This window comes from Tauraco erythrolophus, chromosome 4, assembly GCF_009769465.1.
Source record: "Tauraco erythrolophus isolate bTauEry1 chromosome 4, bTauEry1.pri, whole genome shotgun sequence".
In the NCBI taxonomy this organism is placed as follows: domain Eukaryota; kingdom Metazoa; phylum Chordata; class Aves; order Musophagiformes; family Musophagidae; genus Tauraco; species Tauraco erythrolophus.
The window spans coordinates 87,936,922-88,000,649 of NC_141468.1; the positions used below are offsets into that span (position 1 = coordinate 87,936,922).

At 46.7% G+C, this 63,728-nt stretch overlaps 4 protein-coding genes across 5 annotated transcripts; 2 read left to right on the forward strand and 2 right to left on the reverse strand.

Annotated features, from left to right (window-relative positions):
* Positions 1-2,220: 2,220 nt before the first annotated feature.
* TULP3 (TUB like protein 3) lies at positions 2,221-29,957 on the reverse strand. Its single transcript, XM_086609677.1, has 11 exons — positions 29,925-29,957; positions 19,615-19,666; positions 15,873-16,035; positions 13,396-13,572; positions 11,373-11,503; positions 9,420-9,605; positions 8,815-8,927; positions 8,306-8,420; positions 6,595-6,693; positions 4,505-4,676; positions 2,221-3,999 (listed from the first exon to the last, which is right to left on the reverse strand). Exons 2-11 carry the CDS (start codon positions 19,645-19,647, stop codon positions 3,866-3,868), a joined length of 1,323 nt encoding a protein of 440 aa, XP_086465803.1. The 5' UTR covers positions 19,648-19,666; positions 29,925-29,957; the 3' UTR covers positions 2,221-3,865.
* Positions 29,958-30,353: 396 nt separating this feature from the next.
* On the reverse strand, positions 30,354-33,496 carry RHNO1 (RAD9-HUS1-RAD1 interacting nuclear orphan 1). The gene is made up of 2 exons (XM_086609678.1): positions 33,304-33,496; positions 30,354-31,022 (listed from the first exon to the last, which is right to left on the reverse strand). The coding sequence occupies exons 1-2, from the start codon at positions 33,469-33,471 to the stop codon at positions 30,360-30,362; spliced, it is 831 nt and encodes a 276-aa protein (XP_086465804.1). The 5' UTR covers positions 33,472-33,496; the 3' UTR covers positions 30,354-30,359.
* A 3,539-nt stretch (positions 33,497-37,035) lies between these two features.
* On the forward strand, positions 37,036-44,053 carry FOXM1 (forkhead box M1). Of its 2 annotated transcripts, none has more exons than XM_086610689.1 (8): positions 37,036-37,585; positions 38,696-38,844; positions 39,060-39,278; positions 39,687-39,815; positions 40,380-40,424; positions 41,315-41,393; positions 41,838-42,019; positions 43,001-44,053. In XM_086610689.1, exons 1-8 carry the CDS (start codon positions 37,036-37,038, stop codon positions 44,051-44,053), a joined length of 2,406 nt encoding a protein of 801 aa, XP_086466815.1. The 2 variants fall into 2 exon arrangements, with proteins under 2 accessions (XP_086466815.1, XP_086466816.1); XM_086610690.1 differs by having other exon boundaries at positions 37,036-37,525.
* Positions 44,054-50,151: 6,098 nt separating this feature from the next.
* On the forward strand, positions 50,152-62,053 carry NRIP2 (nuclear receptor interacting protein 2). Its single transcript, XM_009979563.2, has 6 exons — positions 50,152-50,382; positions 53,110-53,286; positions 58,114-58,196; positions 58,639-58,766; positions 61,036-61,088; positions 61,961-62,053. Exons 1-6 carry the CDS (start codon positions 50,152-50,154, stop codon positions 62,051-62,053), a joined length of 765 nt encoding a protein of 254 aa, XP_009977865.2.
* The last annotated feature ends 1,675 nt before the right edge of the window (positions 62,054-63,728 follow it).

Below are 63,728 nucleotides of genomic sequence, written 5' to 3' on the forward strand. Positions count from 1 at the left end.
ATAGAGGTTTTTTGGTAGTGTGGTGGTGTTTTTTTTTTTCCTTTACTGGTGATAATGTGGAAGCAAACGAGCCTCCTTAGGAAAGCAGAAAGAGTTGGGCAAGCTGATCACACTTAACTCCCCAACCTTACCTGTACTCTGCATGAATGATTTTCATATGCAGCTTTTAAAATACAGACATTTTTTGCAGTAAACCAATATTACTTTCCCTGTAATAAAGGGCTCAATTCAATTAAGCATTAAAAAAAAAAAATCAATCCTTTGTTTTCTTCATAATTTTATGCTGTTTTGTTGCACGCAGCACAGTAGTTTGCCTTGTTTGGAAATGTTAATTTAATCAAAGTAAATAATCACACATTCCATCCTCTAGAATACACACACCTGTTTGTGGATTCTCTAAATTAAATGTTAAATTACCAGAACAGGTTACAGTTACAACAGCCTGTACCTTGATACCTTTTGGTAGTTAGCTTGCTTTCTCCTGTTTTGGGATCAAAGTGGCCTCCAGCTTCCAGCAGGGAAAGAATAATTCCATATGGAATACATAAAGGAACGGGATGAGAAGACAAAAACTCTATAGACTGCACAGTTCAAGAGATACAAACTCTTCAGCACCCAAGTGGGCACACAAAACAGTGGGTGCAGGGTTTCTGCCCCCTTCCATGGCAGGGCTTTCAGTTCTTACGGCTTCACAGTTGCAGCAGGCTGTTTTTTCCCCTGTTAATAGGGAAAGCCTTACACCAGTGTTGCTTTTCTACTTGTCTTCATAACTACATGGTGGGCCTAATCTCTTGGCCCTGGGATACCTCAAGCATCTGTCTTAGTTTTGGGTTTCAGCTGTAGTAGCTCCAAACTGCAGTCACGTACAACACTGGGGAGGAGAAGATGAGATTCCTATCAAAGAAGGAACCTCTCCATAGTTCAGACTTGGCACAAACTCTTAGCTCTTGACTCGTAAATCACAGGGAAAGCTTTTCCCATCTCCTGTACCAGGAACAGGAAACCTATTTCAGTGTCAGCTGAGAGATTTACAGAGCTGTCAATACCAGCAAATAGAGGGGCACACTGAGGTATAATACAGTTATGATGTCAACAGCAACGAACCCCGTCCTGCTGCTACCAGATTCAGCAGCAAAACATCAATGAGAGAGACTGACCCCCCAAAGAGCAAGAAATTTTACCTTTTACCTTTGTGAGCCAAGGATCTTATAGCAGCCTACAAGGAGCTTATAGCAGTCTAGGAGCTGTTTTGGTCTACCTGGAGTAGTGGGGGGGGGGGGGAAGAGGAGGTGCATGAAGAACAGGGCCTACACCTGGAGAGCTGTGCCAGTCTCTGATTTGCAGAACCACTGTATCCCCTCATACTGAATTTCATACATCTCCCAGAGGAAACAGGAAAAAAAAAAACCACCACTTCAACGTGATGTTTCTCCTAGCCTTGTACGATTCCAGTTCTTGAGCAAGAAATATATGGTGGTGTCCTTCAATAGTAGGATGGGTTCAGAGGGAGGGCAGGAAAATTCATAAAGAACCATCTCAAAAGCCCTGAGATGCTGGGAGAAACATGGAAAACACGGGGCAGAGAAGCACAATTGGCTTAAGGAGAAAATCCAATGGGAACCCAGAACTATACAGGAAGAGCTGCTGATGTGGGAAAAAGTATTAGAGACACTAACTTTACCTTTATTCCCAGACTCGTAAGTGTGAGAAAAAAACACCACAAAGGAAGAGGATTAGGAATTCCAAAGGAAAAGGGGGAGTAGGGAGAGAGATGAGATCCAAGAATACAGGAAGAAACTGAGGTATTATCTAGTACGGGAAGAACAACGAACAGCCACAAGTGACAGCAAAACCCTACCAAAAAAAAATTAGAAGTAAGGATTTTTTCAATATATAAATTAGTTTATTTTCATTTAGATATAAAAGTTATAAATACAGTTCATGTAAAAGGGTGTCTGGTAAAAGAGCACGGAATGGGTTCATCCATCTGCACAATGTGACTGAGACTCGAGGCCCTGACCCCGCTGGGATCGCTGAAGAGCCACTGCTGGCAAACCTGGCTGCAAGGGCGAGTAAAGGGATGCTGCTGCATCCTTCTGAGCATGGAGAAAAACATCTGGAACTGGAAATGAGCATCCTGCCTTCGGCTCACCCCAAACTAACATAAGGTAGATTCTTTCACACAGTCCTAGTTGGAAAAATAATCAGGCAAGTGACTTAGTTTTTTGGGATGAGTAGAAGGAAGGCAGAGCCAGCAGCCAAGAACTCAGAAAAGCACAACTGGAAACCATTGCCGGGTCTGGTCCTCAACCTGGGGAGCACACCAAGGCACAAAAGAGATCCATGATCCAAGTTCTCTTCAAGGACTGCTCTGCTGGTGAGATCATCTCAAGACGATGGCTCACCAGCAAACACAGAACAGGCACGTACCTGGGAGGTACCCGAGCTGGAGTTCTCGGCGTCAGTTCATAATTTACAGTTAAATATAGAGTTCACACATCATTACGGTCTGGTTTTTCCCCGGCAACATCAGAAAACGTCTTCACAAAGTTTCATTCTTTTGAAAGAGCAAGTGATATCCACCACTGCAAAGCCTCCAGGGGCCAAAAGCAATAAATGGGGCTTGAGAGGCTGGAAACAGCGTGAGTCTGCTGACAGTGATGATATCCAAAGCTGGAGAACACCTGGGTTTGTCTCAACGGAGGGACAGAGTTTTCCAGGACAGTCGTGAATATGAAACCATGAAACAGGCAAGACAGTAACTGTGTTCTGCTTAGTACCCAGCAGATTAAAAATGCAGCACTGGAAGGACACGTTGCAAAGCCCCACGACACGTTTATTAACTTTTTTAAAGTTGCTGATGCCTTTCAAAACACCTCTCATCTTCGTTTTAAGGTAACTGCATCTTACAGTCAGGTTAAAATTATTTATATAATACTATATTTTATATAGTATGTCGTGACTTGAGATAATCTCATGTTAAAAAAAAAGAAATCTAAAAATGTAGGAAGTTTTATGAGTAATGGACAAATTAGAAAATATTTCTATCACCTTACAGTCTCGATTCAGTCAATCAGAAGGCTGCTTTTCAGGAATACTGCTGTATATTGTTACAATACCACCTTCTGCCAAATTCAGCCAGATTCCATCATCTATCCAGTCCCATTTTTCACATGGTTAAGAATAATTGCAACAGCAATGGATATAGTATCACCAACTAAAAAGGGAGCATTTGAGATATGATTGTTCTTTATTTGGTAACAAGACTGTCAAGGGATAGGAAGCAATTAAAATAATTAAAGGGAACTGGACTATCAGCCTTAACAGAGAATCATCTCACGGAATAAGAGAAAAGGGAGTGTTTTATTAGAGCCAGTGTCTCATTCCACCTCTGTATTTGCTGAACATAACCTACGGTTCCACAGAGCCATAACCTGAATCCTTCTGTCTGTTGTGACAGACAGCAAAGGAGAACACATTCCAGTAACTGTCCTTTTTTCTGAATTCTTCTCCAATGGCACTGTGGAAGTTTTCTAATCCTAGCTGCAAAGGGCTAAATTCCTTAGCCCACCCTCACGCAGCATCTGTTAGAAGGATTCTGGAAGCAGAACCAACACTGGCGACAAAAACACCACCCATCTTGTCCTTCCACAGCGCCTACGGAGACTGTTCGTCTTGGGACAGTCTCTGCAGATGGTCTGCTGTGACCTACCATAGTGCTCTGATTCTAGTAAGGCTGCAGAAGCCTGTCCTCCAGTTCCCTTCCATCTCCACCAGTTCCCTTCCATCTTCATTACTCCACCTCGAACTCTTACAACAGGATGCGGGGATGGGAGTGAGTTCCACGTTTCAAGTCTGCTGTCTCTTATTCACAGGCCAATTTACTATCAAAGCTGGAGAGTCCAACAGCAAAGGCCTGAAGAGCACAGAGAGGATAATTATAGTCCAGAGTGAACACATCTTCTGCCACACGACCAAATTGCATCACGATGTAGTCAGCTGGGGAGACAAGATGAACAGTTTCACAGTGGAGAAAAGAAAAAAAAAAAACAACCCAAAACCTAACCACAAACCAAAAGCCACAGGTGTCTGGCAGTCCCAAATACACCTGGTTGGTGTATCCATCTTTTCTCACCTCAGTGGCCTGGAAATCTAGAGTGAGTGTGTTATTCTAGAGAGCATCTTTCTTCTCAGAACCAGAGCTCAAACCACTCTTTTGCTGGGCTGAAGATGCTCAGTTAATCCTTTTCTTTCCCTTCAGGAAAGTTGCATTTGCCCCTTCTTTTGCTGTAGCTATGGACAGCAGTGTCTGCACCCACCCCAGAAAAAGGAAGACCTTCTATGATTTTCTTGACAGCTGAGAAATCCCCAGTAATCCTGAACTGAATTTCTCCACCCAGTCTCCTTTCTCCAGGAAGAGTGTCTTATTCCTCCCAAACCTCATGAAATAAATTGGGTTCTCCCTGTTTGAATAAGCCCCACGCACTCTCCACCAGACTCTTACGGTCATTGTCGTGGACAATCTGGAAGTTCTTCACTGAGGCCTGAGTGACTCTCCCATGGAAGTTCAAAACATAGGACTGAGTGTCGTCGTTCCAAACTGGAGCCTTGTTGTGCAACTCGATGAGGTTCTCTAAGTTTTTGTTTTGCCATTTTGACAGCAGACTCTCATGTTCCTGTTCAGAAGAAAGAAATACATTTCTCAGATGTGGGATGGCTCTGCTTTTGAGTACTGCCTCTTTCATGTGCGTGCACTCTGCCACTTGAAGGTCATTCCCTGTTTAATGAAACACCATGACAGCACTTAAACTCAGCCCTACTGAAAATTACCTGCAAGTACCAGGAAGATACTTGCATGGATTCCCAGTCCAAGAATTCCTTTCCACTCAATAACCTACCACCGTACTTCCACCAGAACGAGAAAAGAGAGGGAGGAAGAAGGAAGTGTGTGTACAGGAAAGGGAGCAATTCACGGACCAGGGATGACTGCCACCCTGCTGGCAGGAATCCTTTCGGAGTCTCCTAAGCTTTCTCTGATCCTGTTGGATCCAATTTCCATTTCTAACATTCTAAACCTTGAAATAAAAGAAAATAATCTACAATTAACTGCATAGTGCCAGGCCCCGGGGTGCTTCTGTAGAAAGTCCAAAGGCTGCAGTGGGCTGTGAGTATGGCTTAAGTAGGGTAAATGTCATCCTATTGGCTCTAATAAGTGATGCACGATATGAAAAAGAGAGAAATAAATCCAAAAAGATACAAAAAGGAGGTAAACCAGCACATTAAATTTGACAAACAGAACGAATTACAAGGAACTGCAAATAGTAGTGAGTGAAACATGACATCACTTACTTTTAAAAGTTCTGCAACAAAAAATCCAAACAAATAATATATGCTAAAACTCCAAAGAAAAAGAATCCAAACTGAAGGTATTTAATGGGAAATAAAACATCAGAAAACAACCTGTTGTGGAGGTCTGACTGATACGGCTGGAGTAACTGGTTTAGTATTGAATACAGAGACCATAGTGGATTTGTCAGGATAACTTAAACAAAACTTACTGTTCAGTTTAAACCAGTTATTGTATATCTTCATTTTTAGCTTTATATAAAGATGCAAAAAAACCTGAGAACTGGCACCACCAAAGTGCATTTAGATGTTTTTTTTTTTTTAGATGCAATTTTTCTATCCATTTGTAAAATTAAACCTCTTTTCCACACTCTCATGACTCTGAATTTCCACTCTGGAAGATTTTTTTTCTCTGAACTCAGCAAATGTACTCTTGTGCTGCTCATATCTACTCACAACATGGCTGCAAATACCATTTTCTAGCTAAAACACTGACCATATCTTTCAGTTGGCACCTGTCCTTTCTGCCTTTTGGTCTTCTATCACACCAAACATAAAACACACATCGAGAGAAGGAAGCAATTTTCATCATACACCTTAATATATCTTCAGATACAGTTCTGTAAGCTTTTAGCTACAACGTCCCCCGCACATGTGAGAAATCTTCACTAAGTAGTCACCACAAAGCTCCATCCATGTCCTCATCCCACTTTCTCCTTGAAGAACCCTCCTTTTCTATGATTCCTACAAAGAGACTGACAATGTTCTGATCAAAAATCTATCTACTCTCTTGCTACTACCCCAGAACACCACCTTACCTAATTGTGATCCATTTGTTGTAACTAATATACGGGCTAAGAAGATAAGTTTCTCCTGGGAGAAGCTAGTTTCTTCTGTGCTCAGCCATCTCTCAGCATAACAGGGTCCCACCCACGAGCAGGGCTTGTAGGTGCAACAGCAACATCATACACTAGCCATTGCAATGGCTAAGTAAGTAATATTTAGGCTGACCAAAGGATGAGTAAGAATACAAACATCATGCAGAAGGCTACGAGTTATGTAAAAGGCAAGAACAAATTAATCAACACCTTTAGGCCGTATTGTACTGGCTCTCCACGAGACGTGCTAAAGCCCTGGGTATTAACGACCTTGCTCTAAAAACCATGATGGTCAGCAACACTCAGACCTCTACGAGAAAGTTTGAACTTCTTCCTCCAACCTGCAACACGACCCAACTCCATAACTCACATTTCGTGGACGGATCGGAATTCGCTTATGATTCATATTCATTCCTGGAATGATCACAGACATTTTTCTGGGACCCTTGAATCCTAACACGTTGGTTTCCTGAAAGACAAGGAAAGACATTATTTTCAGTAACTGAGATACTCCATCTCAAAGAAGGAGCGACAGCAAAACCCAACTCGAATCCACGTTTCTATCAGTTTTTAGATTTGCTGGCTACAACTGTGTTTAATCCCTGAGAGCAGCTTTTGCATTTTGAAAACTGCAATTAGAGACATTTAGACATTAGTTGCACCTAGTGTGGAGCACATCTGTTATCCTAACGAAACGTTTGTAACAGAATCAGACAATTGCCATTTCCAGGCATAAGTTTTTTTGCATCTGAGGCAAAAACGTGCTAAAATCTTGCTAGTGGACAAGCCTTAAGTATAATAAAAGGCTGAAATCTTCAGCCTGAGTCTGTGTTATCTATATATCACCATGTAGGCTAAAGGATGACATTCTTCTTTAGGTGCAGTTGTTTGTGTTGAAGAGCGTACCTACAGTTCTCTCCCACGTCATGCTCTTTTACAAATGGTTAAGAACCCACCCAGAAGCAAAGGATTCAGCATCTGTCCAAGTGTCAATCAGGCAGTTTTTTTCCAGAGCACTGCGTGAGACAGCTCCAAGTGGATTGAGTATAAAAAGCAAAGGAAAGAAGCCTTGGCATTCTCAAACTATCCATTTAATAACGTCAACTAAAATCCAAGGGTCCATTTAAAGTGTTCTGTAACTATGTCAGTAATAACCTTTAAAATTCCCCAAGACCAATTAAAAAGCCAGAATCTTTTAGAAGTACTGGACTGATGGATGGAAGGGATACAGCCTCTCCTAACGTGCTAGTGTCATTTTGCACACACAGAACAAAGGCCTTTGGAGTTGCAACCTCTATTGTTTCACTTCAGAAAATCTAGGGGCACATATAAGAACACGTAGGGAACTGAAGAATACTGTATACAAACAAAATACCCAGTGATACTGCTGTAAACAGGCTACTACTGGAATTACAATATTTTTTTTTTCCAAGTGGCATTAAGATCAACAGAAAAAAAAAAAAAACCAACATCACGATCCAGTAGGCTAACGTGCCTTGGAATTTCTGCTGCTGTACCTGTGCTAAAAGTGAAAATCCTTCCACCCAACTGGCCATCATTTTGTAAAGAACTTGAAGTTTTACTCAAACTTTAGGACTGGAACGTGAAACAATGTGATGAGAACCCTCACCTAACTCTGGAGTGTCCACAAGCACCTCCTCACTCTGACGCCCAGGCTGAAGTGATCCACAAGACCAGAAGATCTCTAGGATGTTTTCTGGAGCTAGTGAATCACAATTTCCCCTGGAATCATATCCTTACCCACAACAAGCTGTTACCCAAGTAACCAGCTCCTTCCTATCCGCCAAAATACCTTTGGTTCTGCAAAACAAAATAACTGTACTTCACAGGGTATTCCCAGTTTCTTCTTAGTGCCCACCAGATACCAGCTGGGCAAGAGGCAGTCCATGCTGGGGCTGGCTCCTTGTAAAGGATATGCTGACTGGTCACACGTTGGGATCTCTCTTCCTTCCCTAGCATGGATTTTTTTTTTCCATTAAAAACTTATCTTTGAGGCATGTGTTTCCTCAGCCACCAGGTGACAAAAAAGAAAGGAGCAAAAGGGGAGAAGCACTACTTACGTAACAAATAGCCGCCAGCTCCTGCCTGGTGTGAGCCTTTTCCACTAGACCCTGTGCCTTCACTGGGCTAACTCCATGGTCATAAACTGTAAATTTAGTTCCCATGAGGTTTGACCTAATAGTTTATGGAAAGACAGAGAAAGAGAGAGGCATCAGTGGAAAGTTTTGTCATCTTCTGAGGTCTTTGTACAGCACAGTGAAAACACATCTCCTGCCATCTGAATTTTTCTCCTGCCAGCTCAGTACGGAGCTTTTGCAAAGTTCCCATGGTGAACTGACCCTGTAATCTATCCTGGAAAAGCACCAAGCCAGAATTCCTTCTCTGAAATGCCACAGTGAATGGTAGCACCGAAGAAATGTTGCCAACCCAGGTGAATACAGATTACATTACGCAGGACGACGCGAGTTCATCCTCTCTGAATTGATACCAGGTGGTTATTCATAACCCCAACTCAACTAAAACAAAAATCCAGTCTTTCCTGTCTGCAGTTTTCATCTGTAGTTCTCACCTGAGTTTTCCAATGAAGCTTTCTCCTTCCCGGGATAAATCAGTTGGGTCAACTGATATGAGGTAATTGGATGTTTTGCTCTTTTTCCGTTTTCTCCCTGCGAGAAGGAATGTCTGGAAACACAAAACTTTGATCGAGACTGGAGCTTTGTAAGAATGCAGAGGCATTGCTAGGCATTGCGATTCCAACTGCTCTCTCTCCATGTCCTGCACTCATTCCCCTCCTTGTTCTGTGCTAGTGTTACTGTCTCCACAACGCTGATCTCCTTCACAAGCTCACACCCTGAAATCCTACTCCTCCAGCCAGCTCACTCAGCAGTCTCATTAAAAGCAACTGTCCTTTCTAGTCTTCTCTCCTTTTCTTCTGGAGCAGCTCAGTCTCCCTGCTCTTCTTTATCCTTCATGTTTTTACACTTTTTTTAGTTTCATCTTTCATTGTATTATGGCTTTTAAACTTGCCAATTCCCTCCTTAGTGCCTTGGCCAAAGATAAGCTGTCCTCACCTGCATGCTGGCTCTCCTTCAGCTATCAGAAGCTCTCCCTTATCCCAAAAATGTTCTGTAGTAGGAGTACAATAGCCAAGATAATGTGTGCCGTTCCCAATACCTTTCTGTTGTCATCCCTTTCCAGATGCATATAATAAGTAGGGAAGAGGCCCCGGTCCATCCCCTTCTTATCCCTAGTAATTCGACACTTGACTGTAACACCACGGGGTGCAGGACGGAACGCAAAATCCTCCAAGTTCTCCACTTCTCCCAGCTGTGCATCTGCCTGAGGGGATGCACCTGTTTCCTGCGGGAAGAACCATCACATTAGCAAATTAATATCAGCTCGGAGGCTCTGGTATTCCCCAAGAAAAAAAAAAGGTCTGTTGAAACAGAAGATCTCATGTCTCAAGAAAATGTTTGAAGAAAGGGAAGTTCAACGAGAGACCACCTGTGTTTCTCCGAAGAAAGAGGCTGAAGACTTTTCCTCCGAGGAAAGACTAGTTCTCCAAGGGGAGAGAAGGAAAAGTACCCGTTAACCAGAGATGAATGAATTGCTAGGAAGGGGAAAATGGGATAAGACACTATAAATATTCTAAGCAAAGAGCCTCTCTGCTTTTAGAGCTTCAAACACTCTGTGGGAAACACGGCAGCATGACAAGCTGGACTGAGTGATGCTGCAGTAAGACAGGCTAGGATTTTTGTGGCTGAAATCAACACTGAGAGTATGTGGGTTCAGAGCATGAGCAGAAACAGAGTAAACTGACAGTAGAACCATCTCAACTAAACGCTGGAAGAACTTTAGAACAATGTGTACAATGAGGATGCAAGTTATGGTCACCAAAGGAACTGGAATTCTAATGGTAGCCAGGTATAGGTCATTAACGTATTTTTTTTCAGGTAGCTGAATCCTGTGGGTTACAGAACCCAGAAGATTGCTCCCTTACCGGGCCTTGGGGATGAGGTTGCTGGTTCACTCTCATTCCCAGGTACAGCCAGTGGGAAGTTTGAGTGAATACACAGACACACACACAGACTTGAAATCCACTACGGGCTCTCAGCCCTCCCCAGCTCCCACCCTGGATCTCCAGCAGTTGGCACCCATAGCTGAGTCTCCCAAGTGGCCAACACCCAGACCTCCTGTACTACTCACCCACTAGTGCAGCACTACATACACACAGCCACTTCGCAAATAACTCACCCAGGTCTTCTGAATAGTAGCTCGGACTTTTAAGGCTGTCCAGCACCCATGCCCAAACCCTGTGCCCTTTATCTGGTTTCTAGCTCAGACGCTGGGTCTTTCTGATGCTGGTCTCATCCAACTCACTGGGTAGTCCAGCATAAACCTTGTCAGCATGTGTAGGTGTTGTGTACCTCTCTCACACACACACGAGCACATCCACACAGGAAATAGTTACAAACAGAGTTTCAGAAGACAGTGGGACACATGGCAGTGACGAGGCACAAGGTTTGCCCAGACAAGCGTACTGTCTTGCAGCTGTTTTACAAGCATCATGTGCCTTTTACTCCCTTTACTCCCTACTTTCCCAAGCTTATTACTTCCTGATCCACCTCGACCCCTTTCTCTTCCCTCTCGAGTCCCTTCCCCTAAACACCCCATAACAAGTTTTGTCCAATCCCAGAATTGTCTGTTCCACCCCAAAACTCTGTTCCTCCTTGCATCTCACCATGAATACTAAAAGCCTTCAGGCAGTGATGGCTCTTAAGTTTGCGTAGCATTTCAGAGTTTCTGAGTCACCCTGGTGGATTTTACACCAGAGACAACAGCCTAATCTGTCTCCTTTTGAGGGTCACAGGAGTAGCTGATTCATCGTGTTCCCAGCTTCACTGATTAGGCTCCCTGGGTCCCTCCGCCCACCATTGTTCCTTTGATCATTACTGGGTCTTTGTGTTTCACCCAACCTGAAACATCAGATAACCTGACAATCAGGACCTTCCTCTGCCTTGAGGCATTGATGTGCTCCCTGTTGTAGTTGCAACTACTACCAGAGGGCTAGTACTAAACACAAGCACGCGCCTAGCCCTTAGCAGAAATGGATTTTAAGAGACTTACTGCACAAGATTTCTCACTGGTTGCAGAACTAGGCCTCTCGGATTCAGGATATGGTGAATGAGATGCTGGTTTCTTACCAGCTTCTTCCTCTTCTGTGTCCTCCTCATCAAAATTCAAACTGCCCGAAATGCCTGTTGGAACAGAGGAGCAAGCAGGTAACCTCTGCAAGAAGGTGTCATGAGTTCATGGCATCACTAATTCATACATGACTCTTGCACAAATATTCTGCTCTGGCTTTTTTAATTAATTTCTCTTCTTTCAACTGCTGATTTTCTTCACATGCTATGTTGCTTCCTGAGCCTCGTAATTCAAACTCCGAGGGACGTTTTGCAGCTGTCACTGTGCAGATGATTGAGCAGCTGTCAGGCTTTGATTAATCCAAGTTTTACATTATATTAGACGATGGAACATAGTGCTTAGCATATGCTGTCACTGAATTCATTTTGCCTATTTTCACGCAAAAGAGCCTTCCATGTCTTAAGAACAAAAAAAGGAAACACAGATCAATGTGCTGACACCTATTCTGTCAGTCAGGCTCTGTGCAGTTTACATCCTTTACAATTTCCCTTTAGTCTTGTACACACTGGAGTATGATTTTTCATGAAGAGGCCCTCCTATTCTTACATCGGTAGCAGTAACTCAGGTCTCACAAATACTATTATTGATTTGATTTTTTCAAATGAAGCACAGACTGAGTCGTACCAGGACTTATTTATTTCATCTTTACCTAAGCACCGTTCTGTAGAGACGACTGTAGGTATCTAACTAAAATAACTCGGGATAAAGACATTTATAATTTATTTATTTATATTTATTTCCGTACATATCACTGTTTCCTTCCACTTGGAACTGCATCCCTTTGTTCTGTGATTCCATTCTTTTGTTTGGCTGTAGGACAGAAAAGCACACAAAGCACTCTTGCAAACGAACACGGTCAGCATGCTAAGCTGAAGTATTTTCCGAGGGCCAGCGTCGTAGCAGTGCTCCAACATGGCACTGCACGGAAGGGGCACTGCTGGAAGTTCTTTGTCTCAGATGACACAGAAAAACAGCGTCTTAACAACCTGTCAGTCAACTTCCCAAAGCGCATTTGGAAAGAGGAAAGGCGTTAGCCCCAGTACTCCACCCAATTTCAAAATTCAGTGTTTATATTCTACCTCCACTGATTTCCCCTGAAGTTTCTGGATATTCTCTCCTGCTTCCTTTCTTAACTCTTGGGTAACGTTGCTACCCACAGGTAAGCAGCTTTTGGATGTGTCAACTGAATGGAATTATTTCTACATCTGGCAGTACCTTAACACATAAAGTGTACTGGAAACATTCTGGGAAACAGGCTCTGCAAAACAAACCCACGTTGTGCCCCACATTAAACACTGGCCATTATTTTGCTGCAAAGTGCTTAGGCTGCATGCAACAAAAAGGGTTTCCTGTGGTACTGGCAGCAACATACGATACTTGGCAGACAGACGGACACTCCACGAGGAAACTACTCGATGGGATATAACTATCGAATCTAAAACTCAAACTGCTGATTGTGAGAGCCTCTGACTCAGGAAGAACACCTTTCCTGTTAAAAACAGTTAAATGATGGCATTTACTGGCTATAGAGGGTTCTGCTGTTGTGAAAGGATTTAAGTGTTATATCCAGATACTTTATATATATATATGTTATATCCATATATATATATAAAACATATCTGGAATAAAAATACCTCGAACTTTAACAAACTCTTAAGTATAGCATTTTGTTACCAACTTCCTTGGAAAGGCTAGAAATTACACGGCACATTGATAAACCTTTGAAACATAACTGGTATGTTCCAATTAATACCAAAATAAAGAACTGCAGTTCTGCATTTCTACCTGCTGTAGAATCTACTAGCTCTGCATTTAAAAGTAATATCCTACAGACACTTGTTTCATGATTCCTTGTATTTTTTAGGGTTTTTTTAATCCTACAAAAAAGAAAAAGGAAGAAGTAGAAGAGCCTCGAAAAAGACTTTTGCCCATTATCGACCCTTACCTCGTTTCTGTAAGATTTCTTGCAGATCTGGCTTGCCTGTTGCGTCTGTTAGAGCCTCTCCATCATTTTCCTGATCTGCATTGTCTTCTGGTTTAGAAGATCTAACAGAGAGAGTTTGGAGCCTGGTCCCCAAATCTTGCGCTTCTGATTTCAGGAAAGCAGCTGGTCCATCAATGCCTGCAGTCCAAAATGAAAACGAGTGCTACAGTCATAGAATCATAGAATCATAGAATGGTTAGGGCTGGAAGGGACCTTCAAAGGTCATCTAGTCCAACCCCCCTGCAAGGAACAGGGATATCTCCAACTAGATCAGGTTGCTCAGGGCCTTGTCCAACCTGGCCTTGAACGTCTCCAGGGATGGAGCATCCACTGGGCAACCTGTTCCAGTGTTCTACCACTCTCATAGTAAAAAATTTTTTCCTAATATCCAACCTGAACCTACCTCCCTCTATTTTAAAACCATTACCCCTTGTCCTATCATAACTGGCCCTCCTGAACAGCCTCTCCCCATCTTTCCTGTAGGCCCCCTTGAGGTACTGGAAGAGAGTCTGTTCTTTATGGCTAAAGATGCTGGTTCTTTTCACCTTCCCCTGTTTAAGCATCCCTTTAAAGTGCTGACACACACTTGTTCAGCTTTTGTCAGGAGACTGGGAGGAGTCAGGCCTGACTCTGGTACAGACCACCTATTACCTTAAATATATCAGGCATCAGCTTCTCCATTTATAAATAAAGTGATGGAACCTACTTTTTTACAAAGGCTTATGCAATTAAAATGAGATGTAATGGTCATGCACATTGATATCCTTCTGTTGATTTATGGGCAACTACACCGTTTTCCTTTCCTTCAGGTTCCTCGTTTGCTCTTGTGCCATTGAGTGAGTGCTCTACGGTGAGCATCACAAATCAGTTTGATAAAAACACCTACAGCCACAGGTAAAAACACCCCAACTGTATACAGATGCCCTCTATCTTTTTGGTAGAGATGAAATTTCCACATTTAAACATGCACACAGCTGTGCTCTGTACTTCATAATTGCTAGAGACAGAATCACAGAATGGTTTGGGTTGGAAGGGACCTCAAAGATCATCCAGTTCCAGGGTCCAGCATAACACTCAAAGCACGTTTCTGTAGCACACAATATGTAAGTGTAGTTCCAGCTCTGGATTTCTGGCTTTCCCACTGTCTTCCTTCTTAAAACTTCCCCACTTTATCTAGTCATCAGATTTCTGACACTTTTATTGCTGTTGTCACTTCTTAACAGGATTTGTTTGTACTGAGGAAGCTTCACAACTATGGAAGCTAGTGAAGGAGCAGTTAGTTTTCATTTTTCTTTCTTGTAGTTTCAGTCTGCTGAAGTTTTCTAACTTAGAAGTTATATCAATCCTTTCTCTCACTCTTTTTTTGGCTTAAAAACATCTTTTAATGGAAACTTTCCTCCAGCTGATTTTAAACACGTAAATGCTACCATCCACATCACCTCTCTCCTCCCCATCCTATGATCCTCAAAGATATCTGGAGAACAAGAAAAACCTTCGGAAGACAAGGGATAGCATAGTTCCAAATGTGACCTTCAAACCAAGTAACACTGGTTTGTTGTTTTGTTTGTTTGTTTTTTTAATTCCACTCTACATACTAATTGCCTACGAATAAACTGGTGGAATTCTAACACCCTGCAATGGTAGGCATCCCATGCCTGAGGATGGGCTGATGGGATCCTGGCTTTCATAAACGACTTCCTGACACTTCCACTCGGATGTAGGGGTTGCACTGCTGCTCTTTTTTCCTCTCTGCGACAGGGAAGTCTTAAGGCTCTCACTGCTCTGTTTCTTTTCACTCCTGACAGAACAGTCACTATTTTACTGTAATGCTTTGAGACCACCAAGTTATTGCCTTTGGCTCCGATATCACTTTGTGCTCGTGACCTTCTGGACCACTCTAACTTGTTTGTCATGTTTCAGTTGTCTCCCTGAAACCCACAGAAAACAATGCATGAGGCAAAGACCAGCAAGAACCTCATTCAGTATTCGTAAGACTTCTTATCATTCAGTCATACACAAGCTTGAGATGGAGTATACCATGATAGAAAAGTACAGGCAGTGACTACTGGATTATTTCCTCTTCTTTCCCTACAGCTTCAGAAGACCATCTTACTTTGGATTTGTATCTCCCTACACTTACAGAAGTTCCTAAGCCATTTCTACAGTTCTTCTCAGTATTACACAAGGGGGAGAGTACTCCAAGGCACATGGAGATTCTCAGCTGTCACCAAATTCAAGGTGAGGTTTTGGTTTGGTTTTGCAGTTCAGTATTGCTCAACCATTCTGCCCTACAATTCTGCTTTTCTACACAGAAAGCTGTGCCACCAACCTTGGTTATCACTCGACCACTATCACAGCAATGTGGGTGCCTGTCTGTGACATAAAACACACGCACTGGCAGTGTAGGGAATACTGGTGCAATCAGGTTGATCACTTACCGTGTAACATAACATCACTGTGGACAAGGGGAGGAGTTTCTACTAAAGGAGTCTGCTCCTCACACCCTTTGGGCTTAGACCTTCGCAGCTTTGCCTCAGGATTTGGCTGTACCATCAAGGGATCAAGTCGTTTCTTCCTCTGCTTCTTCTCTAGAAGAGCTCTCTGTGAATTAAAGAAACAGCATGAAATAAGGATGAGTGACCACATCCAGAGAGGCAGAAACCATGCCCCAGCCATCAGCAACGACACAGCACTGATCAGGATCTCCAATAAACCTGAAACGCTGTTGTCATCTCTTGCAAAAACCCTGGACAGACATACCACTGTGTCCTTCTTTGACTCTCCATCAGCAGTTGATGTGGACACCTGCTTATTTTCTGATCTATCCTGAGACCATCAGCAGGTCATTTTAGCTCCTTTCATCCGTTTGTTCAATTTTTATTAGTCCATACATCCTCCTTAAGCTGACAGAGCAGGCAAAAGAGTTCACAAGGACTTTCCACTGCAGTTACCATCACACTGAACATTCCACCGTTTAGGTCAACGACTTCCTAATTGGGAATGTATCCTTTTTCCTCCCTGTTTTGCACAATCAAGCTAACTTTGTGTTAAGAGACCTGTCTCGAAGACTCTCTGAAAATACAAGAGTAGAGATTGAAGCCCTTGCCCTATGCATTATATTGTGATTAAGGAAAATGGTTTTTGTCTCAAAAGCTAGGAGAACTCAAAACCAAGCAGTTCCCAGTAACCAATGTTGAGAGATCAGGAGAGGAAAAGTGAAAAAAATTACAGTCATTAAAGTAGAACTGACACGGTAAAATCGATTCACTTTGCAAAGTTTTCCCATGTAATTCAGGATTGAAAGGAAAGAACGATCAATCCAAACGTTAAAAAATTACTTTTCAAAGAAACATATACATCTGATATTTACAATTTCCTACGAAGTAAGAACAGAAACAACTTCTAGACTTAAACCAAGGCGAATGGGGACATTGCACCATTTTCAGGACAGCCACGCTTAACCCTTAAAAGTTAAAGGGATGCATGAAGAAGGAGGAAAAATCCAATTCTAATGTCCTGTGATGCACCACCACACAAATGCAGGTGCAGTTCATCCACATCTGCCTCTGAGGTACCTGAACATCCCCGGAAAGTTGTCCTTGATTCTAGAAACCCTTTCTCCATCAAATTGGCTTCAGTCTCCAAGGATCCATCAGATAAACAGTACCAACAACTCAATGCAGTGACACACATGTCCTTGGAACTCGTTCGCTTTCTCTTGTTGGTTCCTTCCTCTCCTATTAGGCTTTTTAGCTCAAGTGAGGTTAGTCTCTTGAGGAATTCCAACACAACTCAACCCTTGGCCCTTTATTCTTGCTGTTTTTTAAAGCAGAAGCTAAAGAAGAATTCAAAACCCAACAAAAACCAAAAAGAACTCAGCTAAAATGAAAGAATTCAGCTAAAAAAAAAACAACAAAAAAAACAACAAAAACAACACAGAAAAAAAAAAAAACAACAAACCAAAAAACCTTTTTTTATTTAAACTTATAATTACATTTTGAAGACTAGACTGCAATACAGGTAGAGTTTGACACTGCAGGATTATTTGCAAGGACTGTCCTGCAGGGCAAAAATTACACAAGAATTCCAAGGAGATGATTATTGCTTTGGTCTAGAAGAAGAAAAGAAAAATAAGCAGCCGAAGTCAAATTCTTAGAAAATGCTAATTACAAATAAAATTTGTTCTCTAGAAAGGCACTCACACCCTCCAGAAGAATTTACTTTAGTTTGTGTTGTTTGTTCATTTTTAAAATCAATGCTGAGTCAAAGTAAAAAAAAATCATGACAGTTTATAAAACTCTGCTAGTTTCAATAAACAGAGAGAGGGAAAACAAAAACCAAAACATTATACTCAGAATAAGAAATTGAGAAAAATTTGTTGCCAAGGCTGCTCTACCTGACAAACAGACAAACAAGGAAAAAACAAAACAACAAAACTGACACATCCTAAAGGCAGTAGGAAAGTACACAACTGCTGCTAGAAGAAGAAATTGAATTTGAGATTATTATAGGATATAATAACTTCCAGAGATGAGCTTTTTAAACATTTCACTGCTCACCAGTCTAATTTTTTTTATTACAGTACATTCTGTTCCATCAAAGAGTTTCTAGGACTCGCCAATCCAAAGGGATCACGTTGGCTTGGACTGAAAACACACTTTACTGCTGGTAGATGCGACTGACCATCACCTTGCAAGAACTTCAGGATAATCAAAGAGACAAAACGTGATAGTAATTTAATTAGTTTTAAATAGGCTTCTTGCTACTGCTTTGCTGACTGAGATGGAGCAAATCTGCAAGCTGATGGACAGGACACACAGTAGTAGTTCTTGTTCCCTACAAGAGGTGGCAGTACTAGTATTATCTCAGACTTATTCCACGAAGATGAAGCAGAAAAAAAGGAAACTTTTATTTTGTCTGCTAACCAGCCTTTCCTCCAGCTCTGTGTTACAGTGAAAATTCATATAATACTGCAACAAAAATTTTAGATAGCTCATGAACAAGACAACAGAACACAAACCCCATTAAATAACCAACAGGTTATAAGGATTTGTTGAGGATTTTGTGAACTCCATGTATTAAACACTTTCAGAAACATTTTCTCTGCACTGCAGAAAAGTGTAACATCGGAATATAGGATGGTCAAAGATCACAATCCACCAACTCTGGTTCTAGGAAATAATGAACAAGTTCTGGTAAAGAGGGTTATTATCCACTACGAGAGTTCCCTGAAGACTGTTACATCTGGATTTAAACATCCCCAGCTGGGAGAGCACTTTTCTGAAAAAACATACTTTAATTTGAACGCAGATCAATTTATTTCGCAAGACTCTGATTTCTGGTCCACGTGAAATGGCCGGCTAGAGAACCGTAATAATCTCACATCTTCTAACCTATCTATAAGCATTTAAAATTTCACAGAGGAAAAATATTAATGATAGATTTATTTAGGATGGATATTTATATAATAATAATAATAGCATTATATAATTATTAACTACATAATTATCATGTATGTTTATATAAAATTATTATCTTTTGTTATAATTATTATATTAATGATATAATAATTATATAATTACATTCTATCATTAATAATTATATATTGTTATTTATGTAATATCCATATATATAACTTATTTATTAAGGATGGATATTTATTGCTTTGAAGAACATGGTGTTGTGAGCATCCAGCAAACAATGCTTTAAAAACCTGAGACCCACAACCTAATACCCGACAAATGCTTGGCTGTAAATTTCTTTTTTTTCCTACAAAGTAAACAAAGTCAAAAGATGCTGGAAATCTTTCTCAACAACGACGTTAAGGAGATCTTTCTATCGCTCAGGGAGACGTTTTGTTTTCCTTTGATGCCCAAAATGGATAATTCCCTGCACTCTTCCTCTCTTTTGATTCATTCCTGCGTTGCGGTGACTCAAGATCAATGAAATGAGAGGATTTGTGAAAAATAAAAGTACCAAAGAAATCCAGCCTGCAGGCCACAGCAAGGTTGACTTAAACTAATAGAAACCCTTAAAATCTTTAAAGAAAACGTTAGCAACAAGTCCTTGTTTGCATTCTACAGACCAAACATTTTTAGCACTCCCATTTCTCCAGTCTCTGGGTGGCTAATGCTTGTTTTTTCTATACTTATTTTTACCAGCTGCAGCGCTATCATTTACCTGATTCTCCAGTTTCAGCTGTCGCAGTTTCATGCTTTCATCCTCAAAGATGCTGGGAAAGGGAAAGAAACCAATTAGTTATTGCTAGTAAATAGTTAGCATTCTAAGAGCACAGGATATTCACAGGCTGCAGCTTCACTGTCAAAACTTTAAAACCACTCTAAGACACAACTTCTATCCCATGAGAAGACTAAGTCACAAGGCATTAAAAATAAAACCAAACATACTTCATATTCTGTCATAAATAGGGCCAAACTGTAGTTTAATCACCTTAATAAACTGTTCTGAAAACACTGCGTAAGCAAAAAAGTTTCCATTACTGACGGATGGATTATGAGCCACTATCCAGGTGGGCTGTGAGACAATTTCTACCTGAACCCTTAACACACTTCAAACCAATTCAGTAAAGTCTCTGCTCCTTCACAAATTAAATTAATTCCAAATTAACCCAGAATTTTAGGTTTTGTCTTGGAATCAGACCTACAGCAGTTCCTCCTCCTGCCAGACTTCCCAGAATTACTGTTAATACCTGAGAGAATCTGTATTTGCCACACTTGGCATTCCTTCCTAGAGGTGAAAAAAGAATTACTTCACTATTAGTGAAGCAATAATACATTATTATGTAATAACACATATAATTTTAACATGTTAAAATTATAACACATTTTAGAAGTGTTTTATAGACAACTTTCATAGGGGCTCTAGTTTTTCATTCCAAGTTGTGTTCGATAGAGACAACAAGGAATTATTACACAAAGTGCAATTTAGAGCAGTTAACCCTACAAAAGGGAAGGGTTAATGGACTCGGGAACACACTTTCTGCCTGCCACAGTTGTGCACTTTGACAAAGACCTCTCTGGAAGTGAGAAAGCACCAAGAGGAAGATACTCAACACAAGAAATAGACAAACATTGCATATTTTAGGTCCAACGGTGTGAAGCCACAAGCTGGCAGACTGCTCAATGTAAGCCTGACAAGGAAGAGCAGAGAGATGGAATCACAGAATGGTTTGGGTTGGAAGGGACCTCCAAGATCATCCAGTTCCAACCCCCAAGGGACAGATGGAGAGGGACAGGGAGAGGCGGGTGATGTCTCTGCAAAACACCTGCCATGGAAATGGGACCACAGCACATGGACCTAACGAGAGGGGAAAGGGCTCAGAGTCCCCTTCGCCCCTAATAAATCCCCATTTGATTCTGCTTCCAGCCAAGCTGATGACGGATCAGAGGCCCTCCCAGTCCACCCCAGCAGGCCCTGTTCTGGAAGGCTGAAATGTGCAGAACAAAAATTTTATATAAGCGCTTCATCTGTAACAGTTTAAAGACTCCAAAATTGATGCTTACTGCTCAATTAATGGTATTTTTAAGCACGTGACCACTACCATTATTTTTTACTTTGCAGTTTTCCTTATTTCCGTAATTTTTTTCCAATGTATTTCAAGTACATAAGAATTTCAATCACATAACAGGTCTAGGATCTCCGAAACACCTTGCTTCTGAAAACTGACGTTACTCCTCACATGGACCAGTAGTAGGTAGCACCTTGGATTCCAAGGGAATGAAGAGCCTGGAAAAATTGAAGACTTTCTTGAGGAGGGATGGAGAGCTATTGCGTGTCCCCGCAGCAGCGGTTACAGTAGTACCCGTCTCCCCCTGAAAACATTCACAATTTCAGAAGGAAACACACAGAGGCATCTCTACTGAGTGCAGCCAGCCACACACAAGTCACCACAGGAAGCTCCAAAATCAAGTTAAAACATGACATGCTTTTCATCTAAAGCACAGATGGTGGAAAAGGCCAGTCTGAAAAATGCTTGAAAGCCCCAGTCAAAATCATAGAATCCCAGAATTACAGATGGTTTGGGCTGGAAGGGACCTCAAAGATCATCCAGTTCCAGCCCCCCTGCCATGGGCAGGGACACCCTCCACTACACCAGGTTGCCCAAAGCCTCATCCAACCTGGCCTTGAACACTTCCAGGGATGGGGCAGCCACAGCTTCTCTGGGCAACCTGTGCCAGTGCCTCACCACCCTCAGAGGGAAGAATTTCTTCCTTGGATCTCATCGAAATCTCCCCTCTTTCAATTTAAATCCATTGCCCTGTGTCCTATCACTACACACCCTTGTTCAAAGCCCCTCTCCAGCTTTCCTGTAGCCCCTTTAGGTACTTGAAGGTGCTGGAAGGTCTCCTCGGAGCCTTCTCTTCTCCAGGCTGAACAGCCCCAACTCTCTCAGCCTGTCTCCATAGCAGAGGTGGTCCAGCCCTTGGATCATCTTTGTGCCCTCCTCTATACACACACTTCAAACCTTTTCCATCCACCACAGGGTTTTGGTGTTACAGACCTCACAGGAAATGGCTGTGCCAGAGTCTCTCCCACACCTCACCACCAAGGAATGCAGGCAGAGTGCCAACGCGGCTGCAGGCTTCCAACAGGAATCCTCCTTGGATGGACCCACTACGCAGACCAGGACATCCAAGCACTCTTCAGACATGCCTACACTAGGCTCTTCACCATGCCTTTCTCTTGGAAGGGTTTATGCACAATAAGAGGAATTAAATACCCAGTAGGAACAGGAAAAACAAGCAGCAGTTCCATAGCTACAACAACGTAGTTCAAAACAGGAAAAAAACACCCAAACACCAAACCAGTGGCCCATTTAATGTGATAAATAAGAACAGAAAATAGTCAGGCAGCCTGTCATGATCCTCCTCTTCCCAAGTGCTGCAGAAGAGCAGAGCACAGGAGACCCTGCCCACCAACTCCTCCGTGACATTTAACAGAATCCATGAGCTCCCCTACTAAAGCTGCACGACGCATGACCGACACATCTCCCGGAGAAAGGGAATATGACCCAGAACATCACACAGAAGTGAAGACTAGTGATCATCCAGGATACAGAATAAAATTGAGAGTGGGAAAACAACAATTCAACAGAACCTCCCAATTGAGAAGATACGACAGCGTGTCTGAAGGTGGGAGGACAGCAAGACATGAAGGAGCTCACAGATCCACTCCTCCTCGCAGATCCATTTCTGGATTCACCACAGTCCAACATGAAGCAAAATGTTTTACTTTTAATGATACCACCTCAAATTCCTGCTGAAATCAGGATTAGCCTTGTTTTTATATCATAAGCAGAACTTGAAGTGTTGCAATAGGAACATGAATGACAAATTTATAGTAGATGTGTTTATTTGGTCTTTCCTAATAATTTTCAGCATATCAGACTAACCACAACAAACACTTAACTCACGATTATTTCACAGATGTTCATAAATGCAATTAAGACTTCATTTTTATGCAGTTTGTCTTCATTTCTGTAAAAAAAGGCACACAGTGTCTATTGACAGTTGTTTCAGAACGGACATACTATTTTCCAACAACATACTGCAATTTTGGAATTATGAACTGTCTTGTAAAGCATATATATGGATAGACAGAGTTAACACTGGTTTTCCAGAATGTATTATGTTTAATAAAAACCACAAAATAGTTCTCTTCTAAGCACTTGGCAATAATTACCATTGAATCAGCCAAATACAAACTCACAGTATAACGCAACTCCAAGAATAATGAAATACCCTGATGTTAAAGCAGGAGAACATAGGAAATAGGGCAAGAAAGCAATCCATCACTTGGAAAATGGTCTTCCCATTCTGTCCTAGGTCCACACAAGAGAAAGGATCCGAAGAGCTTACAGCAGAAAGTTGACTAAGTTGACTGAGGACTGGAAAAACGTACCTCTTAGCGAGATGTAAATACACCCTACAGTTTATTCAAGAGAAAATTAATCAACACACTCCACTGTATTCCGTGGATTTGAGGCCACAGATGTGAGAGCAGAAGACCACAAAATCCAGTCACACGTAACTGAAGCTGATTCAGACTGCAAGTAAAATTTTTTATCCGAATGAACCATTGGGAGAAGTCATGGAGCTGCGGATTTCCAACCGAAAACAACACAGGTTTTAATTGAGGTTGAATACTGTTACACTAAAAACTGCTGTCATGAAGTAAGGCTGTGGTCTTCCTCAGATTTCAGGCGTGGTTATCCCAGATGGGAGAGCTAAGCATTCTTCTTTCTAGTTATATCAAGGGACCAACGATATATTTATATCAGACCCTTTCCATACTGACTGTTGAAGCTCTAAAGAGGCAAACAAAAGGTTGACTTTATTACAGACTAGTTTTGCAAGGAATTTTCTGGCTGCAGTTGTGAGTGAGGCAACAAGCAGAGGAAGCTAGAAAAGCTACAGGAAGAGCAGCTTGTAGAGAGAAAATCTTCTACATGATCCCGAATTCACTGGAAAGACAGATTTGAAATACGCTAAACGAAGGAAAAAACTTCATGATCGTTTTTCCTATATTCAACAAAGCAGGCACATTCCTGATAACGTTCACTGAAGAATAAAGTTTTTCTGTATTTTAAAGAAATAAAGAAACTAAGTTTTTCCTCCTAAACAAGCAACGTAGCAAGGCCTTGCAGATTTAAAAGTCTCCCAGATGGCTAAAGCTGTTCTGCAGTTTTCAGTAGATGTACATGCAATTTTCTGTCTATGTGCTGAATCCTTGGTGAGAGAAAGCCAGGAAGCATCACTTGTTTGCGTGCAGCTCTAGGGAAGGCACTGAAAATTCAGATACTCCATAGTTTGGCAGAGAGATTCAGGGAAAGCATCCAGTGGAAACTCTCAGCTCGCTTTAAAGTGGACTAGATGGTGAGTTTACTGCACCTTGTTACAAACAAGCCCGGTATTTTATATCGGTCTGACACATAAATTCTTCTTTTAACAAAGACAATCTTTCAATATTGATGGCAACATCAACCACTAACAATCAAGAGCCTTAAATCCAACTGTTTCCATCGCTCTAGTTCCTTCCAAGGAACTCCAAGGCACAGTAAACCAGCACCATTTTCCTCCACAAACGTCCCAAACTTTCCATTATCTTCTGTTCCATTTCCCACCCTACAGAGAGCTACTCCAGGAGTCCAACAAAGCTCAAGGAACTCCTTTTCCCTTTGCAGGACAGTTTATCCATGTGGTAGAGGTGGTTCCGTCTCCGAGCAATGCTCCCAGAACTTCGGAATCAGGGAATGAGAAGAATGTGTCTTGTGGCACACAGCTTCGTCTGCTGTTTGCAGCTGTAGGAGCACGAGTAAAAGCAACTCCAGTAAGAAACACGGAGTCAGCTGGTATGAAAGGGTTTTCACTTTTTACTCTCCGGAGAACCTTCCTGGGAATTGTTCTCCGCATCTGAACCACAGCTACGAAGGAAAACAGAAGCTGTCGAAAAGAGATAATTTGAAGAAGGATTCTTATCTCTTAAAAGATATATTCGAAACAAAAATTGCCGTACTGTCTCTGGAAACTGGTTGAGGAACAGTTTATCTGGAATGCACCTTCCAGTCCCCAAAAGGGAGGAGTCCCATCTGTTTTCCTTGCAACTGACACAACTGTAATTGTTCTTTTCTGGGAAAACACGTAACATAGCATCCACAGAAGTGAGGATTACCAAATTTTTCTGCCTTCCCCAAGGCAGAAGAGTAGGATTTTTATTTTTTTTTTGGCAAACACAGGATAGTCCTTCCTTCCTAATTAAATAAACTACCACTAAGTCTTCCAAGGTAAACTGGATGTGTTGCGAATCAGCCATAAAACACCACGCTCACTTCTAAGCAACACGGCTCAGGCTGCAACAACATTTTGGTGACAAGCTATTTTCCAGCAGCTGATGTTTCAACAAGGGCCAGTTTCAGCCTCTGTCTGTTGGTTTTTTGGGTTTTTTTACGAAAAGAAACCCTTCTCCAGGGAGGTCAGTTCTACCTTTGATTCTCCACCCCCCAGAGAAACACGCAAGGATCTCTGATGCCCACAGCACACTGTTTTGAGAAAGGGTTCCCAAAATTTGTTCAGCAGGTTTTTCACCTACTGAACATATTATGGGAACAATGACATGGCAACAGCGAACGTTTACTTTCGGAGGCAATTCCAAACAAGTAAATGTATTATTGTGAATAAAGACATCTTGGATATGCTTTAATACACACATTATGTCCCATATGCTACATTCGAATAAGGTTTATCTCAGAAAATTTGAAAAGAAGTGGAAAACAAGCTAACAAAAACAATAAAAGCAGCTGCCAAACCAGGATGAGCTGGAGGAGCAGAAAGACAAGCATCTGGATCGGCACGTCCTGTTCTGCTCGAACCCTCTAGGCACTGTGCGACCCCGTCGACAACCTGCAGCAGCTATCGGAACGAGCCAAAACTTCCTAAAGAAGATCCTAAAGAAACACAAAGGCAAGCTAGTCCTTCACAACTTCTCCGAGTTTAAAAATGGCACTCCACTGTGGAATTATCAGGTGCTTTTCTTTAAAGTCACACGGACCAGAAACATGCCAAAAATACCTAAACCAAAACACTCCCTTCAAAAAAAACCAAAAAGGCTGATGCTCTGAAAATTCTTCATACATTTATATGGATATGTTTCGCCTTTATTGTGGCAAAACAGCTGACCCAACAACTCAGAGCAATAGGAATACCATGCTGAAGAAAGGAATTCAAGAAAAAATTTGACACACACATGTGCTACAGAAAAATCATTTGTTATAAAACATGAACAGACTTGTCGCTCACCAGCCCAGGCTGCAGCTCCAAGGATGCTGTTGCATCTTCCGCAGCCAGGAGGAAGGGGCCCACCGTTTGTAGGCAGGGTCTCAACCTTAGTTCATTAGTAATTATATTCCATTTATGCCAGCTGGGTAATAATAATAGGATGCCATACAGACTAGTAATTATTTTTTGTTGGTTAAAACCAAGAAAGTGGTGAATTTAATCCAAACCTATCCTTGCAACACCATGTTCTCTACTTGCATAATGACAGAATGGTTTGGGCTGGAAGGGACCTCAAAGATCATCCAGTTCCAACTCCCCTCCCATGGGCAGGGACACCCTCCACTACACCAGGTTGCCCAAAGCCTCATCCTACCTGGCCTTGAACACTTCCAGGGATGGGGCAGCCACAGCTTCTCTGGGCAACCTGTGCCAGTGCCTCACCACCCTCAGAGGGAAGAATTTCTTCCTTATCTCCAATCTAAATCTCCCCTCTTTGAGTTCAAAGCCATTGCCCCGTGTCCTGTCACTACACGCCCTTGTCCAAAGACCCTCTCCAGCTTTCCTGTAGCCCCTTTAGGTACTGGAAGGTCTCCCTGGAGCCTTCTCTTCTCCAGGCTGAACAGCCCCAACTCTCTCAGCCTGTCTCCATAGCAGAGGTGGTCCAGCCCTCAGATCATCTCTGTGGCCTCCTCTGGACCTGTTCCAGCAGCTCCATGTTCTTCTGATGGTGGGGACTCCAGAGCTGAACGCAGTGTTCCAGGGGGGCTCTCAGGAGAGCAGAGCAGAGGGGCAGAATCCCCTCCCTCGCCCTGCTGCCCACGCTGCTCTGGATGCAGCCCAGGACACGGTTGGCTTTCTGGGCTGCCAGCGCACGGTGCCGGCTCATGGTGAGCTTCTCCTCAACCAGCAATCCTGTGATCTTCTCTTGGTGAATTATTAAACCTTGCTCATCAGTGTTGACATCGTACCCGTTACAAAATGGAACCAGTGAAACCTAAACCAGCTGCTGTTCGCCCCCAGCAACAGCACACAGTATAACCCAGAGGAGACAACAAAGCTCAAAGCTCCCTGAAAATACGCGTAGCACACTTCGTGCCACGGATTGCACTTGGTTTACAGTCTTTCAACTAAAAATGGAGGAATGTTCACTTCATAAATTCAATTTTCTGAACTGACACTCTAGAACTGACTGTTGACTTCTAGTCCCAGTCTAGTTTTTTATTTTTTAAAGATTGAAAGGGGAAGCCATTAAAGAGATAGAAAGCTATTAAAGGGATAGCCATTAAAAAGACAGAAATAAATTTAAAGAGATTAAATTTAATTGCCATCCCAAACTAAGTGACTCAGCAAGATACTGCATACTGCTGCTGGATTTAGATTCTTGGGGTTTTTTTGCTTCAGATTTCACACTAGAATGCTAAATGGGAAAGCAGCACGGACCAGGCACTGGACCAGGTTGCCCAGAGAAGCTGTGGCTGCCCCATCCCTGGAAGTGTTCCAGGCCAGGTTGGATGGGGCTTTGGGCAACCTGGTGTAGCGGAGAGTGTCCCTGCCCACGGCAGGGGAGTTGGAACTGGATGATCTTTGAGGTCCCTTCCAACCCAAACCGTTCTGTAATTCTATGATTCTGTCAACCTTATCATTTTATAAAGAATTACAACAGTTGTGCCAAGTCTGCCTGACAGTAAACCAAACTTTGAAATGAACTTGAGTAGTTTCAGTCGCAGCCACCTCAGATGGAAGACAATGCTGGTGGACAAGTGATAGTTAACTAACCAGTTTCAAGGAACAGCCCATTTCAGACAGAGCCGAAAGCCAAGATCTCAGCTGCCATCCATCATCAGGAACCCCACAGCACGTTTACAAAACTAGACGCTTCTATTTTTGACTTGTTCCCTCCACCTCTGTCCACCAGAAATAAAATACTTTTTGTATCTTACTGTGTATTTTACATATTGCTCAATAGTAGAGGGACTCCACCTCGGGGTGGGGGGGACAAAAAAAAAAAAAAGCTGCCATTTGGTCCTCAGGCACAGCTTTTTTAAACTTTACAGAGCCTTTCTCCTGTGAGATAGTAGGTACCATCTTCATCTCTACAAACTGCTAGTTATTATGTACCATATTTACTTCTCCTACACAAACCACTGTTTGGACAACTGGTAGCTTACCAAACAAGAGTTCTAATTACTAAATTAAGGATTTATGGATAATTTTGCTATTGACTTCTCAGGAAAAGAAGACCCTTCTTAAGACTACAGTCTTTTGCCTTCCTGCAATTTATTGTAGTGCTGCTGAACATTCTATGTTTGGAGTCAGACCCCTAAAAACACTAAGGCTTAAGGATCTATTTAGAAACTACATACTTTTATTTAGGTTCACGTATTCCAGTTACCTTACTTTAACCATGGAGACTAAGAGAGTTAAGGAAATAGATTGTTTAATAAACTGGAAGTGAGAGGGAAGCAGCTACCACATGAACTGCCATTATTGTCAGGATACTTCTGTGAGGCACCCACAAAATTCTGCAAAACAAGCTTCTTCCCAAGAAGACATGACACTAGTACAACTGTTATCGGAAAAGCAGCAGCATTTCCTGTAGCTTCAGCTCTCTTAAACATCTAGTATCCATACAAGGAAACCTGCGTGCATGTGGTCTTCAGTTCTTTCAAAAATTGTTTCCACAATTGCTATACAAACCCGAGCCTTTAAAGTCTGCACAAAGGAGTCATCTTCGAAGGTTCCACAGCGTGTTTGGTGGACCCAGGCAATTCTGGGATCCCTTCTAGCTCTTCTTACTCCCAACTAAAATTATCACACGTATGCCACAAATAAATACTGTTTCTCTTCTACACCGAGTTCATGATAGTCAACTACTACAAGTTTAGGCTTCTCTCTTTACTTGCTTTTCCCTTCTCCATCCAAACATCACAGGCACAAGATACTTTTTACTATATTCTCATGATCACACTAACTCTCTCAAAACCCATTTTCCCTGCCTGCCTGTACCTTCACATTCAATTTCCACTAATTTTGGTTTTGAGCTACTCGAGTGGCACCGGAATAACCTCTTCCCAAAAACCCCTTTCCCAAGTCCACAGCTATTTTTTCTATGATGTCAGATAAGTGCCTTTCAGTTGCTCCTCTCTTTCCCTTGCGAGGGCACACGGCGTATGTCACGATATACCCCAAGAGCTTCGTTAGCGTTATTACATCACCCCAAGAGCTTCGTTAGTAACGAAAAGCAGCGTCCCGCTGCGAAAACGCTTCAGCAGCGCCTAGAAACGAGCGGAGCGGGCCGAGACGCCACCGAACCAGTTTAATCGACCAGTTTGTAGACGACGCGCGATATTTGACGGCGCAGAGCTGAGCACACCGAACGCAGCCGGCTGGACGCGGGCGTCACCGGGGCACACCGCCCAGCCAAGGCGGGCGCTCGCCCCACGGCGGCCCGTAGCCGCGGTCACGGCCCCGGCGGGCGCGGTTCTGCTCGCCCGGACCCCGCGGCGGCCGCCCAGCCCTGCACCGGGCTCTCCGCGGCTGCGGACACCGGGGCGGAGCGCCGCGCAGCCCCGGTTCGCTCCCGGAGACACCGCCGCCCCGAAACCGCGGCCGCCCTGCCGGGAGGTGGAACCGGGCCGCGAAACACCGCCCCGGGCCGGGCACTCGCGCGGCCCTTCCGCCCCGGAGCTCCCTCACCTGCCGTCGGCGGGACCCGCCCGGCCCCGAGCGCTCTCCATCCCCGGCCCCGCCGTTGCTATGGGGCGCCGCCCTCGCCTCTACTCTTAGCGACGGCACCCCGCACTGAGGCGCGGCGCTATTGGCCGGCGCCGCAGCACGCAGCGCTCGGATTGGCCGCGGGGAGGGGAGGGGGCGGGGCGAGCCCCGCGCATGCGCAGCGCAGGGCGCCGTTGGGGCGCCGGGCATGGCGGGGCGCCGTGCTCCGTACCCCCGGAGCCGGAGCCGCAAGCCGTCCTGCGGAGGCACCCCGTTCCCGCACCCCCCGCCCCAGGAACGCACCCGCGCGTCTCCGCAGCCTTTCCCGGGGGGGCCGGCCAGCTGCAGCACAGCTGGCTGCGCCTCGGAAGCAACATCTGGAGGCGCCTTGGCACATGAAATTAGGGCAGCACCGGGTCAGGCGTTGGGCTGTCTCCTCGGGAGCTCGGCGTTCGCCTTCACCAGCACGTCAGCAGCACTCAGCTCGCCCCTCTCCAGCAGGCGTTCCATCAGCGCGGGCCGCTGCCGCCATGTCACCTTCACCCCGTACTGGTGCTCAGGAGTGTCCGCGACCAGCACTGCTGCTGGCTCCTCTCCCGCACTGGGGTTGGCGTCCAACGCCAGCGGTTTTTCCGGATGCCGGGCACGGCTGCTTGCTTGTGGCAGGGCGCTGCTGCGTCCCCGGCTTCTTAGGGAGGGCACCTGCGGGGTCTCAGCGTCTGGTGGGCGAAAGGCTTCTGGCTCCACAGGTGGAGGAGCAGGTGGCGAAGGTGTTTCTGCACAGTACTCTGGGCTGTTCACCTGGGTGCCGCCTTCTGCTGCTGCCCCTTTCTTGGGCTGGCTGGGAGAGCGCGGCGTGTTCTTCCTTGAGCAGCGTGGGCGATCCGAGGGGCGGACTGCACGTCCTTCCGGATGCTCAAAAGTTAAAGGGGGAAACTTGCAGGCTGTAGCTCTTCGACAAGCTGCTCCCTGAAGCAAGCTGTGGCTGGCGTCCTGATTCTGGGGTTTGTGAGGACCATAGTGCTTCTTCTGGCGTGCTGTCAACACCACTGACTTCGTTGTTTCAAATTGTGGGCGTACCTGAAGGGAAAGACATCAGAATTAAAAAAAAATCAACAATTTTCCCAGACAAAAGAATGCCAGCCTGATTCTACTCCTGTATTCTATCTATACCTATCCTGTCTTTTTCCAGTGCATTCATTAAGTGGGTAATCTGGTCTGCAGCAACACAAGTCAGTCACTAACCACGCTGCTAAGCAGGAGATACTTCTGAACCTGGACATCATGTTCTGCCGCTCTTCTCTGAAAAGCGATTGGGGCAAGTGAGCTGTTCTCTGGCAACTCGAAAAGCACCCAAGATTTGAGTTTTAAGGAAAAGCCTGGCTGGTGTCTTCTCCTGTAACCTCTTACACCAGTTCGGAGCTGGATCCTCTTTCTTTCTGTGTCTTAGCGTAACTCCGAATAGATTCAATGAACTACATCCTCAGGCTCCCCGAATGAGTTGAACTGAGAGCAAACCAAAATGATTTAAAGGGTGTTAACTCAGCTCCGTCACCTTAGATTACGTTAATAAGGCCTTTGGAATATTCTCCCCCAAGATATTTACTTCAAAACAGAGTTAATCTCTGTATTCCGGAGTAACAGATCATCCAAAAGCCACTTCTAAAATTTGCTTTCTATAGAAGATGGTCAAAGGTCAACGATCTGTATTTCTTTGAAAGACTCTGGACTCGTACTCAAGACATTGAAATCCTTCTCTGACAGTATTCTTTATTCCTGGATATCAACAAAAAGAGTCAGGTTTCATTCCTTGCAATTCGCTTTTCCCTGGAGCGCGGCAAACTGGGTTCTAGCTACGAAAACTACAGGTCCCTTTCAGCATTCCTGAGTTACCACACAGTCTCTCAAACCACTAAGTGCAATTTAATTAAAGATTGTCTCCTGCGCAACGGAACTGTTTGAATGTAAAGCCTTTGTGCAGGAAAAGAGAAAAATGATTCCCTGATAATTGTATCCTGGTACATAAAAGAACGTAGGCGAACCACTGACTTTGAGGATATGAATTCCTGGCTTCAGAGAACACGTAGGGTAGGCTTTACCAGTGCAGGAGCTTAGCAGTCAAAAGAATATGAAAAAAAAAAACTTAGACAACATCAAGAAGAGAGGAGCGGAAAATCCGTTGCCACCAAAAAAGTTGACAGAAACTCTGCAGAGGATGCTTCAAAAAGTTACAACCCTACCAGGAGTTTCAAACGGAAAAATATCTAACAGTTTCAGTGCTGACGGTTTCAAACACATTTTGGAATTACTGTGTGTTTGAAATCAAAGAGCTAAGTACCAGCATAGGTGTTTCCACCTCTTCCAAACAAAAGGAATGCTTATTCCCAGCAGTTGTTTTACTTAGTGCTTCAGAAGCCACAGAGCTAACTGCCTTAATTGTATGAAAACGATTAAAAGAGGGAAAAACTGGACATGTTCCACTTCAGAGTAAAGGCATCACAAAAATAACTCCAGGCCACAAGAACAAAGGAATGAGTGCTTCCTGCAGCTTTGAACCACGCTTCCCAAGCTTTGTGGATAGCAGAGTTCAGCAGCAATGAGGCTCGAGCAGAGAACCCCGAGGTGAGGACTATTGTTCTGTAGGAACAGTCTGTCTTTGCAGCACCTGTCTGCTTAAAAAACATTCTTGACATGATATAAGGAGTATCTTAGGACACTGCAAACAGTCCCTGGAATATTTTTTCAGACCAGAAAAGGAGCTCATCAGAAGAATGATCCCGAGAGAAACTGTTCAAAATACGCAGACTGGAAAAGAGGGCAGGTTAAAACAAAAAGCCCCGCAGTGAAAGCCTGTGTTCTCTACATTTAGCAGTGTCAGATTTAAACAAAACACCTCGTGCTTTAACGTGGAACAGAGTGCAGCAATGATTTCCAGCAGCAAGCCAGTAAAAATATTCCACCTCGTGTAGTGGAGGGTGTCCCTGCCCAAGGCCGGGGGGTTGGAACTGGATGAGCTTTGAGGTCCCTTCCAACCCAAACCATTCTAGGATTCTGTGATTCTATGTTTATTACGTGCAGGGTTTTCAGCTGCGATAGAAAAGAGCCTTTTCCTGATGGGAATTACTTTTTCAGAAGACAAAGAATCAGTACACACTGCGCAGTTTTACGCCCTCAAATAGCCAAGACCTTCGTGGCTGGAGTTGGCAACTCAAGAGCACTTGATGCTTTAGCAGCTCCAGGGAATTCAGGTCTGCACTACCAATTTCGGGTGTCCAGGACAGACAGCTTTCTGTTGAGACACACGGGGAAAACCTGGAAAGCCTTGCTGTGGGAAGCAGGGAGGAGGAGAAGCCATACCAACCCAGGCAGCAGAGGTGTTCTGGTCCACAGGTTTTGCAGGAACACGCCTTGGATTCGCGGCCGAAGGCAGGGGAGCTTCGTAGCAATGGACGGGTCCCTCTCGTGGCCTCTCAAGGAACACCAGCTCTGCCTTCCTGGCCTGGTGGCTACATTTCTTCTTCGCAGGCATCAAAAGATACGGTAAAACGGCTTAGAAACCTCATGGTGCTTCCTGGAGCCAACTGGAGAAAGAAGCAAGCACCCCAGGGAGATGCTGAAGCGCTCTCAAACCTGTAGAAGGCAAACAGATGGGCTTGAAGACAAACTTGTTGAGAAACCTCGGGACTAGTTTTTAACAAAAGTAAAATGTTTATGCAACAGTACGGTGTACACATCTCTGTGCAGACTTGTTCCTACCAGTAGTTTTTGAACCTTCAGTTGAATTTCAGGTAGATTTAGAAATGCACAGCAGAAGAGGACAGGCTGAGAGGGTTGGGGCTGTTCAGCCTGGAGAAGAGAAGGCTCTGGGGAGATCTTCCAGCACCTTCCAGTACCTGAAGGGGCTACAAGAAAGCTGGAGAGGGACTTTGGACAAGGGTGTGTAGTGACAGGACATGGGGCAATGGCTTTAAACTGAAAGAGGGGAGATTTTGATGGGATATAAGGAAGAAATTCTTCCCTCTGAGGGTGGTGAGGCAGTGGCACAGGTTGCCCAGAGAAGCTGTGGCTGCCCCATCCCTGGAAGTGTGCAAGGCCAGGTTGGATGGGGCTTTGGGCAACCTGGTGTAGTGGAGGGTGTCCCTGCCCATGGCAGGGAGGTTGGGACTGGATGATCTTTGAGGTCCATCCCAACCCAAACTGTTCCGGGATTCTATGAATAGACAAATGTTCCAAAGCTTCACAAAAGCTGATGGCCAAACACATTGGAGGATACAGGGACACAAACAAAACAAGTGTCCCAGCTACAGAAGGAATTCTGACCTAGCCTTTTGGCAAGACTCAGCATTACTAGTAAAAGTAATTTCTTACAAAAACAGATTTTTAAATACACAAGACAAAGTCACATAAGCATTTTTCTCCATAAAAATATCCTAGAAGTAATTTGAAAGACATCCATCTACCACAAGGCCTGACCAAAATATTGAAATACAGAACCAACTATATTTAGAACAGGTCTGGCCACTGAAATTTTGAGGAAATTCAAACCACTGTGAGAGAGGGGAAAAAAAAAAAAACATGGAATGGGCGTAGTTGACCTATTGAACCAGCTCTGTCAGGTCAGCTATCGAAAAAATTTATAAAGAAATAATTTCTCCACATCAGCTCAGTATCTAGTCCGGTCACCAAGAATGGTTTAGGAATTTCAGGGCAGAAAATTAATGATTTTCTTTTCATTATTTTCTTTTCTAATCCATACAACTGGTTTGCAATGCCAAGGTATGTTCTAGGGCCGGGATAACCAGAAGTCTTCCCGCTTCCAGCTGGTAACTACTGGAACGTCAGGATTTCGAAGTTTTTAAATACAGGATGTACTTGACGTTTCCCTCCTACACATCCCGCATAACTTTTTTTCCACCTGGTGAACTGGAACGACACCGAGTTTCGTTTCCCGTTCGGAACGATTCCCGCGGACCAGACGCGTTAAAAGGGCGTTTTCCGCCGGTTCCCTGCACCGAGCGCGTGGGGCCGCAGCGGCCTGACCGCTTACCGAGGGCGCGGCGCGTCCTGCGGGCTCCCCGGCCCGTTACACCGCGCAACGCCGCGGCTCCTCGCAACGGATCGGCCGGGCCGCCACCGCGGCCGGTGCCCGGGCGCACGGCGGGGCTCCCGGGGCGGGGGCGGCTCTCCCGGGACAGGGCCCGCGCCTCACGGAGGGACCGGCACCGCGATCGGGATCGGGACCGCGATCGGGACCAGGACCGCGATGGCGACCGGGACCGGTCAATCCCGCCCCCCCCAGCCTACCGGCGCAGCCGTATCCGCCGCCGCCGCCGCCGATTGGCCCCGGCGGGCCCCGCCCCCTGCCACATGTCATTGGGCCCGGCGGGCACGTGATGCCAGCGAGTCGCCGGGCGCCAAATTCAAAACGGGAAACGATCGGCGCGGCGGGGCGGCGCCGGCGCCTCCTTCCGTACCCCGGGACGAGCCGGTGGTGAATCGCGACACGCGGCCTCACGGTGCCTCCCCCGCGGGGATCTGCGGCCCCCGCCAGAGCCGCTCTGAGCGGGAATCGTGTAGGCGCGGGGCGGGCTGGGGGGGTCCCGGCGGGGCGGGGCGGGCTGGGGGGGTCCCGGCGGGGCGGGGCGGGCTGGGGGGGTCCCGGCGGGGCGGGGCGGGCTGGGGGGGTCCCGGCGGGGCGGGGCGGGCTGGGGGGGTCCCGTCGGAGCGGGCGGACTCACCCTTGGGCGCGGCGGGGATGCGACTACGGCTGGAGCGGGCGAAGAAGGAGCCGGGAGCCCCCCAGCGCTCAGCCCCCGGGACCGAGGGGACGCACGGTGGCTCCCGGGCCTGCGCTGGCGGGACCGGCTCAGCGCCACCGTAGGAAGCGGCTCGCTCCCGCGGGGACCGTTGGGGCTGGCCGAGGGTCGTGCTTGCGCGGGGGTCTCTCCGGGAGCGGGGCGGGCGGCGAAGGGCCACGTGCGTGTCGGTGCCGCGGCCCGTGGGCGATGCCGAACGCTCCCGTCGGTGGCCCCGGGCAGCGCCCGGTCGCAGGGCAGGGCATCAGCTCGGGTTTTTACCTGCTGGGCTCTCCGGTTTGTCCCTCTGCAGCCGGTTCCTACCGAGAATGTTCGTGTTGGCCAGCTGGCCCCGCCAGACCTGCTCGCGGAAAAGGGCTCCTGTTGTGACTCGTTCCTGCTCTGCCCGCTGCCTCGGCTGATGAACAACAAGTACGTTTTGTTTAGTCTTGTTCTGGTGTAGCTGGCTGCAGGAGACAGCCTCCAACTGGTTCCTGAGTGGCGTGATTGTTTGTGAGCCGTGCCCTCAGAAGGGACACATTGCATCTCGCTCTGAACTTTATCTCCTCTGCGTTCTGCTTTACGGTCTAAATTGCCCGCTGTCCAAAAGTTTGGCGTTTAAATTCTATGCTGCCCGGTGAGAAACTTGTCTGATTCTTGGCCAATCTGCAGAAGGAATGCCTAAAGCGTTGGCTTCACATTTATTTTAAAGCACCCGAGTTCTGCCGCGTTGGTTGTGTGCCTTTGCGGCGTTCAGAACAATAGCCACTTCCCAGATTTTAAACCAGCTGTTAAATTCCCTTTTCTCTTGGGTGGTGTGATCTGCTGGTCACAGCAATGACACAGAAGAACCAGGACTGCTGTTTCTGTCTCCTAGCTTCTCTGCCCTCCAACTTGCTGATTGATGCTGGTCAAGTCACTTTGCAGCTAAGCCTTGCTCTCCTTCCCTGCAGAACGTACGTACGTATTCTCCTCGTTATTATGTACTCTGTGGTTTCCAGCCTGTGATGCAGATTATCTACTCTACAAATATCTCCTGTCCTGCTCATACCAGGTGTGGATAAAGGAGGTACAGTACTCTTTCCCAATAGCCTTGTCAAGCTTATTAAAAACTTTCATTTTTTGATTTTCTTTCCTGTTTCCAGCCTTGTAGCGATTGCTGTGCTCTGTGGGAGGCCCGTGGTGATTTGCTGCGCCTTTTCTAGCTGTTCCTGCCCTCTGCACTCTTATGTTTTCTCTTTTGCTTTGCAGGACTTGTTCCTGCCCCTTTCAATGGAGAGTGACTGCGTAGATCAACAATGAAGAGCAGCCCTCGCAGGCCCTTGATTCTCAAACGACGGAAGCCAACCGTCCCACGGAAGGATGCATCCAGCACTTCAGCAAGCGATGAGAACAGCAGTCAGGAAGAAAAGGTTCCTAAGCAGGAACACAGACAGGAGGACCAACGCAACAGCCAACTCGGAGACAAAACGGACAGTGGCCTGCAGAAATTCCCAGCAGGAATAAAGATCATTGACCATCCCACCATGCCCAACACACAAGTGGTTGCCATCCCTACAAACGCTGATATCCAGAGCATCATAGAGGCACTGACAGCGAAAGGAAAAGAATGTGGCAACAATGGGCCCAACAAGTTCATTCTCATTAGCAGTGGGGGCACGTCCCGCTCAGCGGGTCCAAAACCATCGCAGCATCTCCCATCGGAGAAGAAACCCAGTGCAGCCACCAAGGCTGCAGAAGGTCAAGAGAGAGACAAGGATGTTACACAGACATCTGGTCTTGCAGGAGGCACAATGCCCTGGCATCCAGGAGTTGGTTCTGTGGTTGGACAGGAACAGGAGAGCAAAGGTAGGTAATCTTTACCCTTTTTTTTTTTTTTTGTCCTGACTGGTAGACAGAGATGTGAAGTGGGCCGATGAGTGTAGTGCTTGGATCTCAGTATGCAGTAATGAAAACTGTTTTGTTAATTACAAAATATCTATGGATTTGATTCTAATAATCTGCATAGCTATGTGCATGCAGAGAAATCTGAAGGATGTTGGATGCGTTTTTGGTGGAAGAGATGGCATATAAAGGCGTATAGCAAAGCAAAATTTTAGTACCGGAGAAAAAAGAAGGGCTGGCTTGAGGAAATCGAGTCTAGAAGAGCAAATTAAGTTTCATTTAGCAAAAGGGTTATGGCTGAATTTGGGACAAAACATACGGGCCTAGAGCTTTGACAAAGAGATTATTCCCCTCCTTTAATAACCAAGTGGCAAGTCCATTTCCTTCTTGGCTGTCTCACAAAGTTGTTGGATAAATTTTAGAAGTGGGATGGGTTTTACTTGGAAACACTGCTGAGATCAGTTTTGTATTTGCAATTTAAAATAGCTGTGTAGCTTTTGGGCTGTAGTAAATCTTATCCCATGGTGTAGCACTGTCCGACAGGAACCCATAGGCAGCTGCAACAGCGTGTTGCTACAACCAACCTCACCAGAAATAAAAAACCTATGTTAGTTTGCATTGCTGCAGTTCAAAAACTTGGAGACTTCTGAGCTTCTGGCTCGGGCCTTGTGCTAGGTCTTCCAGTTGGAGTTTGTCATCACCTCCCTTGGCCTCTGCTTCCTCGATTCATCCTGTAGCTAAAAATAACCGAATTCTTGAAGTACTGGATCAACAGTGTCCCGTTTTATTTGAGAGCAATAGTCTGGTTTGAATGTTTGTTTCGAAGGCTGTAGCTTTTCTCAGAAATTTCTCCGAAATCTACCCTCAGAAAGGGCAGATTGACATAAAGTCAGGAATTCAAGGTGGAATTCCTTCCACAAGAAACGTTAGCATTGCAGCACTATCTCATCCCTATCTTGAGACAGGGGTGCCACTCTTAGAGGTGTGACTAGTGCCTTCCTCCTGGCACTTGAGATGAAGGGGGAAGAGGGTCACTGGTGAATAAGCAGAGCTGTGGGCTTGGTATCCCAACAGGCAGTGGCGAGGCACCGAGCTCTGTGTTGGACAATAGTCTCACCAACATCCAGTGGCTGGGGAAGATGAGATCGGACGGGCTGAGTCCCTGTTCTGTGAAGCAGGACACAGAGAAAGAGAACCAGATGCCTCTGCGGGAAAGAATCGAGGTAAGCAGGAGAAGACGACAGAGCACGTGCTAAACTTTCGACAAGGAGGTGATCCATGTAGATCAGAATGCTTGTAAGAATTAGGCATCACCATCTCTAAGTAACCCAAGTTTGGCCTTTACTGATTTGAATAGCAGAACCTGGAGGATCCAGGGATGTTCCATGGTTCTCCTTGGCAACTTTGTGGGACTCTGGTATCATTCCTTCTCTTTCAGACTGAAGAAGATGCTACTGCTGTTCCTACTGCCACCACTGCCTTGTCCTCCTCCTCGTGGCAGGATTCGGTATCAGAGCGACCTCCTTACTCCTACATGGCCATGATCCAGTTTGCCATTAACAGCACTGAGAAGAAGCGTATGACCCTGAAGGACATCTATACCTGGATTGAGGATCACTTCCCGTACTTTAAACACGTGGCTAAGCCGGGTTGGAAGGTAACAAGCAGGCCTTCAAGCTGCTGTGGGCCACAGGGTGAAGTTATGACAAGCCTTCTGGATGCAAATGAGAAGTTCCCCAGCCCACAAAGCAAGATGAAAATTAGTTTAAACACCCCACCCCAAATAACCTCTCATTCCAGATGTTCCCTGTTCCACTTCTTGCATCCCTTTTCTCATTCCATTTAGGGAAGATGATGGGATGCTTGATCAATGGAGTAATAATAGGGACCTCAAGAGTAAATAGAGTGAGAGACAGATGACAGGCATGGCTGTCCGTGAAGGTCCGTGTTGTCTACACTTCGGAGTGCAATCCTTCTGCTAGGGCAGTCATGGCTCGAATAGATCCTGCTGTGCTGATGACAAAACTTGTGCTTTTCAACCTCCCCCTCGCTCCTTTCTCCCTAGAACTCCATTCGGCACAACCTGTCCCTTCATGACATGTTTGTCCGTGAGACGTCAGCTAATGGCAAAGTCTCCTTCTGGACGATTCACCCTGATGCAAAGCGTTGCCTGACATTGGACCAGGTGTTCAAGGTGAGTGCCTCGTGCGAAGAAAGGGGACAGGCTATCCAGTTCCTGAATGCCACACTAGCCAGGTGCACCTTAGCTTCACAGAATTATTTTGTAGGAGCTGGTTTTGGCCACTTCTCTTGACAAACAGGCGAGCTCTGTGTTTGAAAGAAACAGGTGCTATGCCCGTGCGTGTGAACTGGAGCTTCTGTGGGATGTTTGATATATTTGGCACACGACCTGAAGAACAGTGAGCTTGTTCAACCTCTTTCCATGGGCTTGATTCAAATTACTAGCAAGAAGTTTTCCACTGAATCCAACCAGGAGTTCGTATGCTGTTTGATGAGACAGTCAGAGGATGCACTTTGCTCTATCCCAGCTAGGTATTTTAGGAAGTACCATTTTGTGGGAGAAACAGATTTTGAGTCTGTAATAGGTGTGTTTAGACTCTTCTGTTGTTTCTGCAGTGGGTGGGCAGATTGGCTCTTGTTTGCTCGGATTATACAAGGCTAAAACATCCCATTTGTTCCCGCTTTGGCTGATAACTTCACCTTATTTTTCTCCCTCTCAATGCCTCGCTGCTGCCAGCCGCTGGACTTGGGGTCACCAACGTCACCTGAGCACTTTGAATCAGTAAGACTTGCCCTCTGGGCTGGGGCTCGGGCTTCCATCCTCCTCTTGCCAGTCCCTGAGAGAAGGACAAGGGGCTCGGGGAGGGGGGGACTGGGTCGTACAGCTCCATGCTCACCCTGTTTGGGGAAAGGAGTGGAGCCAAAGGTTGATTGCCTTCAGCTCTCTCTACAGCTTTGAGCAACTGGAAGCCTACTGGTAAAGTAGGCTGCAGTGAGCACCAAGAGGCTTCAGAGAACAAGGGCAGACAGAGATTTCTGGTAAAATCCTCATCTCCGTGGCAGCAGTCCCAATCTGTTCTGGGACTCAGATCCAGAGAGAACAGGATCTCTCTGTGCTGTGCTGCTTTTTCATTTTGGAACCCAGCTGCCCTGTGGCTCTCAGAAGGACGAACCTGTGTGCTGTCTCTCTTGCATGCAGCAGTTTTAATGATGCCAGGTTTGCAAGCAGCCAGTCACAGCTGCAGCCCTGGCCTTCTTTTAACCTGCTCAGACTTCCGATTCCTCCGTTGCCTCTGCTGTTCCACTTGAACATCTCTCTGGTTTGTCTAGAGATCCAGTATACAGTAAAGCCATCCTGTTCACCTTTCCTCAGGCACTGAGGACACCAAAACCAGGTCACTTCTGCAGCCAGAGCAGCTCTGGCATGCCATTTCTGTTCCTACACAGCTTTTGGTTGGCAGCTGGCTTTGAAATGGCGTGGCTGCAAAACAGCAAGTGGCGCAGAGACCACGCCGGCGTGACTCCTGGGTGCTGACAGCTGCTCTCTGTGTTAGTGCAGCGCAGGCTTCGGGATGCACAGCTCTGAACGAGGCAGCGGGACAAAGATGGATTCTCCTCTTTAAATCTCTTTTTCTCCTTCTTCTCCTCTTCCTTATTTCACAATGACTGCAGCAGCAAAAGCGCCATCTTCCTGATCTCCAGAAGAACACGGGAAGCAACAGCAGCAGCAAAACCGAACCCCAGAATGCACGTGAGTGTCTGTGTTAGCTTAGCCCAAAGGGAATCAGTCCCATAAATCTAGGGCGCTCTCCTAGATTGCCTTAGGAATAAAAGTGGAAATTGTTATCCAGATTTGCCAGCTTTTAGGCTTCCCACTGTCAGGTTTGGAGCTGAAAGCAGTATTGCTGTGTTGGAGAGAGGATGTGATGTCGAGACAGAGGGTACTCCAAGGGAGTGAGAGCAGAGTTTCCCCCAGCTTGAGGGCTAGGATCTGTATGAAGGACTATTTTCTTGTTCATCAGGCCTTCTGGCTTGGGATTTGTATCCTCAAAATTAGCAGAGAAGGCAAGTGAGCCTGCCTCTGATGGGATGTTTACTTTGGGGTAGTTACAAGGACTCTCTGTTAGATGCCTGGGTTTCAAGAGGCCGTAGAGGAGGTGCAAGAGGCTAGCGAGTCCATTCTTTTCCCTTTCAGGCCGAAAGATGAAGCCTTTGCTTCCTCGCATCAGCTCCATCCTGGTTCCGATCCAGTTTCCTTTGAGTCAGCCTCTTGTCTTGCAGCCTTCCATGAAGGTTCCTCTATCCACGGCACAGGGAACATCCCTCACCAGCTCGGAGACGTTCCAGAGCAATAAGCGTGTGCGCATTGCTCCAAAGGTTGGTTGCTTGGTTTCTAAGGGCTTTTTTATTTGGTTCTTTTTTTGAGCAGGAGAGGGTTTGGGGGTTTTTGTTTGGTTTTCTTTTTTCTTTTCTATAGCTCTTGCCTTTTATGGACCCCGTTCTTCATATGGTTCCTTTGTGGGCCTTTAGTAGGTGCTCTGAAACTCTAGAGCTTGTACGAAGGAACTGGCCAGTTACAATCCTTGCTGTCTTTCTGTCTCTAGGGTGACTATTAGTCCACTTACTCTAAGAGTGTCACTATAATTCTCTAGAGGAGGGGGCTCTATGGGTTGGTCAAGACAATTTTCTCTGCTGCTTGGATGTGAATAATTAAGAATGGGAGAAATGGCTTTGGTCTGCTCCTAAAACATTCAGATTTTTGGTAGCTCTGAAGAGATGTAACATACAGAACTTCTTCTGAAAGACCGTTTATTTGCATAAAGTCTCTTCCCAGAGGTTCTCAGTACCTGCTGTTTGGTTATTCTGTGGAGTTCCCAGTTACTCTGAGCTCAAGCAAAACTGCTATTAAAAACATCTTTCTCTTGGAATCTCACTGACTGTTCTTGGATGCTTAGACATTGCAAAGCCTGAACTTCTTTCGTCCTGTCTAACCATAATCCTGTTTTCCTTCGCGCGCCTGCTGCTTTATGTTCTCTCCTGCTGTGATTTATCTTTCCCCTGTGCTCTTTTTCTTTTGATAACCTCAATTTTTTTCTTTTCTTTTCCCTTGGTTCCTGGGAAAGCTGTCCTCGTTCATTTTGTTATTTCACATGTAGATTGCGTAAGGAGGAATCAAAGGAGTTAGACTTTTCCAGATCACTATCTGTTGTTGTAGGTACTGCTTTCTGAAGGTCCTCCTCTTAACTGTTCTGCTGTCCTTCAGTGCCAGCCTTCCCTTTCTTCCTTCCACTATTGTTTAGTATTTGAGTGAGTTAGATCCTTGCTTACCGACGGCGTCTCTCTTGTCTGTCTTTGTAGATGTCACTTTGTACAGAAGAGTCCTCGTCTTTACCCACGGCTGCCGTCAAGGAGGAGAGTCAGGGTGAAGACAGTTTATTTTCCCCAGCCCATTCCCTAAAGGAGAGCAGCTCCCAGCCTGGCGAGGAATCGGCTTCTTTCCCTGAGAGCATCTGCATCAAGGAGGAAGGCGGCTCTCAGATGAATGACTGGCTGTCCCCGTTTGCCTGCACCCTAACAGTAAAGGAAGAGCCAGACTTGTTCCTCCCAGTCTCGTCCACAAAGGAGAAGCAACAATTCACCTCACTGAAGTCACCGTCTGAGGGTGCTTCCGACACCTTAGTTATAAGAAGGCGGGAAAGGAGGGAAATGGGCAGATCCAGAAGGAAACAACACCTAGTGCTGCCTTGCTCGGAAGAGCCTGTGCTGGTTTTGCCAGAGGGCAGTGGGTTCGACCCTTTCCGACCAGAGGCAGACCTGCCCTTGCTGCAGGAAAGCCAGCCTCTTGAGAACGTATCACAGCTCAGCTGCTCCCAGGGGGAAGAGGGGCCCTTCAAAACACCGGTCAAGGAGATATTCAGCAAATTGCCCGTTTCTTCCACTCCCAGCAAAGTCTCAGCAACTACCACCCCCCCATTAGGCGGCCTCGACCCCTGGAAGCCTGCGTCCTTACCCAAGGGAAGTCACGAGCTGGACTTCAGTCCGGTGAGAACCCTTCAGTTGCCGCTCACGCCCCTCCAGGACAACCAGGACTTGCTGGGTTTTAACAACACTCCCCTTAAAAATCCCCTCTTTGAGTCCCCCCGGGAGCTGCTCAACGCAGAATCCAGTGACCTGGTGCACGTGCCCCTCACCAGCTCTCCAGCTTTTACTCACGAGTCCACTAAGCAATCATCTGGGGAACTGCCAGCCTCGGGCTTCACCGAAAACCGATCGCTCATGGAGGGGCTCATCCTGGACACCATGAATGACAGTCTGAGCAAAATCCTCCTGGATATCAGCTTTCCTGGTCTTGAGGATGAAAACTTAGCAACGGACATTAGCTGGTCTCAGCTCATACCTGAACTGAAGTAAACTGGCCTGAGGGATGAGCTTGGCTTGCTCTTGTGTTACAGAAAGCACTCTACTCTTCTGAGAAATGTTCACGTAGTCTAAGACGACTGGCTGCTTTTGACTAATTCCCACACCCGTGGGAACAGGGGCACTACTGGCTCCTGCTAAGCTGGGAGACAAGGCCCACTGGCTGCCAGGAGCTCCCTTTATAAGCTGCAATAGACTATTTATGAGGAATGAGATAGAACCTCTCCAACCTTGTCCTAGAGATGAGAGCCCCTGGAGAGAGGTTGTCAAGAGAACATCTAGGTGGGCCCTGAATGGCATTTGCTACTCAAGGGATCGGAGGAAATGGATGCACTCCTCAGTTATGTACAATAGGAAAGAGCCTGGGAACCTCCTCTTGGCTCTCTCCTGACTTCCCTTTGCTTTGTTCTCCTGTTAATTAGTATCTTCTGTGTAGTTGTAATGGCTGTAAATACTGTACATTCTTGAAATTAGCCCTTAATTATAATAATAAATTTATTCTTGTAGAGTTATGGAAATATCTGGACTGGTAAAAGGTTTGACTTAGTGGTGTTCATATGTTTCACCTCTCCTGTCTTCTTCTACCCTAGATGAGAGCTCAAAACACGTTTTCTTCTTTGAGTTCAGAAACACATTAGTCTAGGCTGTTCTGAGGGCTGCTGGGGTAAAAATCTGACAAAATCACCTCTATGTAACACAAGTCAAACTGAAACAGGTTGTTATCTGGATTGCAGTGTAAAATCTTGGTTTGGCTCTGTCATGGTTTGGCCCCGCTGGCAGCTCAGCCACCACGAGGTTGCCCGCTCAGTGAGGGGCAGAGGAGAATAATGAAACAAAAAGGCCTGAGGGTTGAGATAAGAATGGGGAGGGATCACCCATCCACCCACCCTGGCCCTGGGCAAAACAGACTAGTTTGAGGGATCTTACTCACCAGCCCAGGCTGCAGCTCCAACAATGTGGTTGCATCTTCCACAGCCAGGAGGAAATGGCCTGCCTTTTGTAGGCAGGGTCTAAACCTTAATTAGGTGATTACCAATACAAGCCAGCTGGGTGATATAGCCTTAATTCCCCCTTTTTGTTTTACAGTTTTTTGGTTTTTAAGAAGGCTTTACAGTGAGCAGAGACCCAGTTCATTCATTCCAACTCCAGCTTGCTTCCCTTTTTTGGGGTAGTGGCTTTACCTTCTTTACCAAAGGACTTCTGGTTCTGGCTCCAGCTCTTTTGGCTCTGGGCTTGGGCTCTGGTGGCGGGGTCATGGTCTTCAGGGTCTCTCATGAGGGTATCACATCGGGATCACCAGATGTTGCTCACCAGCCTGGGCTGCAGCTCCAAGGATGCCATTGCATCTTCCACAGCCAGGAGGAAATGGCCCACCTTTTGTAGGCAGGGTCTCAACCTTAGTTCATTACATTCAGTTTCAATTCAAGCCAGCTGGGTAATAATAATTGGATGCCACATCCCCACCAGTTGCAGGGGAATCCCAGCTCCAGCACACCTCCTCCCATTCCATTTCGCTGTCCTGGGTGTCTGCATGGCCGTTTCTCTCGGCTCTCAGTTCCCTCGATGAACCTCAGCAGCCCTGGCAAGATGAACTCCTCCAGCAGGTGCCCTGGGAGCAGAGCAGGGTGCTTGGGAGCTCTCCAAGCCGTGCTGCTGCGGCCATCTCCAGTCGGGAGCAGTGGTCCAGCGTGTTCCCTGCCTCCCCTGACACTTATTATTTGAAGAATAGTTGTGTATTTTATTATCCAAATAGACAAACTGGAGGGAATTCAAAGCAGAGGAAGCTTTTTTTTTTTTCCCAAAGAATGTTTTTTTGGAGATGGAGGGGGAGAGAGAACCATGCGTAGTTTGCCTGAGTAAGGTCTGCCCTCTCATCCCTCCTCTGCACCACCCGTGCACCCACAGACTGTCAGAAAGTAAGAGGATGAGCAGAAAGTCATAGATTCATAGATTTCTAGGTTGGAAAAGACCTTAGAGATCATCGAGTCCAACCGTCCCTAATCCCCATTAAACCATATCCCTAAGTAGCTCATCCACCCTATTCTTAAACACATCCAGGGATGGGGACTCAGAGTCATCCCACAGCAGTCCTGTACTGGGCCACCACAAGGAATCTCCTGGCCTTGACGTAGTTGCTACACTGAGGGACACTTTTACACCCACTTGAAGCTTGCCCTACCAAACTGAGACAGTGCCTCGGAAACTGGTGGACTGTACAAACAACCTCTGGGCTACTGACATGATGTGGGGGCTAGTGTTGAGCTCTGCGACAGCCCAGTTTGACACAAAAGAAATGTAAAGCTTTTTAGCTAAAATCCACCCTTCCACCTGCACTGTGCTGGCTTTATGAGACAACAAAAGAGTAGTTTCCAAGGTGTTGAAAGAGGGAAAAATTAAAAGCTTAAGAGAATTCTCTGAGAACAAGTATTAGAAGTTGCAAAAGTAGCAGGAGAATATTTTAAAGAGGAATGATTAGGTTAGGCAGAGCTTCCCAGAAGTGAGATACAAGGAAAATCTGTGGTGAAAGAACCCTAGCTTGTGAATTTAAAGTCAAACCAGTGAAAGCCTTCAACAGAGCAGCTCCTCAAAGAGCTGGAATACTCCTTAATGCTCCTGGCAGAGGGAGGTAAAATCCTGACTTTGTCTCATGTTCTCACTTGGGAGTTACTTCCTTCAGCAACGGAGTCCGTTCTTCCCCTTCACTACTTCAGACACTGTTCATGAATCTCCTCCACAAAGGAATAGCTGGCTGGAATGTTGACCCTCTCCAGTTTCTTGGCTGGGCAAACTGGCTACTGGGAAATGCTGCTTTTCTGTGCCTTTCCTTGGAAATATGGGCACTAGTTCTGAGTTCTTCAGCATTTCTCACACAAGGAGGGACCAACAGCCATGAACACAGACCCAGTGCTGTGGCTTTGGGGTTAGAAGCTGGAATCTTTTGCCCCAGGGCTCTTACTGACCTGTAACTGCTTGAGCGAGAGGGCCACACTGCCAGCAGGAGCAGGGAGAAGGGCTTTCACCTTCTGTGGAGGTGGAGTGGTTCTTCCATTGTCTGAATACTGCTGCACATCCTGGAAGGACTTCTGTATGAAGGGTGAAGAATAGCGCAGCATAACAGGTTATAATTTTTGTATGTGACTGGATCAAAGAAGGAAAGTCATTTCTCTCTGTGTATGAGATTGTGTATGAATGCTTTTATCTAAATCAGTTTTATTTTTCTAGCACAGACTGTTGGTGAGTCATACACTATTTTCCAGGACCTACGAAAGATGACTGGGAAAAGCACAGCTACAGGGAATAAACTTAAATTTGCTGCACTGTGGTCTGACTCTCCATTAGAAAACCTTTAAGAGTGTCCATTCTGAAAAAAAAAACTTGAGAACGCACCTAACCTACTTAGTAAACGGGCTCTGTTTAAGAACAGGATGGAAAAAGTAATACCTGAACAGAAAAAAACAGTGACCTAGAACCCAGCATGCCTCTGACAGGAGGAGATAATATGACTCCAGCTTCATCAAAATGCTAGGGTTTGTTGTGCCAGATCTGGGAACTAACACGTCGCAGGATATGAAGAGTTAAGGGATGAAGGAGAGGAGAAAGCTTTAAATAAGAGTTGAAGAATTCTCCCCTTTGAGGCACCAGGAGATAAATATTTTGTGAGTTAGGGGCCAGGATTAAGCTGGTCATGTCCTAAAGCAGGATTACTCAAGCAATGGCTCCATCCCAGCTGCGAGGCAAACTGGTTTTGATGGGGCTCGGCCAAAAACAAATAATAAAGGATGGTACCTGGAACTGGGACTGAGAACTACGAGTGCTCTCTCCTCTTCATGCCCACACGCACATCCAACGCGGGAGACAATCTCAGCGGAAATTGCGTAACTCTGCCCATGGCTTTCAAGGCAGGGACCGTAGGGGATCTGGCCTCAAGATGTTCTGTCCCAGTTTATAGATTTAAGGTGTGCTCTGAGGCTTTAAGACAACGAGCAGTGCCATTGCTGCCAGCAGAGCTGCCTTGTCGAGGCGTGCTCACAGTCTGCAGGGGGGGAAGCGGGGCTCCGTGCGAGAGCAGAGGTGCACGGTTCAGTCTTGGTTTGTGGGGATGGTTCAAGGACTTGATAACAAGACTCAGAGGATGCTCAGTGAGGCCACAAGAGGTCAAAAGGGTGTGTAAATCAGGAATCACGACAACCTAGAGGCAAGAAAACAAGACGGTGGGAACACAGCTTCCCTGAAAATACCCGTTATTTAAACTCTCTTCTTAATTTGGCTTGCAGGAAGACGAGGGCGGTTGAAAACAGCTCTGTTGAGCACTTGATGGGACTCTGCCTGCACTATGATGTTGGAGTTTGGCCTTGTAGTGTGAAGCAGTCAGAATCTCTTTCTACTCTCGTTCCTGCCGAACGTGGTTCTGCAAGTCGGTGCCGTGGGAACCACGACACCTCGTGTAAAGCAGCCGGCATACTGGGAACCAAAGGGTTAACCTCTTCGAATTTTATAATGACTTTAAAAATGACCAGCCTCCCTTCTAACATTCGGAGACCAAAGATCCCAGGAGAAATGCTGACACTGTGATGAATAGCAGGGAGTAAAAGGTAAACAACACGGTTTGCTTTGCACCGAGGCCAATTTTTGGTCGTTTCTGCGACCACACCGAGGTCTCACGGTGGCTGACTGGACTCACTTTGTACATGGACCATTGGATTTACTTCCTAAAATCGCAAACTCCGTGTTATATTTTTGTGTACAATCTAGAACACAGGAATAATTGGTATCACGTTGGAATATTACATACTACTAAGCTGGAAAAAAAAGAAATGGAGCAGCAGAAAGCTCCCTCTGCTGCAACTTTCATAGCCTGTGGGTGCTATTCCTCCTGTGTTGTATGTGAAAGCTGTCTCACCCCCAGCTGACATTCATGGAAAGGTAATGCTGCCCTCAGCTTCACAGCTAAGTAAAACTCAGTTTCCTGTTCTGCACATGATGTCACAACTGGTGCTTACTGGGGCACTGCAGTCACCGGTGAAAAGGGATCAAAACAAAGCAGCTCCAGTTCCAGTCGAAACTTAACAGTTTCAAGCAGGGCTGTGTGGAGGCAGCAAGTTGAAAACATGAGCTCTGGCATGTCTGCTCTCCCCGCAGAGGTGGGATGTCTGCCCTGGTCCGGCCACCCCACGCTGCAGCAGCATCAGCGTGCCCTTGGCACAAACAGGGATTCCAGCCCACCGGTGCGGACAAGCCGGTGATTTTGGGCTTCCACGATTTTGGCTCTAGATGGAGAGGGGTGAAAACAAGGATAGAGCCAGGCCCAAGACACCTGCCCTGGCTGGCAGAAGAAACCATCCATGCCTTCGGCTCCACAGTCAGATCCTCCAGCGCCGTTCCGAACGCGTGCCGCTCTCTGCGGAAATGAGCCCGGGCATCCTGCCGGGAGCCGCGGGGCTCTCTCCCCGTTCACCGCGGCGCTGCAGCATCTCCCGGGCTGAACCACGGCATCGCCGGTATTTACCCATCCCCCGAGATGCATCAAGGCCCCCCTCACCCCCCCGGCTGCCGCCGGGAGATTTCCCGTCTGCTCGGCGTGGCGGGGGAAACGCAGTGCACGCGCGGCCACGGCCACGGCCACGGCCACGGACACAGACGTGCGCGTGCGCAGCCCGGGGGAGGTAAGTCCAGCCCCCAGCAGTGAGGCCATCCTTCTGCTGCTGGATTTTTCCAGCCGGAGCATCTTGCCGGCTCTAGCTGTAATTTATGGAAATTGGTTTCTGACGTGGGGCCTTTTCTGTTCCGGCAGGGACCCACCGGCTGGAGGAGGCAGAGCCGAGGTCAGGGCAGGAGAGGAGAGGGAGAGGTGGGGAGCTGGGGAAGTGGAGAGGGCAGAGGGAGAAAAAGGCACAGAGACGCTTCAGAGATGGGAGAGCTCTAACCCAGAGAGCAGGAAGAAAGGCAGAGAAAAGGGGAGAAAGAGAGGTGTGGGGAAGGGAAAGCGGAAAGGAGCTCGGAGACTGAGTCAGCCTCCGGAGGGCAAACACCAGGAGAGGTGCAAGGAACACCCTGGCATACCAAGAAGGACCTATTCTCTCTGAGTCTTCACCATGAGCACAAGGAAGAGCTGCCCGCTGCCACTGGGGCACGGAGACCAGGAGGAAAAGCAGAGTGGGAGTACCCCTGACCTGGAGCCACAGGAATGCGAGGTGGAGCTGAGGAACAAAGCTATTCTGCAACAGAAGAGGCGCCTGAAACAGGCCACCCAGTTTGTGCACAAGGACTCTGCTGACCTGCTGCCCCTGGATGGCTTGACAAGGCTTGGCACCTCCAAGGATCTGGTGAGTCCAGTGGGACCCCGTTTGGGAGGGGGTCCTCCTAATAGCCTTTATCCCAGTTGGGAACTGCTGCCAGGCTTTGTGTCATGGGTTCAGCACAGATGAAGCTTCCCATCATCATCATCATCATGTAGGAGCCGGTCAGGGTGAGGGGAAAATGCCCATTTTCTGCATCCATCTTCCCATACATCCCCATAGGGACCAAACTCCTCGTAGAGGCAGGCAGGCGTGGACTGGAAGGACTCTCTGGGACCCAACTTTCCACCCAGCCAGTACATAAATATGTTCATCTGACACGTATTCTGCCACCAAATTGATCTGGCTCCCTCCTGGAGCACAGGGCTGAAAACACAGCAGCAGCAGAAAGCGCTGGAGCGGTTGGTCTTGGAGAGAGTGCGAAACACCCCGGAGTCCTACAGCACTTCCACTGGGAGGAGAGTTCCCTTAGTTCCCCGAAACATGTCTCTCTTAGCAGCGCCAGAAGCTCCAGCTGCAGCAGCTCCACGTGTCCTAAAATTAGAGCAAGGCCTTGAGTCATTTAAAAAACTTGCCTGTTTTTTTTTTGTACAAAGTCAGGCTGTTACTTTTTGCCCCTCTTTTCTGTGGATTCTGGGTGCGCGTTCAGCTTCTGCGATGCATCCAGCGGCGTCTGGGATTCGGTGGGCCCGTTGTGCCTCCAACAATGAGCAATTCTACATTTCAGTGGAGATCTCACATTTTCAGCTTTAGAACAACTCTAAGGATGACACGGTTTTGTTTTGGTTTGGTGTTTTTTTTAAATGGCAAAAAAATCAAAGTAGCTGCATGAGCTAAAATATTCGGACAGTACCAAGAAGATCTGGCTTCTCCCCTCCCAAAAATCAAGATCCCCAGCTCATGCCACTTTACCAAGTGTAGCAAGGCATTGGGATTTCACACTGGAGAGCCTGAACATGATGAGTTGCACCAGGAACCTGCTCTGACCCTTCTAAGAGTCCGGAGAGGAATTCCCCTCCGGCTCTGGCCATGGCTCCCTTCAGGTCCTCCCCTCACCATCCTCTCCATCCCAGTATTTCTCACCAGCCCAAGAGAGACAGTGGTCTCCACTTCTCTGTCTCACTGGTGGGACAGAGGACAGGGAGGGCCCCAGGAGTCTACACAGTCCCAAAGCTCAGCTGCAGCAGCGCTTGGTCTATTCCCAGCCGGAGCGCCACGAAGGAAACGGGCATGGCAGCGGCGAAGGGCCTGCTCTTCCCGTGGGAAAGGCAGGAGGAAGGATGGGAACTCGGAGCCCTGCTGTGGGTTCCCTGCCCTTTTCCCAGGGCCCAGCCAGCAGCTGGCAGCCCAGCTGGCACGGCACTCGGAGCACTTGGGGAGCGAAGTGCAACGGCCGGTGGCGCCTGGGAAAAGCCGAGGAACGGGGAGATATTTTTACCTCGCTTCTTCAAATGCTGCGGGGTCCCTTCCCAGGGGAGATAGTTCTCCACAAACTTCTCTAGTGTGAGTCCTTCCCACAAGGATACAGTCCTTACCCATCAGACTACTCCAGTATGGGTTTTTGCTGGGGAGTCACGGCTGCGTAAGGCACAGACACCCGCTCCGGCGTGGGGTCTTCCACGGGCTGCGGACACATCTCTGGCGCAAGTTTCTTTGTCCCCTTCTTAAATACGTTATTCACAGAGCTACTGATTGGCTCAGCCTTGGCCAGAGGTGAGTTCCACCTGGCCAGAGGCAGGTCTGACTTGCAGCCAGGCAAGCTTCTTGCAGCATCTTACTGGGGCTATCCCTGTAGCCCCTCCCCAGCTACCAAAACCCCACCGCATAAACTCAACACAATTGATTCAGTAGCTGTGCAGGGACTGGAGATGCTGGATCAACATGAGGCAAAAACTAGAGCATCAAGCTGATAACAAAGGGAGCTTTCTCTCCCGAGCAACACTTTCCTCTGTGTGTATGCAGCGCTGGAACTAGAATTTTTTCACGGTTTTTCTTCCCTTTTGGTGCACCTTCCCTTCTTCTGCCCAGAAGAAAGGAGACAGGAATGAGATAAGAATACGAGACACCTGAGATATGGATGAGACACATGAGAGATGAATAAAGTTCCATTGATCTGGCTGATGGTGCTCCCCACTAGCTGTGAGCAACATAGGGCCTCCTAGATGCTCCCCGAAAGTGAAAACAGTATCACCTCTGGTGGAGGGGAGCAGAGACAGACACCAAAGAACACTAGAAGCTAGTTTTAGTTGCCTATACAGGGGAAGCTTCCCACTTCACTACCAATAATTGCTTGTACACCTAAAATTTCTGGAGTTCTGCCTTCTTACCCACATGTACCTCACACACATGCCGCGTCCCTTGTCCCCTCCCGCGTTAGGAGGTGCGAGCGTGCCCGGCTGGCTGGCAGCACACACCACTGGGTAGTGTATGGCAGTACCCGAACGGGTATGAGGCTGCCGAGTGCACGTTTAGCTGAAGGAACAGATACTGTGCTCTGCATCAGGCACGTTCTTCTCCCCCAACAATTGCATCCCAGAGACCTGCTTGTCACAGACATCCCAACACTTTAACGTCACCTTAGTGGCTGTAGAAAAAAATCTTGGGATTTAAAGAAAGCGTTTTGGGATAAGCCTGTCTTTCATCAGGGTGATGAGTTGGGTCAAGCATTTGCAATCCGCTTCCCAGGGCTAGCAAATGTCCTTGTCCTTAGCTCCATACTTAGCTGGGATTTCTCTTTCTTTGTGATGGAGACAGCAGCCACATAGTGTGGTCCAGCGGCGCCTCTTGGAAGGCAATCTGAACAAGCTGCGGGGCGAGACCAGGGTTCAGTCTGCATGGGTTCCATCTCCGCTGGCAAAAGACCAGGATGAAAAGATGGAAAAGGGAGAGGACAGGAGAAAAGAAACTTCACCCCTGCTAATACAGTGCCAGGTAAGGCAACAACACGCTGCTGCTGCTTTCACAGTGATGGCAAACGCTCAGTGAGTTCCAGCTGCCTCACTCCCAAGGGCCACGCTAAATTATTAAGGAGCAAAGCCAGAGGGAACACATTACCGCGTGGCCTCTCCCAGAGTTTGGATTCAGCTCTTCCAACCGATGGAGGAAAGCCTTTCTGCCACGTGCGTTCTAGTTGTCCATATTTGAGGCTAAATTACCTTAATCACTTCTCCTTCCCTCGGGGGCCAGCTTCCCCACGAGACAGGATGTATTTCACAACTGCGTAGGGAAGCAAGGAATGTCTCGTCGTCTAAGACGGGTACCCCTGGTTGATTTACACTTGCTGGATCCAGTCTGGTCTGATCCTCTCCGGTGTCAAAGGACCTCCTGAGAAAGTGGCTAACCTGAATTAGTGCTGTTGCATTTCTTGATGGAAGCAGTATTTTTAGCTCCCTCTTGTACCCTGCTGCGCAGCGGAACCGCTCCTCCCTGCTCGCTGTAGGTAAGGACGCGCACCCAAAAGCTGTGCTCCACGCAAGAGGGCTGCACGGTTAGAGTTGCTCAGTAATATGCAGATACAAGGCTCACCGAGATATAGAATCATAGAATCATAGAATCATAGAATGGTCAGGGCTGGAAGGGACCTTCAAAGGTCATCTAGTCCAACCCCCCTGCAAGGAACAGGGACATCTCCAACTAGATCAGGTTGCTCAGGGCCTCGTCCAACCTGGCCTTGAACGTCTCCAGGGATGGAGCATCCACTGCCTCTCTGGGCAACCTATTCCAGTGTTCTACAACTCCCATGGTAAAAAATTTTTTCCTAATATCCAATCTGAATCTACCTCCCTCTGTTTTAAAACCATTACCCCTGGTTTTATTACCCCTGTAATAGACCTGGTATAGAAATTCCATTTGAAAGCTGTATTTATTTCAGTGACCTGTCCTACAGAACAGCTCACATGTTAAAGTCAATACTTCCAGAAAAATACACATACCTTCGAAAGCTCGGTCGGCAAATTAATTATCATAGGAACAGAGCCTCATAGCAAGTTTCTGAAAAGTTCAGATCGAGTGTCTCAGCACCATGCAAAGCCACTGCCTGCTTTGCTTTCCAGCCTTTAATGGATGGAAAAGCCATTAGGTGTTGCTTACTCCGAGTTTTAGACTCTGATGTTAACGTAACCACACGGAGGAAGACGGGCTAGTAGGACGAGTGGCTCTCAGTGCGATTACTCCAAACAGCTGGATGTTTTTTTTTGAGCAAATGAAGGTGTTTCTTTTTCGTTATTCGCCACTTTTTATCGTTCTGTAAGAGGAAACTCAGCCATCAAGGGTGTTTTTTTGCCAGACATGCACCAAACAAGGACAGGCGTGCGTAGGTATGGTATCCCAGGGGTAGTAGCTAACTCAGCGTCAGAACCCATTACTCGTTCCACTTTTGTGTTTCTAATGGACTGTACCCCAGCTGTCACACACATGATATTTTCCTCCATGGAGGAAGGTTAATGAGCACCATGGTCAAGGAAATAGGTCTAATGCTGCACTTGACCCTCACTGAACCTTCTGCACAGGCATTTCTCTCTTTTTCTACCCTTCTTAAGAGCCACTCACTGTTTGCCACGCTTCATCTCCTTTCCTTGAAAGAAAAGAAGCTCTCCTCCCTTTCTTTTTAGTCTTGCTGCTTTCCACGTTCACGTTTGTGCACCTCAAAAAGCCTCACCTGTGAGCAGCAGATCTATAGAAGAAGGTAGCGCTCGGGCTGCCAGCACGTTTTAACTGGAGAGGTGAGCTGATGCCTTTTGGAGAACTGCTTGGCTATGGTGTAGTTTTATTGGAAATGGAACAGGACCCCAGCCAAGTGACAGCAGCCCCTGAAGAAAGATCACCTACCAGCATAAGGCTTCCGTTCACGCTCAGGCAGGTGTACCATTTCAAAGTGGTAACGGGTGCGTGACCTGACCAGTTACTGATCTTGACCAGGAAAAAAAGCTGAATGTATGTAGACTTGTGCAGTACAAAGAGATTCAGGCAATAAAGTGTTTTCACTCGAATTGCCCCTTTTTGTGGCAGTTTTTGCAAAGCTCTTTGGAAAGCTTGTCCTGACCGGCATCTGCATCTTAAAATCGAGGTGGTTATTTTGTGGTGGGGCTTGTCTCTCGCTGACTCGGAAATGGATGCTGGAAGATTCCACTGCTGTCCAAAGCTGCTTTTGCACTGTATCAAAGCAACCTGGGATTAATCAACCTTGGTTGGTTAAAGCAGCTTCCTGACTTTGGAACTGATATTATTGCAGAAAACAAGGCTTTTTATAAACGTGATCCTTACTGATTCTCCTTCCCTCTTGCTTTCCTTGGAAATCCCCATAATTGACTTCTAGATAAAGACTCATGGTGACCGACAGTAACAGACTGAAAGTTGTGGGTGATGTGATGAAAAGTTCTCTCAGTCCAAGAAGGCTTGCAGTGCTCATCAGCTGCCTGGGTTCTCCTTACCTGATCTGCACTGTGTTTGTGGTGTGCTGGACCGAGGGCTCTCCTGGGGAGTTCTCTGGGCAAACCGTTACTGGTGTAATTGGAACATGGATAGACCTTGTGAGGCTGCTGGAACTGATAACTGTGCAGGATTGTTTACCACTGAATGAGATGAAACGTTGTTTTTTACAGAAAAATCACCGTCCTGTTATATCCTAGCAAGTTTCTAACTGACATCTTTCCCAGCCTGCTTCGAAACGAAACTCAAGAATCTGCCTAGTGGTACAGTTCAGGTTCATTATCACAACAACACAAACAGCTCGTGCATCTCAGGTCTGCCTGCTCCCAAAGTGATTCCTGAGCAATTGCTATCCGTACTGCAGGACTTCGAGCTGATACAACGCCTCTTCTGTAGCTGGGCAGTGAACGGTTGGCTCCTGTGAGCCACAGGGATGGCTAACTCTTTCCCAGTAGAATCCACGTCGGTTAATGGGGGAGAGCTGATTCAGCTGGACACTGTTGGCAGGTTACAGCCTGGGCAGAGGTGGCACGTACCTGACCTGCCACTCATGGCTCATATACCTGCTTAGGTAGTGAGGAAGCACAAGGAAGCCTCTTCTATGAAGCATGGTATGAGGATGAGAAGGCAGATTAGATCTCCTGATCCTGAATATTTCAACTTGGCATGCCAGACAGACCGGAGCCACGGCAGTAATGTTTTTTTTTTCTTGAACAAGCAAAGGTATTGCCAAAGTCAGGAGCTTCTAAATTGAGTGCTTTGAAGCTCTTCTGCGAGGCTCCAGCATGCTCCCCAAGTTGCTTCAAGCAGGTTTGTGCCCAGAGGCAGGAGGCACGCACAAGCAAAGGGCAAGAGAAGGGGTGTGCGTGGTGGGAACAGGCAGCAGCTCAGCGGGGTCCCCCACCAGCTCTGTCATGTGGGATCTGTGTCGCCATGGGACAGCAGTTCCAGCTGCTCCACAGTGGAATGGGACAGCTCGTTTGTGAAGGAGCAGGGGGAATATTGCTGTATGAGTGTGTGAAGGACTGCAGAGAGCTTCTGGGGGCTGATTTCTCTGCGGTCGGACTCTGTCTCATGAATCTTCCAGCTAGTATCAGGTCAGTTTTGTGTTCTCCCAACCTATGACTTCCTAGTCCCGTGGCGATTTCTGTACCATGTGCCAAACGGCAGCCTTGGATTGAAGGTAGATGCCCACCGTGGCTGAAGCACGTGATGTAACGGGCAAGGCACAGTGCTGGCAGCCAGGAGTTTGTGAGGTCTGGCTTGGCTTCGGCTTTCCGAAAGTATTTAGCATTCCATGCCTCACTTGGATGTTGTAAGGAATCACGAGTGCTGGCAGTCATGCAGGACTGTCAATTAGCCGGACACAATTCTTTACGAATAAGACACGCTTTTTTACGTTAAAGGAGAAAAAGTATAATGACCGAATCAGGAGCTGTTGAAAATGTGCATCTGCACGGCTCCTCTTGTTCCTGGATGAGGCCACACGTGGAGAATGCTCATCCTCCTAAAACCACTGATGTCATTTAAATATACATCATATATACATATATGGGCCTTACATGATTCTTGACAAACTCTGTAAAACAACATAGGTTGAGATCTCCAGCTCCAGTGGTGTTGCAGTTCTTGAGACTTTCTCAACTAAGTTGGCCGTTCTAGGAACATGGTGCATCTAAACTTTCAGAATGATGAATTTCTCTACACTGATGTACTGCAGGTACAGTTTAGACCACAGGAAGAGCCCCAAGACAAAACAGACTTGAAGTTTCCAGCATGTGCTCTCTGAGGTTGCCTTGAGTGCCATTAGCACTCAAGCTCTTACTGGTGTTGTGTCCGTTTGCAGCATTTCAGTATTTCACACAGGAGGTGTCTTCTCCTTCCTCTTTATAATAACTCACAAACAGCACATTTTTGAAAATGAAATATTGGAAATACGGGATGTCGCTCTCTGATCATTAACCCATGTAATAATCATAAACAGATTTGGTTAAGAAATCAGGAAATTGAGACATTCTCCTTGACCCTACTGGTGCTGCACTGAGTCCTTGATGGTCATGCTGATCTGCTTAAGGTGTTCAAAGCATTTAAGCTTGTTGGGAATGAGCATAAGGGTAGAGGAGGTGGGGTGGTCTGTTGCTGCTTCTGAGTGGCTCATGGCCCTGAGTGCCATAGTGGATGGAGGAGAAGGAATCACAGGAAAAGTACAAATGATAGGAGGAGGAAAGTGAGCCTCCCAAGAAGGAAACTTTGCGGTTGGGTTTTTTCTGTTGAAGGAATGGGTATGCCAATTTTGAGCCCTCAGTAATTACCTGTTGTTGTTTTTTCTAGTGCCAAGGTCGGGTATTGAAAGCAACCATTAACACCGGGTGTCTACCAAATCTCATCTCCAAGAGCTGTTTAAACCAGCTGGGGTAAGTCTTTGCACAGTAGAAGAAGGGTGGCTAAAAGAAAACCTCTGGCCAGAACCTAGGAACTCTGGATTCCCAGCCCCAATGACAATTAGTAGCGGCTTTGCATGTGCACGTGGCTGTTTAGAAGATGCAGAGGGTGGGCTACAGGTCAAGGCATCAGGAGCACTGGCAGAGTTGTGTGCAGACCCCAGGCTAGGAGGCGGAACCGTGTCATTCTGGCAGAGATGCTCAGCTGATGGTTAGCCTCAGCGGTGAGGAACCCAAACGGACAGCGCCTCATGGTTTTGCTTGGGGAATCTGCCTCCAGACATGCTGCATGAAAGAGGTTCCTCCTCTTGTGGGCCTCTTCCCCATGAGACCAAGAAGTACTGCCACCAGCGAGAAGTCCTGTTTTTCCTCCTCTTCCTCCACTTGAGGCAATAACACCTCTTGTGTCCCACAGGCTGGAAGAAGTGTCTGCCATGGACTGTGGAGACCTCCCTCTTCCCATCCCCAGCGTTGTTGGCCGAGTAGAACATATGGAGTTGCAATTTGGCCAGGAGACAGTGCTGTGTTCAGCACTGGTTGTAGGTGAGAGTGCCAGCCCCTCCTCTCCCCCAGTTTTCCTGTATCCCTCTTGCCCTGCCAAGGGCGTTTAAAAGGATCTCTGGGAAAAGCGTAACACGGTGGGAGGTTGGTGATGTGGTCACCTCCACTGCTGGCCGAGATCATTATGTGCTGTGAATACCCCCAATGTAACCAAAGGCAAAGGGCATAGGAAGAGTGCAGAGAAGACAGAAGACATGGAAAGAGGGGCAAAATGAGGTGCTTTTTGGTCTTAACATGGGGTGTGGAAAATTGTAATTTCCTTCTAAAATGGACCTTTCTTAAAATTATCCAAACTGCTTGACTAGTCCTCTGGTGCTCTATGTTCTCCTATTGAATGGGCACTCGTGTCCATGGCTGGGTGGAAGTCATCAGAGAAACCGATGGAGGGTGCAGCTTTTTCCCCCCGAGTGTTTCTCTGTGTACTCCTCTGCCTCCGCTGCAGGGAGCACCCTGGAAGGACCTGGTAACCCCAGAGTGCTGAGTCTCCCTTGGCGTCCTGAGGCAGGACCCTTTGAAGGAAGGAGCCGCAGGAGACAAGGTCAAGTCAGCAGGCACTGGAGCACGCCCAGAAAAAAAGCCGAAAGGCTGCGTGTTTTGCATTTACATCAAGCTGTGCATATCCTGAAAACAACTCAGTTGTCTTTTTTTTTCCCCTGTTCTTCCTCCCTGTTAGCCTTCCAGCTTTACCCTCTTGCCTTTATCTGTCTCCTCATCTTCGCTGAGTACTGCTCATCTTCCAAGGCCTCCCTCGCTCCCTCTTTTCATGTCCATTCTTCCCACTTTCCTAGCCATCCAGAAAGAGCTTCCTCGTCTTCCACGCTCCAGCTCACTTATCTTCCCTGGTTTCCCCTCTACTTGTTCTTGCCCATCATGGAGAGTCTATATTAGTACCAGCACAGGTGAATTTAGCACTTCTCCGTTTTGCTGGGATGTGGAAATGGCTGCCTGGAAGGAGCAGAGTTGCTACATCTGTGCTTTACGTTTCCCTGAACGTGCATTCCAGAGAGGGACATACAGAGACAACACAGACCAGGCCAGCCACGTAGGTTGCCACGCACGGAGCAGAGCCTTTACCAGCACTCACGTAAACACCAGCACAGATAGTCCAGTCCTGGTCCTCCTCTCTCAAACCTCTCACACATATGCCCTGACCTTTTCAGTTGCTTTCATATAAACCCAAGGCCCCTGTCAGAGCTGGAACCCAGAGCTCTCCTGCTTGCTCATCTCTTGAGTTGCTGGCACCTAGACCTACAAGCTCTGTGACCCATAGTCCTTCTCCAGTTCCTGGAATGTAGACCTTGCAGCGCACATTGCAGTCCCTCCAGTTGCTGGCACCCAGGTGCACGAGCCTATGGGCTGCGCTCTCTTCCCCAGTCACTGGCACCCAGACTTCTTTTGCACACTGGTATCTCCAGTTGCTCGCACCTGTGAGCTCCATCTCCTTCCCCAGTTGCTGACACAGACCTGTGAGCCCTACAGCCCATGGTCCCTTTGGTTACTGGTACCTCTCTTGCACGCCTGTCCCTCTGGATTCTGACATCTGGAGCTATTTGCCCCTTAACCCGTGGCATCTTCTACACTTCCCAACACTTAGGACTTGCAGCAGTCGTGTAGGATAGAGAGGTTACACAGAAAAAAATTACTTAATAAAATTATTGAATGACAAGATTTGGATAGATTGCAGGCGCCAGGCACAGGGTTCAGTCAGAACAATGCTTGCATGTGACCAGCCCCCTTATCCCTTTTCCTCTCCCATTTTTCCATGCTGCTTCTTCCCTGATCCACCCTACTGCTTGCCTTCTCCTGCCTTTGGCCCTTCCCCTACGCAGCCCGTAGTAAATTTTACACGATCCCACAAGCCCCTTCTGATATCTCAGAGTAAGTTTCAAACAATCCCACAAACACCCTCTAATATCTCATAATACTCATGATAATCATGGTCCCCGCCTCTTATCAGCTGCAAAGTCCATTTTGACCTTCTTCAGGGCTATAGCTCCTTTAATGGCATGTCACTCAGTGGCAGAAGAATGCTGGTCTTCATTGTTGCCACTGTCACCACCTGCTTACTAAGATTTGTGTGTTTAATTCATCACTTTCCTTGTTATTTGTTTTATACTGAATAGACCACAACCACATACCTTGATGGACCAGACACTCTCATGTTCCACATCCTCTTGCAGGAGAGACAGGCTTTCTCTAGAGAAGCAGTATAGATAGTCTTGAGCCTGATCAGTCTCTTCTCTCTTCTCAGATGATGACATGCTGGAGTTTTGCATTGGTCTCCAGACTCTGTTGTCTCTCAAGGTAAGGAACAGCTTCTTGCTTGTGGCAGGGCTCCTCTCAACGAGTTCGCCAAGGTTTGGTTGCTGTGAGCATCAGCAATACTTACATCCAGGTCTTCTGGGGTGCCACTCGCAGTGCTTGTTGCACAGCTGGCTGGCTGCAGAATACTCGGAGCCACAGGTCCCTTTCCAGTCCTTTTTAAAGGTTTTAGGAAAGGAATCATCCAATAGGATACTATCACATCTCCCATTCTTTGTGTTCCTGACCATACGAATTGCAAGCAGGAAGAGGAAACTGAAGAGGCAACGAGGAAAGACGAGGGACACTGGGTCATGAGTTACACCTGTGTTGCCTTTTGAAGGCAGATGTGAACAAGCTCTGCCCTTGCTTTGAGCCAAATGAAGCAGTATGATCACCTTCAGCATCCAACACTAGTTGGATACAGGTGGAAAGAGTCCTCCTCTCCTTGGATACAGGTGGAAAGAGTCCTCCTCTCCTTTTGCCAGCTCAGCTGGGGGTCAGTGGCTGCGGAGCATGGCTCCTGGGGGTCCCAGAGCACAGCTGCAGCGAGCTTGCTCCTGTCCCTCAAACATTTGTAGCCACGTGTCAGACTTCTACAGCAGGAAAAGAGTTGGGCTGAAGGGCTGAGCCATGTGAGGACATCATCTCAGAGGGAGTCAGAGGAAGAAGGGAGGGGAATGGCCCCGTGAAGGCTTTGGAAAGGTATCCATTGAAGGGAATAGGAGCAAGGAGGCAACATGGGAGGGGAACCGTAAGGTGTCTACGAACCTGAAGCGGGGTGATTTGATGGTTACCTGTTTTCCCTGGTCACAGACACCATGGGATTTGCTGTCTGCAATGTCCAGCGAGTAACTGGCTCTCCCCTTCTTTAGTGCTGCATCGACTTGGAGGAAGGAGTTCTGAGATGTAAAGCCCTGAGACAAGAGCTGCCTTTTCTACGCGCCCCCGCAGAGCCTGCCCAGTGACCGGCTGCGTTCCCCGCTCCGGGGCCGAGGGGACTTGCTGCCACGGGACAGAGATGCGGGTGAGGAACCGTGCCGAGTTCCGGGCTGAGACATTCCCAGGAGGGTGAGAGAAAGGCAAACGGGGGCTGGCAGCTGTTGGTGCTGAGAGTGCTTCATCTTGAGAGATGCTCCTCCTTCCAGTGGACCCTCTTGCTTGTCCCCATGTGCTGTGTGGTTTTCATAGAATCATAGAATCATAGAATGGTTAGGGCTGGAAGGGACCTTCAAAGGTCATCTAGTCCAACCCCCCTGCAAGGAACAGGGATATCTCCAACTAGATCAGGTTGCTCAGGGCCTCATCCAACCGGGCCTTGAACGTCTCCAGGGATGGAGCATCCACCACCTCTCTGGGCAACCTGTTCCAGTGTTCTACAACTCTCATGGTAAAAAATTTTTTCCTAATATCCAACCTGAATCTACCTCCCTCTATTTTAAAACCATTACCCCTTGTCCTATCACAACTGGCCCTCTTGAACAGCCTCTCCCCATCTTTCTTGTAGGCCCCCTTGAGGTACTGGAAGACCGCTATAAGGTCACCCCGGAGCCTCCTCTTCTCTGGAGAAGAGAGGTTTTGGTTTTCTCTCTGTCCCTAGTCACTCCAATTTCTGCTTCTGTCCTAAATTCACCCGACCTTTTTAACGACTTCTTTTGACAATACCCGCTCTTCACGAGACGGACGAGTCTCCGTGAACAACCTCCAGCTGTTCTGCGGGCAGGAGGACCGCGCTTTCTCCAAGAGCCTCCCAAGGTTGCTGTGAACGCTTCCTATTTCTTTGCTCCCAGAGAGTGGACTCCACTCCCCTCTCTCCGTGGGACGGGCTCTATGGACAGTCCCCTCACCGGTGCTCCGGGAAACTGGATGTTGTTGCTTTTTGCTGGCTCAGGCGAATGGCAATGCTTATCATCTCGGGGTGTTGGATGCAGTAACCAGACTTGCACACCCTCTTCTTCTGACCAGGGCTCTCCTCTCTGCGCTCCAACTGCTACAGCTACATTCCCATCACCTCTGCTGCACCATCAGAGATTCTGCCACTCGGTTTGAACGCTGCGATGAATTACAGCACCCAGAATCTTCTGCTCTGTCAGCTCCTTTCTTTCAACTTGGAATCCAGTGATTGGACACAGATATATTATCAGCCTCAAGTCCCGGCATCTCGCAGCCCATCACCTTTGCTACTCCTGCATGAAACAAGAACTAGACTTCCTCCCAGTATCAGCTCAGGTCAGAGAACTATGAACTCACCAGGGTGATTATTAAGTCACTTAATCGTTGGGGGTTTTTAATTATTTTTTTTTTAATTTGCATCCTAGAGCATAGCTGTATGATAAATACATACTCTATTCTTTACTAGCTCTGGGAAAGATGAACCAGATCAGGGCTTGTTCCATGCCTCATGACTACTGAGTCACTATCCAAACTCTACACAATGTCCCTTTGTCCACCCTTAGAATGTCAGGACACCCCCGTTTTGCCTGTCTTCCTGGGTTAAACACCGCTGGCTCTTTTCCTTTTTTATTGAACCACTCATTATTGCTGCTGTGCTTCTTGAAGAACTCGTGTATTCATTTTTGCTTTTTTTCTGTTAGTTCTTTCCTAAATCAGATGCTGTATCCTGTAGTTTAACACCTTGTAAGG

Excerpts from the sequence above, each read along its gene's own strand:
- TULP3 (XM_086609677.1), bottom strand. The coding sequence starts at position 19,647 with ATGAAACTGCGACAGCTGAAACTGGAGAATCAG. Across the intron at positions 11,504-13,395 it reads AGAAATCTTACAGAAACGAG|GCATTTCGGGCAGTTTGAAT; the intron begins GTAAGGGTCGAT and ends CTGTTCCAACAG. Across the intron at positions 6,694-8,305 it reads AGCTGGCGGCTATTTGTTAC|GAAACCAACGTGTTAGGATT; the intron begins GTAAGTAGTGCT and ends CTTGTCTTTCAG.
- RHNO1 (XM_086609678.1), bottom strand. The coding sequence starts at position 33,471 with ATGCCTGCGAAGAAGAAATGTAGCCACCAGGCCAGGAAGGCAGAGCTG. Across the intron at positions 31,023-33,303 it reads AGAACACCTCTGCTGCCTGG|GTACGCCCACAATTTGAAAC; the intron begins GTTGGTATGGCT and ends CTTTCCCTTCAG.
- FOXM1 (XM_086610689.1), top strand. The coding sequence starts at position 37,036 with ATGAAGAGCAGCCCTCGCAGGCCCTTGATTCTCAAACGACGGAAGCCA. Across the intron at positions 40,425-41,314 it reads CACCTGAGCACTTTGAATCA|CAGCAAAAGCGCCATCTTCC; the intron begins GTAAGACTTGCC and ends CAATGACTGCAG. Across the intron at positions 41,394-41,837 it reads AACCGAACCCCAGAATGCAC|GCCGAAAGATGAAGCCTTTG; the intron begins GTGAGTGTCTGT and ends TTTCCCTTTCAG.
- NRIP2 (XM_009979563.2), top strand. The coding sequence starts at position 50,152 with ATGAGCACAAGGAAGAGCTGCCCGCTGCCACTGGGGCACGGAGACCAG. Across the intron at positions 58,767-61,035 it reads GTGTTCAGCACTGGTTGTAG|ATGATGACATGCTGGAGTTT; the intron begins GTGAGAGTGCCA and ends CTCTCTTCTCAG. Across the intron at positions 61,089-61,960 it reads AGACTCTGTTGTCTCTCAAG|TGCTGCATCGACTTGGAGGA; the intron begins GTAAGGAACAGC and ends CCCCTTCTTTAG.